This window comes from Camelus ferus, chromosome 31 (assembly GCF_009834535.1).
Source record: "Camelus ferus isolate YT-003-E chromosome 31, BCGSAC_Cfer_1.0, whole genome shotgun sequence".
Lineage (NCBI taxonomy): Eukaryota > Metazoa > Chordata > Mammalia > Artiodactyla > Camelidae > Camelus > Camelus ferus.
In genome coordinates, this window is record NC_045726.1 from 15,727,263 (window position 1) to 15,797,592 (window position 70,330).

Genomic DNA, 70,330 nt, shown 5'->3' on the forward strand with positions numbered 1-70,330 from the left:
CTCCTGAAGGCATAATAAAAGCCACGTCTAAGGCAGTGACAATGTTATATGCTCTAAAGACATTCAATAAAGATGAAATAACTAATAAGAGCCAGATCTGTTTGAATAAACATGAGCAACCATGTATGTTCTTGGCTTTAGATGAAATTCGATGCAGATGTCCCCATGGGCATTTATAGAAGTTATAATAGTGTTCTTTTAAAAATTATTGTTGGAAATCAAGTATGTGTATGTATGTGAAGGTGTCTCCCCAGAAACGTGCATGGAAGCTGCATGGGTTGTCAAAATAAAACCCCTGTGCGCTGTCTGTTACCCATGTGACATCCAATTTCCCTGCTCTTCAAGGCTCTGTCAGTTATTTCCATACTTTCTTGGAAATCAATCTCTTTCCCTCCAGTAATGCAAAAGCCTAAAAACATATCCAAAGCTCTCTTTTTCTTAAAATGAGCCAAAATACTACCTCTTTTGTTCTATGCCTTGGAGAGCCAGTTTCCCCCTACCCCTCGAATTCCCAGCAAACTTCTCGAAAGGCTATTGACCCCAGTTGTGAAAAATCCCATTTGTTCTTTGCCCTTCACAATCGGGCTTTTGTTCTTGTCACTCCATGGAATTTACACACTAAGCAGTCGTCTGTAGATTTCCTATTGCCAGATCTAGAAGCTTCTTTGGACATTGCTAACTGGCTTTCTTTATTTGTGGAACTTTGTGTATCTGGTGATAACGTCTACTTATGTGACAGCTTCTCTGAGTCTCTTACAGTAGATTCTTCTCCACCAAATCTTTCCTAAACTTAGTTATACAGAAAGGTTCCATTTTTGCTCCATATTTCTCTCTCACTATTGTTTCTTCCTTGGTTATCTTACTTAATTAGCTCTCATCTCTGTGGGCTCAGCTCCAAAATCCACGTCTCTGGCCACTACTTCTCTCCCACGCCCCCAACCTCCATCTCCCCGTCATGTCCCCCCACGCCTTCCTGATCTGTTGGTTGAAACTGAGCCCACTGTCTTACACAAAACTGAACTTCCTGCAGTATTTTCTAGTTTTATTGATGTGTAATTATCCTCTCACTCATGCTTGAAATCTGCTTAGACATATTTCCTTCTCCTTTGTCCCTTCCATCCCATTACTAAAGTTACCATACTTCCTCTTACCTGAATTAACTGTTTCTTTGTCTAAGACACCTGTCTCGCCTTCCCAAAATAGAACAGGATTGGCTAGTCTCTCAGTCTCAACCCTGTCCCAATTTCAAATGATTTCTATATAGTCCTTCCAAAGAATCTTCCTAAATATAGCTTCTTGCAGCTGAATTTTTCTTTTAATGTATTCTCTGATGTCTACCAAATAAAGTTGAAACTTCTTCTCAGGACCTTTTGCTTTAATTAACTTGTTTATTCATATATTGAGCAAACATTTACTGAGCCCTCATTATTTAGTAGACATTTTGTGAGGCATCATAAAGTGCCCCTCTGAGCGCGCATGGCTACCTTTGGTTAGGCTTGGGGACGTGGTCTGCCCCGGGGAGTGATGGCGGCTTGGCAGAAGCTTCGGATATGCAGAGCCGGGGAATTCTGAGGACTACCAGGGGGAGACGAGCAGAGGAGGGGAAGGGGAGGGCTTTCCAGAACCTACAGAACTGAATTCCATGGCACACGTAGGGCTTCCTCAGCCAAGGTGAGCATTAGAAGTCCCTCAGTAGACAGCGTCATCTCTAGTCTGTCCAGCTGGTGGCCACAACCCTACTTATTAAGTCCAGAATAATTATTCAGAAAGAATTTTCTTGGCTTTGCTGAAGGCTAAGTCATTTCTCAGCATTCTGTTATTAGCCAGGTGGCTTATTACTATTAATCTATTAGTAATGATAATAATAATGGCTACCGCTTCTTCAGCAAAGGAGCTACGTTCTTTGCTAGCTCATTTAACTGCATTCCCTCGAATCCTTGTGACAACTGTATGAGGCAACTATATCTCTTTAAATTCGTTTGCATTTCCAGATCCCCAGAAGTCACACAACACCGTGCTCTCTGTATTTTTGTCGGCTTGTTGACTATTTGCCCATCTGCTCATGGTCTGTTCCCTGCAGCCATGCACGGTCTCAAAGCTGGGTTGACGTCATCCATTCTCAACATATGCTCCGTCTCCAGAAGCTGGACAGAGACAACATGGAACGTTGTCCATGCTGTCCCGGTGCCAGATCAGTTTAATTCAACGAACATTTATTAAGCTTCTAGTGGACGTCTACATCTGTGCTAAGTTAGGTGCTGCAGAGAAGGCAGAATTAAAGAAGGCACAGTGTTGCCCTTCTAGTGCCTCAAGGCAGCAAGGCAGAGAGATACAATTTAGCCAAATATAAGTCAGATAGCCATGCCATCTGAGGCATAATTTAAATGCGCTATAAAACATGCTCCAGCTGCCTTCACAGCCATCTTCAGAGACATCATATTTATAGAGAATTTGGTTGCTGTTTTTTCATGCCTTTGAAAATATTTATTTATTTATGTACTTATTTGATTGGAGTATAGTTGACTTACAATGTTTTGTTACTTTCTGGTGTACAACATGGATATGTGCCTTTTAAAGGTTACTAACCATTAACCTTCAAGATTCATGAAAGCACAACTTCTTAGCTGTTTCTAATATTTAATCAGCAAAATATTTTTTTTAGCAAGAATATTTCCTAAAGCAGAAACCAGAGGGAGAACCCAATTATATTTTCTACTAACGAGCTGTCCTGACTGGCTTTCTACTTCTTGGTTTTGAGCAGAAAAGACTTACTGCAGTCATTTCTGCAACATATGTTTCGATCATCTGATGAAAACTAGGGTTTGCTGAAGCATCACAGAGATGCGTCAAGCAGAAAAATAATTTGAGCCAAATCAGTTTGCCTGTTAGCGTATTTAAACTCTGAGAAGCCTGAAGAAACTATCTACTTTGTATAAGTAAGCATTTTTGCTAATTAAGCAAGTAAAAATAAATGCTGGAAACAGTCCCTCCTGATTCCCAGTACCCAGAACTGTGGACATGCACAGGACATTTGTTTTGTAACCGGAAGAGAGTAAAGGGTTTGATTGCGCATACAGACCAATCAGAGTGAGAGGAGCTGAGAACGATGGGAGGACGGTAGGCATTAACTTTTGGTCCCTTCGGTGAGGACCAGAAACACAGGGACTTGTGTCCACTTGTCTTGATGAGGTCCCAAACAGAAAAATGACTTTTCACCAGGCAACAGCTTATCAGAATCGAAGAGAAGATTTTTCACTCCCCCTCCCCTCAGAACTCAGCCCTGCTCTGGGGACACAGAAAATGAGTCTTATGGTCTTTTTCATTCTCATGGTGGATTCCACCAGCAGCCACTGCAGTGCAGGTGCTCCAAGCATCTTCCAGTCCTCGGGCACGAGCAACTAGGAGCTGGAGCAGCAGGGTGGAAGCCTCATGGGGTTACAGCCTTTTAATCCAGCATTTCCCAAGCTAAGCTGCTAAAGGGCAACACCACAGAGTACATTCTGGGAAGAGCTAGTTACCAGGCAATCACTGGTAACTAGTAATTATCTACTTCAGCAGAAACACAATCGCCTACCTCAAGACCCACAGGCGACAAGTAAATTCATGGAGACGTCTATCCTTGTCAGTTGGCCAAAGGCTTTTTGTGAGCCCTGCCCTGTTCGTCTGTTCATTGCAGGAAGGTTCAAGGCTAGTGGAAGAAATTACCTTTTTTTTTTTTTTCAGTCTTGGTTGTTTCCCAATCTACCTCCTGGGGACAGGTTCAATCTCAGACACCGGGCCCAAGGAAGGGCTGGATGCCTCAGGGGGCTGAGGTGTTTCATGGCATATTTCTCTTTGGGAAAGACTTTATAGTTTCTCCTTCTTTAGGAAAAATAGAGAATATTGCCAGTGCCCTGTGTGTGGTGTGACTTTTTCACCAATGTCAGGGCTTGTTCTGGAAGTTAAGTTTTCTTGCGGACACTAATAATGTGTGATATGTTCTCAACATAGAATTATAAACATATTTCTCATTGACTCAGTTTTAGAAGTGTTTTTTGGGGGGGGTGTAATTAGATTTGTTTGTTGTTTGTTTGTTTTAACAGAGGTACGGGGGATTGAACCCAGGACCTCATGCATGCTAAGCACGTGCTCTATACCACTGAGCTACACCCTCCCCATCACTGACTCTCTTTTATTCCACCTGTCATTTTGTTTTTATTCCTATTCTAATAAGTTATTTTTTGCCTTTGTATAAATATACTAAGCCTTAAGCAAGAACAAATAGCTCTAAATATTCTCTTGTCCATATATTCCCCGAGGAATGTTTTCTTCCTATCTTACTGTTTAAAAAAGTATAAAGTCATTCAGCTGCTAGAAATGAGGGCTCTTTAGGGCTCTGGCTGGTCGTGTGACATACCGCTCCCTTTGATTTTATCCCCTCCCCTTCTCACAGGAAACCTAATGCTAACGTAATGGAAGCCTAACCCCTGAGCACAGACACTGTACCCTCACTTAGGCTGCACACTGACAAGCAAAACCACACCCAATTATCTACATGAACTCAACTTTTCTGTCTTATTAGCGTGACCTTCTTCTTCTCGGAGTCTCTCGCCCAATTTGATTGCTCCTTCTAGAAACTTACCAAAAGATCCACAAACTCTTCAGCGAAAAACATTAACAAACAATCTGCACCCCAAATTCCTCATCTTGCTGTTTCCAGGCCTGGACTGTTGGATTGCAATCTTAACAGAAAGGGAAAAAAACACTTTTTTCTCCTACCTATTAGGGTCCCTGGCTGGGTCTGAAAATTAAACGGACAAAGATGGTTTAATGAAGGCAAAGTGCACAAAGTTATTAAATGTCAGTTTTCCATGACATGGGAAACTTCATAAGAAAATGAAGGCCCTTCAAAGCAAGACCTGAGTATTTTTATGCTAGTTTGATGAAGGGTGAGCAGTCACGAAGGAGTGCAAGAGATCAGAGGGTACGAGGTAAGTGGAATAAGCAGGGGCACCACGTGGCAAGGACTTTTTGTTGGGTTTCTTCTCAGTGTCCTTGTAGCTTCAAAGATAAACACTCTCCTTTCCTCTGGGTATAGGATTTGCTTTTTGTTCTGCAGGGGAGGTTTATTTATTTTAATGGAGGTGCTGGGGATTGAACCCAGGACCTCTCGCACACTAAGCACACACTCTACCACTGAGCTGTACTCTCCCCTCCTCTGGGCGTACGACCAGCCAGCCTCCATCATAAAACAATAGAGGGGGCCTGAGAGTGGCATGAACACAGAACAAGGAAATTTTTAAAATAGGAACACCTGTATCAAGCCATATCTGAAACCCGCCAGAACTCTGGATTTTTCAGATATAAGAGCCAGTAAATTACGTGTTTGAGTTACTGCTCTTTTAGTTTTCTTTCTCTAGTGCTGAATAATAAAATATCCCAACTTTAGTGACCTAAAACCTTTTTGTCATATCCCACAATTTTGTGGGCCAGGAATTTGGACAGGGCTTGACAGGACAGTTCTGTGTCTTGTGGAGTCAACTGGGGTCATTTTGGCAGATGGGCTGATCTGGTGAGTGTAAGCAATCTTCATTTTTTTGATCCTTTTGACATAAAATATTCCTCCCAGGTTAGATGTTTCCAGCATTGCTCAACCAATGGAGGTCATATGGGTTTGATCTGAGTCATTCTCTCTCATATGTTCTTCTTGTCACTGGGTTTCTTGCCAGCGTGGAGGGGAAAAACAATATGAAGAATTTTATAACTGTTGTGTCCTAAAGACTGTTTCCTTCAGGGGTTTCCATGGAGAACTAGGGGTGTTCCAGAATTATCTGTGTCTCATCAAGCTGTCTTGATTGTGATGGTCGTTTCCAGGATGTATACGTCTATCAAAATTCATCAAATTGCGCACCTAAAATATGTGCAGTTTGCTGTACAGGAACCAGACGACAATAAAGGAGTTAAAAAATCACTCTTCGTCAACAGACCTCAGGATAGTTTCCTCAGAAATCATGTTTGTCTGTTGCTTAGTGTTTTCGAGCATCGTTACTTTCTCGCAGAAAGAAGCTTAGGAACTGGCTGACTCGGTTTGCCACCTGCCGTCTAGAAGCCCTGGCACTGGCTTCCACCCAACCTGGAAAAGGACCCAAAGCAGGAATAAACAAACTCCGTGCTATCAGGAGTCTGGGCGTGCGGCTGGTCAGGCATTTGGAGCCCGGAGTGATCGCTCTTAACAGAAATGGAATGACGGGGAATAAGTAAATTCTCACCTACTTTCCCCTCATACACACTTAAGAAGGGGAAGCCGCGTGGTGTGGGGCAAGTCCCTGGAATATGTCTGCTTCCTCGGATCGTGCTTTAAATGAAGAAGGTGTGGGCTGGGGAGTCAAACCAACAGTGAGCTATTCTGAGTCCCAGAAGGGCAATTCGTGCTCTAGAAATTGGTGCAGCTGTAAGTAAGAAGTCGTATTTTATGTATCAATATTTTTTAGTCAATTTATTATCTTTTGACTTGGCTTTTGGTGTATGTATAAAGGCTACATTTAGCTTATTTTAAGTGAGTCACATCATTTCCATTATTTTTCCTGATGAGCTTTTAGGAATGTGCCTTGTGGAAAACACTGTAAATTTATCAATTCCTTGGACAAATCATCTTGTGGAAAGAGGTCCACTTTATAATGACAGCGTGCTGATTTCTGCTAATTCCTTTCACAGAAAGTGCTCGATACAACTTGTTTCTTCTCTCACGGCTGTGGATAAGAGGTACCATCCTCGCTCGCTCACATCATACCTTTGGGATTAGAGAGCAGTAAAGGTGAGGGAGCAGAGCGACACTGTTTGATGCACATGGAGTTATTACGTGCCCTTGGACCGTGGTCTCCTTGAAACGATTGGTGGCCTGGTTGCAGATAGAAGACTCCAGGGGGAGGGTATAGCGCAAGTGATAGAGCACATGCTTAGCAGGCAAAAGGCACTGGGTTCAATCCCCAGCACCTCCATCCAAAAATTAAACAAAACCTAATTACCTCCAACCTCCTGCCAAGGGAAAAAAAACAAAAAACAACTAAACTGGTAACAAATAGAATACTCCATGCACCTGAGAGTATCACTCATCGGTGACATCTTAGCCCAAAACACACGTGGGAGCAGAAGAGTCCTGGGTCCTTGTTCTGCAACCCAGACTCTCCAGCTTGGGCATTTCTGAGAGCCCGATTTTTCTGTCCTTACTTGGATATCAGAATGCTGAGCTCACAGCGATGAACTCAACCAACTCTTTATTTAACTTGTACCGTCATTGCCCTCCGTGGACGATACTCTCTCACATGACGTTGGCACATCCAGTGGAAACAAAAGTTATTTTTTCTTTTAAAATTAATATTAAAGATATAGTGTTATGACACAGATAGCTTCCTTCCTGCTCTCTAACTTCTGTTTTCTATCCCTTTTTTTTTCCCTAACCTTAACTCAACTCACCCACTCTTTCCTTCGCTTTTTTTGGATCAGTGTCTCAGTTCCTTTTTTCCTTCTTAGGACATACAAGGAGAATCTTTCTTGAGCTAATTATGTTGAGAAATTTATTTTAATAAATCAAAGAATGTATTTTTAGAACATCCCAGGAAGGATGAGTATGTTGGTCAAGTTCAATTACACCCACTGCTTAAGGAAACCTACAGAGGGGGAGACACGGAGAGAAAAGTGAAGAATTTCATTCCTTTGTGCTATTTGTCACAGTTTTACAAGGACTGACTCATGATAGGCATCGTTCATTTATTTATGCATCCGTTTAGGAAAGAGTTGTTAAATGCATGTAAAATTATTTTTATACTCTGAGTTTTTAAAAAGTAGATGGTTGATATAATCATTATTATCCAGGAAAACGGGTGTACATCTGAGAAGGCAAGACAAACAATAACATAAATCAATTTCTAGAAAAACAGAGATGGAGGCAATCCTAGAGCCAAAGCACAAGATAGCACAGAGATGTTTTCTAGCCCCTTACTTTGTATTTAAACCTTTTCCGGCTAATTTTGGTGAGGGATGCGGCAGTAAGTGAAGCCAGAATTAGCATCCCCTTGCATGTTGGAACCCTGCCGGAGGAATGGGACAAAGTCAGAGAGACAGCTTAGCCTGAGTGCTTTCCTTAATCTCATTTCTTAGGTGGATTTCCACCTTAGGTCCGGAACCCTGGATGAGAAGGTAAAGGACTCGAGCCAGGATAAGGTAGGTAGCTCCCCATACTAGAACTTTAGCGCACGCTTTTGACTTAAGTCTGCTCAGTGACTACATTTGCTGGAAAAAAATCAATCGTTGTAAGTAAGCGATCTATGAGGATCAGAGAACAGAGTTGCCAATGTGATTCGACGGAGAAAGGATAGTCTTTTAAACAAACAGCGCTGGAACAATTTGCCTACACAAAAGGAAGCAAACAATGACTACACCACCACCACATCAACAAGGAAAAAGAACTTAATCCATAGCTTGCACTACATATGAGGATTAACTAGAAACGGGCTAAACGTAGAACAGAGTGGACCACAACAATGTGCACACACGTGTACACACACATGCTCACATGCGCAAACAGTAATTTACAGTTCGGTTGTTGGCCAGCGAAATGGAGAGAGATTAGGTTTTGAGGAGAGGAATGAGATGTTATTTTGCATTCTAGGAAGTTAACCTGGATGTTATATGATTAATAGACTAACAGGTAGCAAGGGAAGCGGCAGAGAGACCAGGGGAAGGTTATTGTAGTGCTCCAGGTAAGGCCTGGTGGTGCCAGCGTCAGAGAGTAAAAGGTGGTCAGATTCCCCATCTATTTTGAAGCAGGGCTGAAAGGATTTCTTGACCGACTATGTCAAACGGAAGAAAGAAAGGATTCAAAGATGGATTCCAAGGCTTTCTTCCAGAGAAAATGAAAGAAATTGACATCGACTTGGTTGGAAAGATTGGGGGAATTCGTAGATTTTACAATCAGTAGTGATGTTTTTGACATGTTGGATTCTAAATGCTTATTAGAAAGCCAAGTGGAGGTATTTCTTTTTTAACTTTATTAAGGAATAATCGACAAATATAACTATATGTTTTGCCTCGGTGAGTGCTCAGAATTAGGATAAATATTCGTCAGCCTCGTTCTGGGATGCAGTTTCTTGGAAACAGCTTTAGTCCCTGGGTCTTGCTTTTCAGCCGTCTTGGTAGGACCAGTAAGAGCTATTTCTGCTGAACTCGTGAGGCAAAGCCTTTTTGCGCATCCTGCTGACGCTGAGGGATTCTCTAGGCTGTGAGTTGGAGACAGGCATTATGTTATTCCCGTGTGAGCTGCGCAGGCTCTGTTTTCCTCTGTTCTTTTTAGATGGCTCTTCTGAACCTTTGGTAGTGCATTCCTCCCCCACATGCACACACACACATGCAAACACACACACGCACACACACGCACACATGCACACACACACGCACACACACATGCACACACACATGCACACAGTGATCAGTACTCAGTCAGAGACTCAAGGGGGACCCTCTGCCAACCTCGAGGGCTTCCGTCCTATCCGGTACTCCGTCTGGCTAGCGCTAGGGCTTGGCCCCCCTGGACCCCAGCTCTGATTCCCCAGCTCAGATTGCTGTGTTCTGGCTGGGGCCCTTCTCTTGTGCTGCAGCCCTGAAACTCTCCCCAGATGTTAACCTGGGGCAACTGCAGGTCTTCCAGCATTTGTGTCCCCCCTCAGGGGTCACCGTCCTTTGCTGTCTCATATCCAATGACTTGAAAACCATTGTTCCATACATTTTGTCTGTTTTGGTTTTTTTTTCCCATTGTTTCGGTCCCTATCACTATCTCATTTGAAAGTGGAAGTCTGAAGACATTCTTTTTTGTAGCAAAGTCCATGCTTTGAAATTCTTTCTTACGAATCTCTGGTAAACAAATTTCAGTCCGTTTTAGTGAGATGTCCATGACTCACAATGATCTTTCAGGATCACTCGCTCTAAATCTTGATTTGATGGATGAGCAAACTGAAACAGAAAGATTAATTGCTTAAAGTTATACAGGCAGCAAATGACTGGGACTCAATTCAAATCCCAATATGTCTTTTGCCAAAACCTACAATCTTTTCTTTACTCTGCTATCTTCTTACACATGAAAGGGAGATATTTAGGCCACATTTGGTGTCCAAGACAGAGTAAGTGACTGTAGTCCTACAAAAACTCTGCTACTGTAAAACCCAAAGGCCAAGTAACAAGGAGGTTGTCAACTGAGAATAGAGGTGACTTCTGTAAACTTCCTTCTTTCCCTCTTTCCTTCTCTCCTTCCTTCCTTCTCTCCCTCCAATTCTTTGCCTTTTTTTAATTTGCTTTTTTTATTGTATGTTTTTACCACATTCACTAGATTCATGATCCGACACTTCTTTAATTGAAATATAGTTGACAGACAATATTGTGTTAGTTTGGGGTCTACTGCATAGTGATTTGATACTTGCAAACCTTATGAAATGATCACCGTGATAATTCTGGTAATCATCTGTCTTCATCCAAAGTTATTACAATATTATTGACCGTATTCCTTAATCATCTGACATTTTATTGAGATCAAAACTCCATGATCAGTATGGCCAGCCAAGTCCAGATTAAAAAAAAAGAAGAAATGAAATCGGCCGTTGGCACACACTGGGAACATGGTAGCTAAAGAATTTCTCTTCATAAGAACAAACTCATGGTTACTGGGGGTAAAGAGGGTGGGAAGGGATAAACTGGGAATTCAAAAATCGCACCTCTTGGGGAGTGATGGCAATGTAAGCTGTCTGGATTGCGATGGTGGCTTCCAGGATGTATACGTCTATCAAAATTCATCAAATTGCGCACCTAAAATATGTGCAGTTTGCTGTACAGGAACCAGACGACAATAAAGGAGTTAAAAAATCACTCTTCGTCAACAGACCTCAGGATAGTTTCCTCAGAAATCATGTTTGTCTGTTGCTTAGTGTTTTCGAGCATCGTTACTTTCTCGCAGAAAGAAGCTTAGGAACTGGCTGACTCGGTTTGCCACCTGCCGTCTAGAAGCCCTGGCACTGGCTTCCACCCAACCTGGAAAAGGACCCAAAGCAGGAATAAACAAACTCCGTGCTATCAGGAGTCTGGGCGTGCGGCTGGTCAGGCATTTGGAGCCCGGAGTGATTGCTCTTAACAGAAATGGAATGACGGGGAATAAGTAAATTCTCACCTACTTTCTCCTTCATACACACTTAAGAAGGGGAAGCCGCGTGGTGTGGGGCAAGTCCCTGGAATATGTCTGCTTCCTCGGATCGTGCTTTAAATGAAGAAGGTGTGGGCTGGGGAGTCAAACCAACAGTGAGCTATTCTGAGTCCCAGAAGGGCAATTCGTGCTCTAGAAATTGGTGCAGGAGTACTAAGTACTAAGTGCTAAGTACTTAGCTATGTGGATGGGCCGTTACCGTTATTCTTTTTCATTATCAAGACAACCCAAAGCTAAGGCCTAAAAAATGCACCCTCCCATCCCAAATGTTTCATTTTATTGCACAAATGCCACTCACTTTGTAGCTAATAATTAGCACTCAAAAATAGAGACACTGTGTTCCAGAAAATGGTCAAAGGTATTTTTATATGAACCTAACACTTTACTTGTGGAAAAGCCTCCAGCAGGGAAGGAAAGTCTTGTGCATTTTATTTAGTGAAAATCCTATATCATTTTTCTCTATAGTGTAAAGGATCTTTAAGACTTTGTATAAATATAAATATAAAAAATAAAATATAATGTGCACTATGAAATAAATATATTTTTTTTTATTTTATTTTTTTTACTAAGCATAGTGGTTCCTCAGTAAAAATTTGCTGAACGAATCGGCCCTAAGAATAAGTTTCTTTTTTAGGCAGGTTAAATGATACAAAATAATGACTTAGCAGTGTAATAAAATGTTGTCAATTTTATTAAAAGCAGAGTCCATTTCTTCACATAGGTAAGTAGGTTTTGTGGAGTTTTTTAAGCCCATTTTATTGTATTATTTCATAAGAGTAAGTTGGCTCAGTGAGACCATCACTGATAGGAACACGTACAAAGTTAGCACCAAATGTTTATAAATGCAGATAGCCACAACGACCTCTCCAGTATGTACAGCCTCCCTTTACACACACACACACACACACACACACACACACACATATTTACAGCTAATAAATAACATTTAAAGCCAAAGCGGTCCTGATACACGCAGTAAAGCCAGAGCGCCCAGGGCCGTCCACCGATCTGATTCCTGCTTTCCTAAGTTGAAACATACACCCTTGTTCAAAACCCAAATCCAGAGAATGAATGAATGAACAATGAAGGGGGATGCCAACAACAAATCGCACAACATTTTATTTTTAAAGAGAATTCATTCCACGCTGGCTAATGTCAATCATCACAGCCGTCCCGCTTTGGACGGGCACCACCACGTTTCTCAGACGGAGGGCTGAGTGTCTGGGACCACTGGAACAATTTCTACTCCAGCGTGCTCCGATACGTCTCATGGTCATTTACCTGCCAAGCCACGCTGAGGAGTAATCATACATGTGGGGCTTCATGTGTGGGAATCGGTGTTCAGACACCCACACACATTGACAGTTTGGATTCCCAGCTATAGCCTCTGAGATGTTTGATTTCTTTATCACTGCACATTAATATATAGAAAAGCATTCTGAAAACATGAGATCTAATTTATAAATAATTGTTCACTCACTCTTGACTAGTTGTTAGAAGCAACAATTCTCATGGTATTTCATGTGGTTATAGCAACTGAGGGTTCTTCTAATTGCTTGCGATGGTTTTAAGCACTGCCTGTGAATATGTCCCAGTAACTTCTCCATTTCTTTACCTAGTCAAAACAATCTTTGTCTAAAATTGGTAGGACTTTGCATGATGCAAAATTTGACCTTGAATACATAGCTTCTGAATCAAAACCAGGGAAGAAAGACACATACTCAAAGTGTAACTGAAGCATGGCTGAAATGAGCCTAAAATTGAATAGTAACCATCGTATATTGAAGGACTTCAAATCTGTGACTGTGACTTGGAAAATCTGGTAACAAAATTATCTTTATAGTTAAAATTATATGTCAGCTGGTGATAACCAGCTCATTTTAAACGCCGACCCAGGGAACATTGTTAAAATATAATCTTGAGACAAAGCAAGAAAAGGAAGGGGAAGGACTGAGCAATAAACTGCGAAGCCCATTGAGGTGCAACTGATCTAAATTTTATATCTCCTTTAATTTGTAACTTGGTTATGATGCAACCAACCACAGGGAGTGTTTAAAGGTTCAGGGTTTCATCAGCCCCATTCTCCATTCTTCTCTCCAAGTCACCAGTTCCTGGTTAACTCCTGAGCTACACCCCAGTGGCAAGCGGAGAATCATTCCAAGAACGTAGGTGTCTTGACAGGTAAGTGAATGGGTCCGACTCACGCCACAAAATAATCACGCTCTATATTTTGACTGAGAACGCTTCGAGAAGGTATCGGTCCAGGAAATGCAGGACTCCAATTAACGGATGAGATTCTAATCAATTTTAGGCTCTGGCCACACTTACTACATAAAGAGGACTTACTATTTTACCACGAGCCCAAACAGTTCTTATCTCTTTCTTAGAGGACAGAATGCCGTGTTCTTCGTATCTGTTCTCTCTTAATGTTGGAAACTGTGCTGGTTGACCACTAAATTGAATTAGCCACTTTGTAGTATCTGAGACCGTCTCCTGAAATAACTAAGAAGGCTATCGCTGGCATTGATACTTAGGAAAATTCACTTTTAACCGCCCGAAGCTCCGGCATCTTTTGGAAAAGTTACTTCATTCTTCACAGAATTCATGTGCCGCTCTTTCTTCCGTACGTTCGCCCAGTTTCTGAGAAAAAGCAGAGGAAGAAAGGCAATTATTACCTGCTTTGGGTTTTACAACCCTCCCCCCCCACCCCCGCCACCTTCGTGACGGGAAGGTATTCGACTGGAAGCTGGGGACAAAGGTTGTGAGAATGAACCCAGGGCAAATGTGGATAATGGCTCAGAGGAAGTGGGAGGCTCACAGGAATGAAAGACACTGGAGGATTTACTTAGCCTCGTCCTGACAACGAGCATCATTTTCAGAGGACGGAGCCTAAGGATTTCAAAATTTAGGAAGATTTCTTACTTCGAACACTTTTTAAATAAAATGCCCATTTTTTCTTTTCTTACCGTAGAAGACTTTTAGAGTTATATCTGAAGATGAAAGAGAAGCTTTTATTGGATTGATTAATTTAGTCACAGAGGCGAGAAACTGCAGAAGGTTAATAATCTGATTCATAATTACCTCCTAGACAAAGTTCACATGTAAAAACAAAAGGCTCCCTAAATATCTGTTTTCTCAGTAATCTTATCATCTGACAAAGAATGTATCATTAGACTGTCTCGGATGCAGTCTTATAACTGATATAAATAATATGACCAGAAATATTTTGTCAACAGCAGGAGTTATTTCTTAATTTTCCTAGATTTGTTTTGAAAGTCACATATAGATTTAAAGTTGTGGATGACGTGGGGAGAATGCACGCACAGGTGTGTTTGTGTGCGTTTGCACGGGACATAAACGCACATGTGAAACTTCATAAAGGGGTCACTTTCCAGGAGTTAGAGCAAACGTGAAATTGCCTCGGATTTGTGATGAGGAAAATCGCGGCAATGAACTTCTTAGAACAGTCTCCACTCAGATAAAAATTCAGTTATTCCACCTGCCCCAATTCTCCATTTCAAGTTTACCTTGAGTGTTCTTACATTAATATTTTTAATCCAGATGGCTTCATCTTGCCACTCAGAGTACATATGTCATAAAGCCATTATGTAAAAAATTAAAAATATATAAATATTATATATGCATAAAGTCTGAAAGAATATAAATTAAAATATTAATTGGGGGTTGTCCCTGGGTGAGAATCACAATGATTTTATTTTCTTTTTGCTTATTTTTCCTAATTTGGCTATCATCCATAATTAGCCATGGGTGAATTATATTATAAAACAGGGAAGGGACAGACTGTAATTTCAAAACGTAGAATAGATAAGCAAGATTATACTGTGTAGCACAGGGAAATGTATACAAGATCTTGTGGTAGCTCACAGCGAAAAAAAATGTGACAATGAATATGTGTATGTTCATGTATAACTGAAAAATTGTGCTCTACACTGGAATTTGACACAACATTGTAAAATGACTATAACTCAATAAAAAAAGTTAAATAAAAACAAAATAAAATAAAAAGAAATTAAAAATAAGAGAGATATTCCACATAAGGTCTTTAATACACTTTTTCTGATTAGGCAATTCTTATTCTGTACTTTTGTCTATAAATCTAACTGGGAGAGGATAGACCAAAAGCAAGTGGCTTTTCTATCTCCAGATGACATTGTAACCAACTTTTCCCACTGTTTCTTGTGTCACTTGTATGATACAGAGTACGCTTTCCCCCTATAACCCACGAGTACTTGGCTGGGGCGGGAGGGGAGGAATGAAAGAGGGATACTCTGGGAATTCCGGAGGGGATGGGGAAGGTCACATGTTCAGTCTCTACTTAGTACTGACGCTCTGGAAAGATTCAACTGACAGCTGCCAAGTGGATTAGTCCGTAAAGGTCAGGCAGACAAGAGCCAGGCAGCTGCTCTGAGATGGGAAAGAGAACCGTCCCTTGAACTCTTACATCCACCAGCTTTCCATCTTCGGGGGTTTTGAGACGGATGCTTGGTGGCTCTGTGTTCTGAAATCTGCTGGCCCTTGGAGCGTCAAGAAGGACTCTGGCTGCAGCTGAAGTTTGGCACCCCACCGGGGTCCATCCTGGGAGGAGCTGCACCCCCAGCCACAGTGACAGCCACTAACTTGTCCCGTGTGCTCTGCACACGGGGTCTGCAAAGGGATCAGGGCTGCGGTACAGGACAAAGTAGAAGGGAAGATTTTGCGGTCGTTCAAGAAGTAAAATGAAATCTAAAAAGCGCACCTGGGATGGTCAGAACCGGCAGAGAGGATGGAAAGGGAAAGAAAATAGAGGAGGGACTGCCAAAAGCAAATGGAGGTGCAGCGCATATCCAAAACGTTCAAGAAAGACCAGCCGGAGGCTCAGATCAAGCCCGAAGTTCAGAGGTGAAGGACATGAAGCCACATCCCTCGGAACACAAGTTCGAGATACCCGGGCAGCTTTAGCCCCGGATGCTCACCAGCCAGACCTTCTGTTCAGAGACTTGTCGTGGCATTTTACAAATATCACAGGTGACTTTCCTCTCCGCAGATGAGGCATTTTCTCCCTGGAGCAGAAGATCACCCTGTGGAAGACAGTGGACATGAACACACTGTATTAGAACAACGACAACAAAAAAAAACCCAACTGCTCAAAACTAAGTGGTTTGCTCAGGGCTGTTTAAATGCCACATGATCGTGCTGATTGGTTTGATTATTTCCAATAATTAACTGTTTATACTCTGGCCATTCTGGTCAGCAGCAAGTCTGAATCAGAGGGTTGAGGGCTTAACCCACTGTTCAGCAATAAGGCTAGTTGATCAATATAGGCGAGCAAACTGCCTGGAGCAGGCTGAAAATCACCAGCCTTTCACCAAAAGATGATACAGGATCAGCTCTACCACCCCTTAGGGTCTGCATCAGGGAATTCGCAAACCAGCCTTCCACGGGCCCTGCTGGAGAAACAAATATTCTGTGTAGCCTCTCCCTCCACAATCTCTCTCGTTTTCCCTCTTTGGTTATAAAAGAAAATGATGAAAGAGAAAAAGAAATTAATCCTAATTTAAAGGGTCATTGTCACTTCCAATCATGGGACACTATAGGTAGCAAAACCAGCGTATATTTAGTGTAAAACCTTAAAATCCAATAGGGTTCTCTATGCAATTCATTTTATAAATGTATGTGGAGTGGGGAGGGGGAAGACAGGATGAGATTTTCTTGGAATTTCCCCCTCCTTGAAGAGGTTGGCTTTAATCTTTGGATGTCGAGGTCGCATCCCTGAGGTTCTCAGCATAACTGTTCTATGTTTGCAGGAAACAGTGTTCACAAGAAGCTGAGATTTTTTTTTTTTAATTGAAGTACCATCAGTTACAATGTGTCAGTTTCTGGTGTGCAGCACTGTGTCCCAGTCATGCACATACACATATGTATTCATTTTCATATTCTTTTTCATTAAAGGTTATTACAAGATAGTAAATATAGTTCCCTGTGCTATACAGTGGAAACTTTTTTTAAAAATTTATTTCTATATATAGTGGCTAACATTTATAAATCTCAAACTCCCGCCCCCTTTCCCCTGTAACCAATAAGATTGTTCACTACGTCTGCGAGTCTGTTTCTCTTTTGTTGATGAGTTCACAGTCTCTTTTTTTCCAAGAAGCTGAGATTCTTGACTTCTAATCCCAGCTCTCACTCAATAACTGTAGCAATTCAAGGTTTATGTTTTCTTTCCATGCAATGCAGAAATACTATTACTCCCTTCGTATGGTAATAAAATAATTCTCCTAAGAAATGATAGGTGTAACTATCCAGGTAATATTGTTTTAACGGCAAAGCTTCCTGAAGTTTCACCTGAATGTTGGAGGCTCCAGAAATAACTATTTCTAGGTGACATTAGAGTCAGTTGAAAGTGAACAGAGAAAAATTAATTTAATTACTTCTTTTGGGTCTCTCCTGCCTTTACTCTGATCTTCTCGACAGGAAAGCTGGGGGTGCTCCACCAGTCTGACCAGCTGAAGTATGAGTCACTAATCCATTTGAGTTTCAACATGAGCAGCTCTCCAATATCCACCTCCGTGTAAATTAGAAAAGAGTACGTCTTATTTGTAGAAACTTCAGGCCTGAATAATAATAAAAAAAAAGATCAACATATTGGTTAGTTCTGGGAACTAGGGTTTGCTTTTCCCCCCCCTTTTTCTTCCTCCTAAGAGGTAAAGAGCTTTATTGTTTGGGCAATATTTTAAAAATGCAAAAAATGTCTATCAAAATACACAAGATGACTGTTAATGGCATTTAGTATATTTCAAAAGATTTCAACACTCTTTTAACGTATTCCAGCTTTTCTCCTAATGATATGAACTATTTAACACAATTCTTAAGAGAAAAAAATGCGTTAAGTCGATCATTTAGAGGCATTATTTTCATTTGCATATATTCCCTTCCAGTCTGTATTGATTTGTGAACGCATGGTCACTTGGTCACAGTGGTAACCTACATACCATTCTCGATTCTTTCTTTTTTTTTTTTTTTTTTAGTTTTATTTTATTTCATTTTTTTAGACATTTTTTATTGATTTATAATCATTTTACAATGTTGTGTCAAATTCCAGTGTTCAGCACAATTTTTCAGTCATATCAATTCTTTCTTTATTGACTTCATGCTTTCCCTTCTTCTTTTTGCCATGCTTTACCTAGCTTTCTAAAATCACAATTTTTAGAGACTGGATTGATTTGTTAAGCCACAGCTCACTTAACCATTGCCTCAGTTTTGGACACGTAAGTTTGCTTCTAACGTATGCTATTGTATGTGCCACTCCAATGAACATCTTTTGCCAGACAGCTTTAAAAACAAAACATCTGTTGACTATGCCTTCTTCTAGGTATCCTGCGCATCTTCTGCTCCTCAGACCAATGGGCAGGGCAGCTAGCGGGGCCATGATAGACCTGCGAGGCGGAGGAAATGCCAGAGGAAATGCCGCGTGGCTACTCACAGGGTGAAGGGGATGTTCTCGCTCTCGGCCACGGTGCCGTACAGAGAGATCTCGAAGGCCTGGTTGGTGTAGGTAACACTCTCGGTCCCAGAAAAATGTATCTTTACTTGGTAATGGAAGACTGTAGGAAGAAAATCAGGACGTGCTCTGATCAGTCTTTATGGAGACACCACAGCCCCAGGAAGCAGGCAATTCTGAACAACTGACACTTATATGCGCACGTGGCCGCAAGTGTGGCTCGAAAAGATTTCTTCGTGTCTGTACAGTGTTCACGACTAGAAAATTCAGATCTTGAATTCTGCTCCCTTGCAGAAAAGTATGGTTGCAGTGGGCAGGAGGAATCCAGGTGTATCCGAATTGCTAGGTAGTCCTAGAAAGTAGTTATCAGGTGGGAGGTGGGGTATATAGCTCAGTGGTAGAGCACGTGCTTAGGGGTGCACGAGATCCTGGGTTCAACCCCCAGTACCTCCATTAAATAAATAAACAAATAAACCTCAAAACAAAACAAAACAGTTTCAAAAAGAAAAAGAAAAGGAAAAAGAAAAAGAAAGCAGTCATCGTTGCTGGGGTGCTAAGAAGATCAAACCAAGAGGCCAAAATACCCACAAAGCTTTCTCCATGAACTCCTCGGCCGTCTTGCCCCTTAGCGTCTGGACCAAGCAGATTTGGCATTTGCTACTGTGTCATTGTATGTAACGATGTTTCTTCACGTTTCAAGGGCATGTCTGACCTCCTGGAGGGTCAGAGGATCATGTGTGTCCTCTATTCCCCACTGTCCAGCACAGAGTCGGTAAATAGCTCACAACAAAACTCATTTCATTAAATCACCAGTGAGGCCGTAAAGACAGCCAGTTCCTGAAGTATTCTGTATTAGAGAGGGCTTCTGGAAGCAGGTACTTAAACTTCCACATCTCCTCCTGCTCTCCCCATCCCTACCAGAAACCCCAAGGAGATGGGACTGGAGAGGGGTTAAGGGATAAGAGAGGCGGCTCACAGCTACTAAAGGATGAAGAGGAACAGTTTGGGTTAAACGGAGCCCTTGCAGGCATCACCATGGACCAGTGCAGGGGAAGCCCGGATTGCGGAAATGCCCCAGAGAGCACGGATGAGGACGTCTGGGCACGAGTGAGCCCTGTCCAGCTCTTCAGGAGCTTGTGGTCTCCTCTGCGCCTCGCACACACTCCCTCTTTCCGAAAAGTCAGGGTTAGCCTAAGGTTTCCCTCTTTGCTGACAAGATTCCCTTGTATTACAGGTGCTCCAAACCTCTGGGCCACCATACACACCCCTCCATTCTTACAAGCCACCTTAAAAATGGGTGCCTGTATCAGACATATTTGACCCTGGGGAACTGTTCTTAAATGCCCTCTCGTCCCTCCTGTGTCCACCAGGACTCCACATACGCTAGCCTTTCTGATCTTAGTCTGTCTCTCCAGATCCATCTGATTTTTCTCCTCTCCTTCCCTCCCTCACTTCCTGCAGGCCTTGCTCTAAACAAGCTGCCAAGTTTGAAATTGAACTGTCAACAAATCCATGCCAAAAACTGGACTATCTTAGAAGGTTGAGTGTCTTCTCTCCTCCCAGGAACAGCTGTGTTGTAAAATGCTGGTGGTTCTTGCTTTCACGTAAAGCAACCTTTAGGAGCAGGCAAGCCTTTCCTGCAAAGGGCCAGACAGTAAATGTTTCAAGCTCTGTGGGTCATACTCAGCTCTGCTGTGGTGGCACGAAAGCAGCCTCAACCAACACAGAAATGAATTAGTGTATCTGTATCTGTGTTCTAATAAAACTTTATTTATAAAAGCAGGTGGCGGGCTGGATTTGGCCCGAAGGCCACAGTTTGCTGATCCTGGTTGAACGGTTTCAAATTAACTCTGAGCCTGTGTACAGACGCGGCAGCCTGTGCTAAGGGTCACAAGGACAGAGGGTGGTGGCAAACAAGGCTGCTGCACAGGGCAGTGAACGCGTGCCCTGGGCCTTAGTGACCATGGGAATCAGGAGCATCAGTGAAATGGATCAGTACAACTTCCTCTCTACCAACAGAAACGCACGTGAGGGCTGAGTTTAGTAACATTGTTTTAGCATCTCTGTTGCAACAAGCAGAATCAGTACACGTGATGCAACCCGCGTGATTAAAAGAAGTGGGGGCAAGTCAGCCTTCCCGCGCACACCGTCCCCAGCCTACCTCTGTAGGGCATCTCCGCGCGCGTCTTCAGGTACATTTTGCTGCTTCTTTTGGCTCTGACCTTGTTGATCTCGTAGCCCAGGTTGTTGCAACGGTTCTTTCTGCAGCTCAGGCAGAGCCCCTTCTCAAAGGCCTCCCTCGAATTGCACCGGTAGGCCTTGCTTGGGTTTTCCTCGTTCAGCAGAGAGTCGATGAAGAGATGGATGGAACGCTCATGGGAGCACTTCACTAGCTGGTCCACATCTGGGGAAAAAGAGACACAAAGAACATTTCAACCCCGTGGCAGTCCACAAGGGGCGTTTCATCTTGCCTTCCTGAAACAGTGCAGGTGTGGCGTTAGAATCAAATGACCTCATGATCTCATCCAGTGACTCCCGGGTTGTAGGTCCTATTTAAGGACGTATTCCTGGTGGCAGCTCCTCCTCTACCCCCAAGAGTGTCAATGTTGCAAATTTACGGAACATTTCTGCTGTCTTGTATATGTGAGTATGTTTATGAAGCTTTAATAAGAGACATCTAAGCTGGAAGTTGATTTCCCCGTTTATCATGCCCTTCTCTTATATTGAAAGCATATAATACTTCTAGATGCTTCCAGAAACGTACTTCTAGAAACCACATCCTAAAGGGCATAATTATTAAACTGACAGTATTTTATCATAGATTCTATGTGTAATGGAGTGATGTGTCACTGCTAATGATTTTTACATTAAATGCATCATAGAAATAATCACAATGTCATGCAAATCCATCTGTCACCATAAGTTTCTACAACAATTGAAAACAGCTACATGATGCTATAAATTCTATACCGTATGCCCAGCACACCTGAGCATACTGACCACAGGTAGGTCCCACTGTCCACGAAGTATTCCAAAGTCCCTTAAAACAAATCATCAAATTAACACAAGATTAACAAGATTATTAAAGTAAATATTAAAAGCTCATGTTGATTAATAAGATTATTAAAAGCTCATGTTGAGTTTTATTTTCTTCTCAAAAATCTGGAATATTCATTGTTAGAGAATGGTGATGTGTTTCTGATTTGTGCATCTCCTTAAAAGGCTGGCAAAAGAAATTTAGGCTAATCAACACATCCTTTACTTTCAGTAAAATTGAAGCTAACTCTACTGGTTTTGCAATTGTGCTCAAAGCTTACCATGTGGCCAGGTAACACTTTCTCGAGGGCAGTGCAGTTTTCTTGTCTAAATATCACCTTTTTCCCCCCTTATGACTACAAGGGCAGTGTTCAATGTAGCCTACAACACAATCAATAGAAGGTGGAATGTGTGTCTGACCACAGGAAGTACTAAGGGGGTCAGGCTGAACGGGACAGACTTCTTCTGGAACATCCCTCGGCCAAATGTGTGTGTTCGAACCACATCCTTGTGGAGAACGGGTGGGACACCGAGTCAGTAAGAGTTAAGAAGAAAACTTACATTCAGCGAACGTGTAAGTTATGCTTACCTCCAAAACCTCTCTCGGCGATCACACGGATAGCTTCCCCGATGTTGCACCCCGGCTGGAAAGCGCCTCCGTTAGGGTAAATGTCAATGTGCCCGACTGGTTTCTGGATCCCAATGCTTCGGCCGGGTGACCCCCTGGTGAACGTGTGTAGGACGTCCACAAAGTACGCATCATCCGGAGAAAGCCGACTCGGAGCCTCCGCGTACTCGAAGTTGGGTCCAGCTGGGTCCAGGCCTTTGTAGGGAAACACAGAGTCCTCACAGATTTTCAAATTCCCATTAGTTTTAGTCTCCATCAGTCTCTCCTCCACATTCCATGGCTCATTATTTGACCGTAACTGGCAGCCACATAGATTCTCAGTAGCTCCTATGCTAATAGAAACTGGATCTTCACCGAGATTCGTAAAAGTAGGCCTAGCTCCTTCTCAGACAAAATTTGGCTAATTTCTTAAACTAGCCACGAAATAAGTCTTCACTCAGGATGACTTGATTCTCTTTGCTAAATTATTTCTGCACCTGGTTAGAAAGCTTTTAAATCGTGTCACAATGTCATGCAAATCCATCCGTCACCATAAGTTTCAGGCTCTTTCGTCCTCCCTTCACGGGAAAAACCATCTATCACCACTGGCCTGGATGACTGTCCTCCTATTTCCAAATGGCACATCCTGTTGGTCCTTTTTAAAATTTTCCCCAGTATTGATGTGAGAAGTCTTGTATGTGTCACGACACAAAGTACAGAGCAGAGGGAGGATGGAAACTGGCTTTTCGGAGACAGCCCTGGGCTCTCTGTGTTTAACTTTGCCCTGTTTCTCTTCTACCATCAGCAGATGGTAAGCCCATGAGAACAAGGGCCTGTATTTGATCTTCCTCCAGAAAAAGAGCCTTCCCATGAGATAATCAGATGGCCAGGCTCACCCAGAGGAGTACTATTCACATACGGGTATTTGACAAACATTCTGATTCTTTTTCAGAATGACAGGCGTCTCAGTTCTTTTTGTGGTAGAGACATGGCCCGGCTTTCTTACCGGTAATTCTGTTGACCTTCTTATTAGTCAGACTTCCCGCAATGCCAGCAGCATGGGCTCCAAGGCTGTACCCCAAGAGGTGGACGTTGTCCGGAGGATAGTTAAGTTCATCCTTTGGAAGAGGAAAAGAAAACAGGGGTTTACAGTTCTTTGCAAAATATCATTGCTAAAAGAAACAAGACAAATACATTGTTTCCAAAATTTTCAACTGAAAATTCTACTTATTTTCATTTTGTTACCGATAAGAGGAATATATACTAAAGGGTTGAGACTTTCTCTTTCCTTAACAACATATTTAAACCAGAAGATTTTTCCATACATCTGAACTAGAAATATATGGAAATCTAAATTTCTATACATCTGGAAACATTTGTATATGTGTATGTATCTATTTATAGATAGATAACCGTGTATACAGAGATACACATATACATACGCAAATGTATTTAATTTTAACGTGTTATCCCCAGTCTAAATACCCTGCATCACTTTATTAAGGGTAGCCAAGCAAGGACCTAAAATCAGAAAATGTTACAGGGTAAAGGGACCTCAGACACACACGGTCCAGCCTCCTCCTTCAACAGATGAGAAGTCAGAGGTCCAGGGAGGTATCTGATTTGCCCAAGTGTGCTCTCCTGGTTATCAGAGAGTCAAGAAAAGAACTCTTTATCTTTCAATGATTAGCCCCATAAACATAGCTTGTTGTTTTTGTTTTTGTTTTTTCTTCTTTTTTTTTTTTTTTTTTTTTTTCACCTCTGGGCATCTGACTTAAATAATTTGGCCCTGTCAGCGTATTAGCTTCCTTTCAATCTTCCCCAAGATACTTTTCAAAGGTAATTTTCAGATGACCTCAGAGAGCCAAAGTGAGTGAACTCCTGACCCTCGGCCCCCTCACACCCTACAGATTTCTCTGCTGTTTTCTTCCAAGCTCAACTCCATCGCTCCCTAATCCTCAGCAAAAATCTGGCTCCTTAATCCACACTAAGGAATAAGCAGTGTTAATGTTTTCATCCAAGAGATTAGTATTCTAACAGGTCAGAGCCAGGATACAATTTCCACGTGGCGGCCAACTGGCAGGGAAGGACTTGGCAGGACACATCTTCCCTCTGCCCTGAGATAACAAGCTTTTTTCTGTGCTGCCCACTTGGTTCTTGGTCTCAGCAAATCTGTTCACCGTGAAAATATCAAAGGACAGGGCAGGGCAGGACTACGCCTCATGGGCTTTATAGTTCTAATCATTCTTATAAAATAATGTCTTCCAAAAATTCTTAAATTATAAAATAATGTCCATGCTTGTTCTGAAGATATAAATTGACCCAGAAAATGTCAGTGGCTAACAAAGACCAGCCGTTTGTCCAGCTCTAGCCAAGAGATCTGCTTCGGACATACAAGGCTCCTTCCCCCAGCCTTACCGCCATCCAGTTGATAAACCTGGCCACGTCCTTTCCCACCAGCTTGGTGTACCCCGCAGACACCGGGTAATGCTGCTGGGCCCGTGACAGCCAGTCCACCACGATGACGTTGGAGTCCGGTTCCCTCTTGTACAGGGCAGCCACAAGCTTGGGCACCCAACTCTCATACATTCCTGTCACCTGAAGAGGATGACACAAGCGTTCTTAAAGTACCCACCTACCACGTGTTACAGAGTCAGCCCAATGCACCTACATTAAACAGGAAAAAAACAAAAAACAAAAACCCTGCAGGAAGCCCATTGACTCAGATACAGAAACCAAAGCGCAAGAGTGTTCAGAGGCCCGTGCCGGCCCCTTCTGAGGCAAATTTGAGTGCGTCAAAGAAGGAAGGTGCTGAGCTCAGGAATGGGAGATGGGGGGTTACCAATGCTTTTAATCTTAAAGGCATGCTTTATAAATCCAGTAAAATGTCAATAATGTCTAGTATTAAAAAGAAAGCTCAATCTGAATAAGATAAAAATCTTCAACAGAATTACAGACTATTTTAAAAGAAATTCAGTTTAAATACTTTCCGTTGGACTGATAAATGTTTCCCAACAGAATTATTTTGGGGGATGAGCATGCCCTTCTGTCTTAGAAAGAGTGATTTACCTACATCATTTTGATGTGATAACGAAAAAAAAAGTTTTAAACATACTAATGTATTCTAACAGAAAGTAAGTTTGTTTAGCAATCACTTAATACATTAGTTTCAGCTCAGACTTTTCCACAATTCTCTCAGATTATCAGAGTGCAAGTTAACTGGATTTAACAATCACATTTCCTAAATTTTTGGAGTGGTCCTGTTTGGAGATAAGCTGACTGCCAACTGTTAATTCTTTGCTTCTTGTTGATAAAGGTCCCCAACTTCAAAGTCAGAAGAACTCTATGTAGGATTTCAATTTATGCAATCAGAGAGGAGACATTGGACACCTTTGTGAAGATGCTCACTTTAAAATAATTGAAACACATTTAAAAATTCAGATGATAAGACTCCACACCACTCTGCCAGGAACTTGTACATAGGACCAATCTGATTTAAATCCCCAAATATACCCACTCCTATTTTTTTTTTTAAATTGAAGTATAGTCGATTTACAATGTTGTAAATTGTGATTTACAATCACAAGTTGTGATTCACTTATACATATATATGTATTCCTTTCCACCTTCTTTTTCACTATAGGCCATCACAAGGTGTTGAACATGGTCCCCTGTGCTGTATGGTAGGACCTTGCTGTGTATCTTACTTGCTCCTGATATGACCTGAGAGCAGACCACCTTGTAGCCGCAGTAAAGGTTACTCAACTGACCCAGAAGGGCCTGAAACCCATCCTTAAGGCAGCTTTTAAGGGGGAGCCCATAAAACCTGCATGCGTTTTAGAGTAACACCCGGAGAAAAAGTAAAGACTTGAATTCCCAAACCGAGGGATGTCATCTGAGACTTTGATCTTAGACAGTGGGTTCTTTCAGATCATGCTTCCATTTCACTTTGCCTATTTTCTAGGCTAAAACTATTAAAACATGAGCTCTCGCTTCAACTCCTGATGCTAAAAATCTGGACAATTTCCCACCACATTGCTGTGTTCAGGGGAAGAAAAAAGCTAGCCTGGGACTCAGGAGATCTTGGTTCTAATCCCAGCTCTGCCACTGATGACTTCTGTGAACACAGGTATTTGTTTTAATCTTACTAAGCCACCTACAAAACAAAGGGGTCAGAATCAGATGATCTTGAAGTTACTCTCCACCTCCTAAATTTCTTCTTGTGACGACTTTCGCTCCCAATCTACTTGCAGGCATAAAGTGCTAGCTCTATAAGCTATTTGAAGGCTGAAGAGGAAACAAAGAAGAAAAGGCTCAAAGGTGAGGTTAGCCCATGAGGACCATGTGTGAATCTTCTCTGAACATGTCTTAGTGAGGCTGCTTCCAGGTGGGTGCAGCCTGGGTCTTTGAGGGAACCAGCTGGGGTTCCCACCCATCACAAACCCCTGGGGACTTGGTCCTTGCCCCACTTACTCTCCTCTGGGAGGTTGAGGGCTGGCCACCCTGTGCAGCTGCTTTTTCAGAGAGGACGATGTCATTTCTTCAGAATGCAACGTTAATCTTCCCTCCTTTCAGCCGGGGCTGAGGACCTCCAACATCACAATTGGAACCCTGTACTTCCACACAAGCAGGTGGCCGAGCTCCAGGACAGCTGTGTCCAAACTGCCTTCTGGGATGTGTCCTGTGCACACTACATGCCAAGCATTCCTTTGGGTTTCTCATGACAAACTGCAGAACCTCTTCACGTCCCCTAGTCCTGTGGCCTGAGCTGCCTCCCTCAGGTAAGTCAGGAAAATCTTGTTTGCTCTTGGCCCCTATTATAAGTTTTTCTGTACTCTCAGGGTTTCCAGGCTGGACAGTCTGTCGAAGGGCAAGTAACTTCCCAACTTCCCAACTTCCCAACTTCCTCCTCCAGTGACTGCTAACTTCTGTTAACTGCCTAACAATGAATCTAATCTTTTCTTTGTTAATTCAACGTAATGCGCCCCAAACAAAGGGGTGGAAAATCGAGTACCCACCTTCTTCAACTCTGAAAAGGTATTTCCTCTGAGCATCCTTAAATCAGTACCAATGATTAAAATCTTTGATTCTCCGATATGCAGCTGAACTGAACCCCTCCTTGCCCCCTGCACCGGGTGGTCCCACTGAACCAGCCCGGGAGTTCACTGAATAGGCAGGGATCAGTTATCCAGCGTGGCTGGGTGAATTATTGCACAGAGCGACCAGCTCTGTAGGATGCCACCTCGTCCCGCAGCCAGTGGCCTCAAAATGTCAGGACACACAATGAGAAGGATGTAGGTGGGCTCACCGGGCAGCAGGGCTAATGGTAGAAGCTGGCACTCTTTACTGATACCAGTTAGTCACGCCACCTTAGTATGAGAATGTGTTTTTCAAAAATTCCTGAATTATAAAATTCTCTCAAGAATAAGACTGAGATGCCCGAGATATTCGATTTACTTCTGTCATATAAATGTTTATTTAGCTTAACCTTTTTTTTGAAAAGCCATGTTTATATACAATCAGAATGCCTCTAAAACCACCAAAGATTCCTTTTTTTTTTAATTTAAGCCTTTTCAAAATATAAAAATATTTATGTTAGGAGTTGGAATATGTAATTTTATTGTAAGATATGTAATTTGCTTTGTTGACTCTAGGAGATAGATGCTTTCTATTAAAATAATCATCCCTGCGAATTCTGTTAGTAGTTGCCTTCATCTCTGTAAAAGTTGTAACAATTGTCTCACACTGTTAATAGCAAAGACACTTAAGTTACGTAGGAAAAGAAACATGACTGGAAGTGTGTCAGTCATTCACTAATTCACCTCTCTAGAATTTAGTATCCTTTACCATATTCACAAACTCTGACATAATGGAAAGGGGGTATCTCTTGAAGCATCAATTTTATAAAAGTCCTTTTTAACAAGCAATAAGGTCTGATCACTAGGGGCTGAAAATACTGAAAACCAACTCAAGTCGTCGCTAAGACCTGCACCATGTACAGTGACTATCTGGCGTATTCAGAGAGAACTACTTTATTTATATTCTTTAAAAGTAAATTTAACCACAGTTTTCACCTTTTTAAGTTATCTTGCATGACAGTTCCCTGGTTCGCCTTCTTTCATTCTAGAAAAGCTCCCTAACATTTATAATCGGATGATGTCAGGAGTGGAGGGACTTCCAGCCTAATCTCATTGTTTTAAGTTCAGTCAGTAGAGGCCCAGAGATGGGAAGTGGCTGGATCCACATCCCAGACTGGCGAATGGTAAAGCCAGAACCGGAGCCCACTCCTCCTTCTGCCCCCAGCCCTCGCCTCACTCTCTCAGGCTGTCTTCCTCAGGAGAGGACTTCGGCGATGTGCTGGGAGAATTAAGATCCTGCCAGGTCTCCCCCAGTTTCTCTAAATGACAAGCTGCGTTCTGCTCTGTTCTCGCACAAAGCCTCACAGGAGAGTGGCTGGTCTGAGGGCACCAACGAGGGACCAGGGCGAAATGAAGACTAGCACGGTCTGGAGGTTGTACCCCTGGACCCCTGGGTCTTTCAGATTCCTCCATCCCCACCCCGAGCCGAAATTGCCTTCGCTCAGCTTTAAAGCAAAGCCATCAGAAACGCCCATCATGGGTTCCCAGCAACCAGAGCAAGCCAGGCAGAGTGCCTGGGCCACGGCCATCTGCTCCTTCCTACAGCGCCTCTCTTACCGTCCAGCCATGGATCACCATAAAGGTTTTGCTGCTATGATTGAAGTGACAATTAGCCACAGACTCTGTCAGTCCCGGGATGAGGTGGCAAGTGTCCTCAACCGTGTCTTCAGGGGTCCTCAGAGCAAATTTACTTTCGATGTCTAAAAAATCACTTCGTTCCGTAATTCCTGAAAAGGAAAAATTGGATAGGAGGTTAATCGGAGGGCCGAGTGTTTTATCTGCTGGAGCAGTACGTTTTAGGTTCACGGGCAACCACCACCAATGCTATTGTTGTTTCTAAAGTTTAAAAACAAAAAAATAAATGTGGATGGCAGGACAATGACTGACCCCACAGTGGTGCTCAAAGTTGACAGAGGCGGCCTGAAAATAACCAAGTTCAGCAGTAGTGAATTCCCCCGTGTCATCCATCCTTTCCCTCAGCTCTCCTTCAGCCAAGGGGTGTGTGTGTGTGTGTGTGTGATGCATACCATTTCGAGAACGGCTATTTGGGAATTCCTTAGTTAATGTAATCTTCCCACAAGATAAGAATTTAAGTGAGTTGGCTGAGGTTTTGCTGCTAATAGGGGAGAGAGACGGGGGACCAGAACCAGGGTCTTTCGGCTCCAGGTCAAAGCTCATTCTTCTGGAGAACACTGGCTCCTGACTCTCGTGTTGTATAGTTCCACTTACTTCATATACGATTGCACCCTCTTTAAATCTCTGATGGCATCAAAGGAACGCTTTCCTGCAGAATATGACACAACACAGCTTGTTTGACGGAAGACTGTTTCCTTTTCACTGGTACGATTATTTTTTTTAATTTTAGCAATAAGGAAATTTGGAAGCACGGGGAAGGTTTTGCATGAAATGATTCTCACCCTCATGGCAGGATACAGCAGTTCAAATTATTTTTAAAAATCATTTAGTGGGTTGTTCAGAAATATCTATGCCATGTATGAGCCATGCTTAATTCTTTTCCCCAATATTTCTTTTCTCACTGATGTCTTTACACAAAGTCAAAGCTTAAAATACTACAGTAAAGTTGCTTTTGGAAAGAATTCGTGTTGGTCCTTCATAGTAAATCCCAAAGTGAGTCAGCAGAGAAAGAGACCTTTGGTCGATCTTTGGGCTCTTTGGATGATAAATGTCAACGTTGATAAATCTTCACAAAGTATTTGTAGACAGTGCATATACTGTCACAGTGAGCACTTGAGGTAAATTTTATTACAAATAAAATCGAACTCTTTTACAAAGCAAGCACACTAAAGGGAAGTTGTATTAAGGAAAATTACCTTATTTCTTGTCAAGTTTAAAACGTCAAAAAGCTTATCTATTCACAAAAGAAGGTAGGCACATTTTAGACTTCACTATTTAAAGCTTTCGGAAGATAACTGAGTTTGCTTAGAAATGCTTCTAATTTCTTAATCTAAGCTTCCTCTCTCTTTACAAACTCAGAAGTTGAAAATCCATCATTTCAAATAACATTGCAAAAGTCAGGCTGAAAATAAACATAGGAAAGATATAGGACAGCTAACACATTGGCGTTGGAATCAAGCTTATAATACAATTACCTGAGGACTGGTCACTTTCCCCTTTTTAATTATTTTCCAAAATTCCTGAAACAATATTGCGGTTACTTGCTAAGTGATTATGCAACAAGTTGAACACACACACACACACACACACACACACACACAATCTCTAGCACCTAAACATTCTAAGATAATTTATTCAAATAAAAGACTGTGACAGACTATTGATTTTCATTTCCACCCAGTAGAATTGAGCTTGAAATCCACCCACCCATCAAGAATATGCTCTACCTCTCATCTTATCTGAGGATGTGGGTCTTCCTTTTCCTTCCTAACCAGCAAGCACTCTGATGGCCTTATTGTTTATCTAATGGGAAAAAAATATTGTAGATTTAAAAAATCTGACTCCGCTTTCAGATTCTGCCCAAGAAGCTCTTTTATCTTTAGAAAGCGCTTTAGAAAATTGAAAACTAAATTAGTTCCACCCCCTCTCACCCCTCTCAACATCAAATAACTCGTATTTCCTCTCTTAGTCTTATTTTAATGTGGTCAATCAGCAACATTTCTAAAGCAGAAAGAAGCCGAATAATCTGGCAGACAGAGCTCACCCACCACCTATTTGTCTAATATTTAAGATTGTTGCCTTGCACAACTCCAGAGGACACCAGCCACTTTTAGCCGATTTTTTCCTAGAATTATGCAACATGGTGGCTGTGGTGTTGCTGGTGGTTTTGAAATGACAAAGAACATTCTTTGAAGTTATTAAGGCTGGCTTTGTACATTTCTATGAATAAGTCTATTCAATCTATAGATCTTGGATCAGATTATCTGTGTGACTTACTGAGAGCTTCGATTTCCCACAACCAACATTTTCTGTTGGGTGCATAGCTTGTGAAGAAAAAAAATAATTCTTGAATTCATATATTCTCAAGCATATTTGTATCTGGAGAATTTTGTTTCATTTTTCATGGATTTTCTTCTTCATTTTAAGTTACAGGAAGCATAATGAGCCTTGGACAAGAAAAGAGTACCACTCTGCATGCGAGGTGATGTTTTCAATTTTATGTCGCTTCTATGCATGAAATCATAAACGCTACTGGCGCTTCGTCAGTCGTTCCTTCTCTTTGGTGGTATAACAGGAATTTCCACAGTAGTGGTATTTGCAATCCCTCAAGGATGCCTCGGCAGTCTAAAGATGCGTGTGCTTTGCCAAACCCCTGTCAGCCCTCACGCAACTGACTCAAGCCATGAAGGGACAGGGAGAAGGGTGGACCCTGACTGTGGGTCAGTCAGTGTGTCTGGTTGTCCTGATAAACACACTGGGGTTGCTCCTGGCTGGCAGATGAACGGATTTGACTCAGTTGTTACTAAGGAAATTACTGTCTTTCATACACGGAAATGACACAGTGACTCTGCCCTTATCCCTTTAAGAGGAGAAGGACTTTGCACCAGATCCCCTTAGAAATCAAGCCTACCTTAGAATAGTTGGGGGGGTGCCTTCCTTTATAAGTGCCTCTATTCTGAATTTGACTTGTCATATCAGTACCACCACACCATCCAACCTGTTCTTATCAAATACTAAGGGGAGATTTGGGGACACCAGGCAAGTGAACAAGTTAATGCATTTCTTGACTATGTAGTCTTTATTCCTAACTTATAGATAGCTGAAGACCTAGGTATGCAACCAAAGACAAGGAATTTACCCTAACATGAACAATATCTCGCAGAGATGAAATCAGGCTAAGAAGGCAAAGTACGTTAAAGGTAAGTTTATAGAGGGTGCATTATTGTTGTCAGAAAAGGAAGAGCGTGGAGAATCCCAGGAAAGATATTCTAAAGGCAGTTCACAGTTATCAGATACACAAGAGTGATGTTTATATGAAGACATGAGGGACAAGAGCTCAATTGTAATGCGAGTCTCTTAGACGTTTGTACTTCCTTCCTCTTTTTTCTCCCCCCCCCCTCTCTCACACACAATCACACACTCTTAAAGAACTTCCATCAGCAGTTCATCTCCTCTCTGAGGCTGATGGTCATAGTTACTGATGCAGGCAGCATCTGTAGAATGTCAAAATGCCAGTGGGTAGGGGAACAAATTTGGGGGGAAAAAATCAATATTATCTGACTGAATCGATTGGTGTTGTCAGCTCTTCCAATGAAGACAATGCACTTGACTTACCTAACAATCAGATTCACTTTTCATTTTTATTTAAAAAAATTTTTGTTTGCAAAAATAGAGGTCCTAAACTGAACAGCCCAACTTCTCCTCCTGGAATAAAACAGGAAAAGAAAAGCCGAGCTAAAAATACCCTGCCTGAAAGAATGAAGCTTCCCCATTGTCAGTGTTCCCGGGGCCTCCCACCTTCTCACTCAGCTATTAACCCGCCACTCTCGCTGAGCTCCGCTCCGTGCGCAGGTGGTGTCTTCTGCCTCACTGTTGTCACCCCATCATGTTCCACTCAGACGTTAGCCTAGAGATTCACTATGGCCAGTCAAACGGACATGCAGGTACTGGGCTCTTTAAGTGTCCTAATGAGGCTGTGCAGAAGCCGTGGGGACGCCAAGAGCAAAGAGCCCCAGGGCAGTGCCTGTATCCTCGTATTTTTCTTGGAAAGAAATCGAGAATGAACAAGTCAAGCCAGAGCCCAGAGCGGGTGCTACCTACGATTCCTGCACACGTGTACCGTTCTGCTCAGAACGTCTTACATTCCTACATAAATGTGAAGGAGAAAAGGGGCAGAAATTTGCTGTGATAACACAGGTGGGGGCGGGGAGCAGAGAGTGACAGTGGGACGGAAGGATGAGACTTCAAATCAACTTCAGCACGATTCCTCCCTTACAAAGCATCTCCAACCAGGAAAAGCGTGCTGGTTAAAATCCAGCTGAATTCATTCATCACCCGTGTCCATTCACATCAAGGAGTAAGGAATTAGAAGGGCCTAAGAGAACTTCAAGTCTGATCCAAACTCCTAATTTCAGAACCGAGGAAACAGAACTCAGACAGGTGACACTGCCCAGCCCAGGGAGCCTCGCCAGAACGTACGCTGTGGGTGGCACATATCTGTGTCTGTTGTTTTGGTCAAAGCAACATTACCCTACGGTGCACTTTCTGCAATAAGAATTTGGAGTTTGTTCCAACCATTTTCTTGGACATTGTAAAACTATCCAGGGGCGCATGCTGCTTCATTAAGTTTTTCTTTTTGTTGTTGCTTTTGCTTTCTTTTGGGGAGGTAATTAGGTTTATTTATTTACTTATTTAATGGAGGTACTAGGGGTTGAACCCGGGACCTGGTGCGTGCTAAGCATGCACTTTACCACTGAGCCATACCCTCCTCCCCGAGGCTTTCTTACTTGAAACTCTGGTGTTCCCAAACTGATCTGACAGAAAGGATACTTCTCTTATCCAATCAGTTTGATGGAATCTACTTTTTTTTTTAAAGTCTATCAAAAATGTTATTTCACAACTCAGCGCTGAAATAAAACAAACGTTTCGCTGCAAAATCAGGGACCGACCCGGCTATAACTTGAACCCCTGCGGACGTGCAGTCTGAAAGCACGCCCAGGGGACAGCGCCCTCACTGCAATTCCACCAAGGAAGAGAAAAATTTGCCTCTTTTTATGGCTTGCTTCAGTGGCCCTTTTAGCTGCGGCTGTGTGTTAACTGAACCAAGGTTCAAGTTACACAGGCTGCCTCTCTTGTGGGCAGGTCTCGGGCTGAGCGATCGTCTTCCCTGCAATAAAGAAGTTCACAGCTGGCCTCGACGCCTTCACCCTGATGCGCGGGGGCGGCGCCCCAGCGGTGGCTGGGGTTCAGCCGGTGGCTTCCCCCGCGGCGCCCAGTAGCCCCACGTGCTCGCGACCGCACCGCGGGGGCAGGGAGCCCGGGGCCGGGCTTAGCTCGGAGGACAGTAAGGGTAGCCAAGTGCAAACCTGGCAACCTCCAAGTCAGTGGCCACAGGCTGCTAGTCGCTTCCAGGAAAGTCAATGCTTCGCTAGGTTTGCTGGGCGCTAAGAAAAGCGGAGCGTGCAAGAGTGGGAGCTGGACAGCTTCCCTGGCACCCCGGTGCGTGCAGAACGCGGCGTCCCCAGCACTCCGCGTCCCCGCGGTGGTCCTCCCTCCTACCTCCACCCGGAGAGCTTGAGTGTCCCGTGCTTCTAAGATGCAGTCAACGCCTCCCCTCCGCCTCCCCCATCGCCACCCCCTTCCCGGCCGCATTATGTCAGCGCTCTCACTGGCGGGGGCTGAGCTTCGGCCAAGGCCAAGCCTGGGTCACCTTGCCCCTCAGGCCTTTCATTCCGCGGCTCCTCTGAGCGGAGGGGTTACTGCAGGTCACCGCCGTCCTCCCGCCTCCCTCGCCCCGCCCCTCGCACTCGCTTTGGCGGACCCGTCCCGGCGAGCCAGGGCGCCGGGGAGCTCGTCTTCATCCCGGGTGGAGGGGACAGCGCGGGAACCCGGGAGAGAGAGAGAAAGGGGAGCTGGGAGACGCCCCACAGAGATCAGAGGGAGAAATTCCCCCGTGCCCCTTCCGGATCCCACCCCGGTGACTTTCCCGGGGACGGCGATCGGGCAAGGAGAGCCTCCAGCGCGCATCGCAGCCCCTTCCTACTTCCTCCTTCCCATTCTCACAACGTGTGCAGGTGGCCACGGAGCCGCTTCAGCAAAGACAGAGCCGTCTCCGCGCGAAACTTACTGTCGGCGGTGGCCAGCCCTCCGCGGGAGGCGGTCAGACTCTGAAGCCACACGCTCAGCGCCACCAGGAGCAGCGCTTTGCTCTCCATCTCGGGCGCGTCCGGCTGCAGGAACCACAGGGCGCGGGCGCGAGCGCGGACTGACGGTGGAACGAGCGAGCCCGAGGCGGGAGCAGGCGCGAGCAGCGGTCTGGAGCAGGGCAAGTCCTGCAAAGAGGAGGCAGGGCAGCTACAAGTGGCAGGTTTCCTCGGAGGTGGAGGAATCGAGTGTGACCCTGTTTCCACTCCACGGCTGCTTTTGTGATTGGAAATATGCAAATAAACCTCATCACCTATTGGCTATAAAATCATAAGTTGGGGGGAGGGCCCTAAATTCACTTCCAAATATTTGAGCAAACTGTAATGAGGATCCACCCTGCCAGCAAGAAGAAGGGGAAAGGGCAGAAGGGAAATTTTACTTTCTCCATGAGGCCAATTTGCTTTTCCAAGGGGGAGGTCTGGCTCTCTTGGCCCCCCTGCACAAGCACCAAACACAGGTTTATATGGTTTTATGTGAAATTCTCCATTAAGGGAAGGGAAGTTAAGTTGTTAAACTATGTCTTGTCAATACTTAAACCCGCCCCCCTTTTGTTGGATTCTGTTTGTAACTTGCAGTGTCTTTTTGTTTGTTTTGGTTTTGGTTTTTTTCCCCCTGAAACCTTCTGGACAATGTCAGTTTCAAGACTTCTTGTATTTGTACAATCTGGTATTTTAACGTGGGCAAAATGGATCAGCTGATGTGGTTGAGAAAAGCCCTTTGGGTGTAACTAGTTTCTGATTTTTGCCTCATGCAAATTATACCCAGTCCTCAAATTAGTCAAGGAAGGCAAAGATAACATTTTATCTACAGAGGCAGAGTATGGAGGTCAGATAACCTACAACTGTGTGGCTATGGTAAGTGAGAGAAGCCAGTCACAAAAGACAGGTAACCTACGATTCCATTTACATACACAATATCCACAAATAGGCAAACCTCAGAGACAGACAGTGGTTTAATTGCCTAGCACTGGGGGAGTAGGGGAGAGGGGGAAGAATGGAGATACTTTTGGGGAGGGATGGTGATGAAAATGTTCTAAAATTACATTACAGTGATGGCTGCACAACTGAGTAAATACACTAAAAAACATTGATTTGTACACTTTAAGTGGGTGAAATTTATGGTATGTAGTTAGATCCCAATAAAGCTATTAAAATTGATGAATTGAGGTGTGCAAGTAAAAGAATAAGAATAATGAAATCACTTTGGATCTTGTATTTATTTTTGCCAAAATGCTCACATTACTTTCAAGTATCTTTTTAAATGTAAAGAATTTGAATGAGCCAGGAGGGACAATTAACTCTATATTCTCCACTTTACATCTAAGAAACAGGCGCGTAAACCAAAACCTCCTGTTTAACTGTCTATATTAAATTATTTCTCTGAATACCTTTAATGCTTCCTTCTACTCACCGTTCCTTCCATCTCTCTCTCTCTCTCTTTTACACCCACACAATCTACATTTGTATGTTAGAAGGATGAAAGGCCATATAAGTTAAACTAGGCTCATATTTTAAGCTTTTCTCATAACCAAAATACCTGAGAATACCCAAATAATTCGAAGTTTGTTATTCTGTAGAATACAGTTCTATCTTTAAGAGACTGCATTAAATACCACAGCACAATTTGTCTTGAATTGCAATTATTATATACTGCACACATTCCTTCCATTCTACAAAGCATGTCGAGGAATTTTGAAACTTGCCAAGAATTAACCCCTCAGACGAGCTTTAGAAATGGTAGACAGACCGCACAGGGGACAAATAACAATGATGTGGCTGTCCTCCAGAAACTATATAGCAAATTTTAATTTTTAAAAATAACACAAGATGAGTATGTTTACATTGCATGTGATCAAGGTATAAATAACACATAAACAAAAGTGCAAAAATGTCTACTATCTCATACAGAACACACAGGCAGCCTATTTTCACACAAATATCATTTGCTAAGACAACAAACAAATTTATACTTCAGTGCCCTTCAGACAACTGCAAGAAGATTTTAGGTAATTGCTAAAGGGACGTGTGATGCTTACAATGTATGTTTAAAATGATTTTCCAGGTATAAAATCAAAGCGATCAAGAGGTAGAGTAATTTTTTTTTTTTTTTAATATATGAAACCAGTGTTGGAGCGGCCTGTACTGCCACACTGCATGTGCACCAGCGTTGCAGAGATTTCCAGGAAGAATTACTCACAGCAGCTCAGCGCGGTAGAGCAGCAGACAGGTTGGCTCCAATCCCGGGGACAGGCAGTGGGCAGGTGGGTGTGGCGGCAACGCGCTCCCTTGATTGGCTGCTCTCAGAGCCGGCAGGTGCCTGCGTTCTCCTGCAGGGGCTCCCATGACCTCCAAGTCCAGGCTGCATGTGCGTTAGGCAAGTGCCTCGTCCGAACTTGAGCAAGGTTATTTGATCACCGACAGTGTGAGGCTTGACTTTTGACGTTTCCTTTGTAACACACGTTAAAAGTTTCAGGGTAAAAGATACTAAGCATTTTATAAACGTTTAACAAACCAGTACTCTGATGGCAGGACGTCTGCTCCTGGCATAAGTTTTAAATGATGTAAGTACAAAGTTAAATGGGCATTCCTAAAGAAACGACAGAAACTTCAGAACTCCACATGCAGGGAAGTTCGTTCTATCGTTCCATCTATCTTATCTATCTATCTATCTATCTATCTATCTATCTATCTATCTCCCTACCTACCTATCAATCATCTATGTATCATTTAAAGGGAGGGTCTGCCATTTGCACTCACCAGGCACTTTTCATTCCTTTCCACATTTAATCATTATAAAACGCCTGAACTTAATGATACTCCCATTGTACAGATGAGGGAATATGAAACTCAAGGAAGATTAAATAACAGTAACCACGAATCATAAAGTACATTCTTTCTTTGGATCGCCAAAGAAAATGCATTTGATGTGTTGTTATGTTTTAATGCTGCTGTAATTGCAAACCAGAAAAGGCTGGGAAGCATTTTTTTTTTTTTTGTACATGCAGAGTTTAGTGCAGATTTTCTTTTATGGTTTTTTTTTTTTGCAAAATTATGGTGAAGTGTGTATGTGAACTCTAAAAGGCCATGAGTATTGCAGTGGGTCTGGTCTCTATCACAAAAGTTATATTTAATGCAGAAGAAAAGCAAGTCTAATACAAATAAAATTTATTCATAGAAAATCATAAATATAAAAAATTAAATATGTTGATCTTAAATAAGAAAAAAACAAAATCAAGATGTTTACTAAATATTGCTCAAGAGACTTTTCCACAGCAATTATTTAGATGCCAGCATGAAATTGTAGAGAGGGAGAAGCCCAAACTGTATCTGAACAGAGATGGTGAGATGACGAGGATGCAGAGGATGCAAATGAGGTTGATGTTACAGCTCTGGCAACTGGTGCCTGAGGCTGGAGCTGTCCTACTGGGCGGCTGAGAGGCAGAGGTGCTGGTCTACTGGACCTTTTCTTCTATTCATTACCCAGCAAAGCTATGTTGAAGAAGTTCCAAGCAGCAGTTCAAGGGAAGTTTAAACTCAGACAGAATATAGTTTTCCACTGGTAGAGTTGGGTGTTGTGTTCTGAAAAAGTTAAATAAATACGGTAGCTTGCCAATTTGCTACGATCTGGTATAGCTCAGTGGTAGAGTGTATGCTTAGCAAGCACGAGGTCCTGGGTTCGATCCCCAGCACCTACATCAAAGAAAGAAACCTAATTGCCTCCCTCCCCTGAAAACAAACAAACAAACAAATTTAAGTCCCTGTAGGAAATCAGAGACCTTCTGTAAGATTTGAATGTGCAAGACCACAAATGCTTTATGCCAAGGGCTTCATTCTGAGGTTATCTTTGGATAAAACAGCAAAACCCTAGGCTGAAAACCAGCCGAGCCTGCCTCTACACCAGCATGTTTCCAGTGCCCCCTGCTGGCTTCCTGGTGCCACTGTAGTATCTCAGAAAAGCCATTTTAGGAGGCTTGAGTGGGAATTGACTTGAATCATCTTGAGTCATCTTTAAGCTCCTGTATTGTTATTCGGGGTTTTCTTGTTTCTTTAGTTGAGTTATACATAAGATGAAGGAAAGCATTGCCCTCTTTACCTCTGTGGTGCTTCCCACAGCATCCAACTGTGCTGGGAAGTTAGATGGATCCTAGTTAATAGTTGTCGGGTGAATTAATGACACTGAGTAAAAGATTACCTAGCGCTCAATGGGGGAGAAAGCAGAATTTTTTTATTTTAAATTTTCACTAGATTTAGTAATAGGAAACTTGAGAACGCACACACACAGAGACATACACACACAGACACACACAGACAGATACACACACACACACACACACACACACACACATCATTTTTGCTATAATCTAGTCTGGTTAGGCCAAATCTGTCCGGGTTAGGGAAATGGAGAATAACCTTACTTGAATGGAAACTTTGTTGGTCTCATCTATTTCTCTCCGTCCACTGAATTAGCCCTTTAGTTCCAAACGTAATATACTCTTGGTCAAAATAAAACTGCAAGAGACAAAATTCCAAAGCACCACAAAAAGGTATGCAGTCGAACAAAAGTGTTTCTCTGACCTCGGACTTCCAATCCTCTAGTCTCTCTCTGGAAGCCACTAGTTCCCGTTCGTGTGTGTCTTTCTAGAAAATTCTACGCCTCTAAATGTGTTCTTGGACGTGCATATTCATGCACACGCACGCAGCTTGGTGCTTCTGCAGTGACGGCAGCGCACCGTAGGCACTGTTGTGCAGTTCATTCTTTCACCTAATGATGTGACTTAGAGATGGAGTTATGCAGAAGGACGCCCCTTTTTTCTCTTTCTTTCTATGGCCATGTAAGCTGTACCATCATTTATTAAACCAGACATCTGTTAATAGTTACTTTGGTCTTTTGGTAATACAAACCTTGTTGTAATGAACAGAGACAAATTCTTTGAAATTATTGAGTCAAACAGGATGAGTATTTATTCTTTTAATAAGTAAAGCCACTTGTTCGCTAATGCAGTTGCACACAATTTCCTTCCTACCTACAGTCTAGGAGAATTGAGTGGTTATAGACCTTCTGCCCAAGGCTGTGTGTTACGGAACTACTTAATCTCTATTAATCGGGAAAGTGAAAAATGGTGTCTTGTTTTAATTTTTGCTTTAAATAATAATAATATTAACAGCTAATTCTTATATAGAACCTGCTATGTGTAATAGCAAATATTGTATGTTACTAATGTAATATACTGTGGCTTTATTAAGATATCACTCATGTACCATACAATACATCCATTTAAGGTGTACAATTACATTGTTTTTAGTATGTTCACACAGTTGTGTAAACATGATCAATTTTAGAACATTTTAATCGTGTCCCAAGAAGCTCTGAACCATTCGCTGTCCCCCCCCCACCCAGCGCCAGCCCTAGACTACTTTCTGTCTCCACAGATTTACCTGTCCTAGACATCTCGTGTACATGAAATCATATAATATGTGATTCTTATGACTGGATTTTTTCACTTAACATAATGTTTTCAAGGTACATCCATGTTTAAACATGAGTCCATACTTCATTCCTTTTCATTGCCAAATAATTTTCCATTTTATGGGTATAGCCATATCTATCAGTTGGTACATATTTGGGTTCATCCCACTTTTTGCTACTGTACATAATGCTGCTATAAATATTTGTGTACAAGCTTTTTTCTGAACAATATATTTTTATTAGCTTTTTTTTTTAATGGAGGTACTGGGGATTGAACCCTGGACCTCATGCATGCTGAGCATGCATACCCTCCCCCCTGAACCATATATTTTTAATTCACTTGGATACGCCTGGAAGAGCAGAACTGCTGGGTCATATGGTAACTAACTATGTTTAAGCCTTTGAGGAACCACCAGACCGTTAAGTACCTCTTTCTTCATAGAGCTTCCCAGATTTCCCTCTGAGGGTTTGCTGCCACCTCCTTGTGCTGCAAAGTAGTGTTCATTCCTTGATTATTATGCTTACAATAGGATATTGTTTATTGTCTTCTGCATGAGATTGTGGCCTCACAAAGTTGAGCAGGAAATCTTATTTGCAGCCTCTGTCTCCTTAACATCAAACATAGAACTGGGTACCAGAGCAAGTACTCAGACATTTGTGTGAACAAATAATTGAATAGAAGAAGGAAGGAAGGACAAGTTTAAAAAGTGCGCATTGGCATATACTGCAAGATATTTATGTTTATCTTAAAACTGGTTTTCTAGTTTCCTTGGCAGAATAGTTAAAGAGCCAGAATTAAAAGGATAATTTTAAATCTTTAAATTCTTAAAGAAGTTCATGTGTGAATGAACATGGCCATGTGATGCTATTCACAAATGAAGTAAAGATAAATGCAGAAAGTCAGAACCAAAGGAGGAGGATCCAGACCTGGGCTTGAAATGCCATAAACATTTGTGGTTATATGGTAATGCTTTTTTTAATTTCATTATATGACTTAGATATGTCACAGCAACTGAAATAACTTTAGAGGTGATTTTTTCCCCCCTCCGACTTGAATTGATATTTTAGTGTAAAACTAACAGCCATTTTCATGAACATTTTGTCATCACTGGTAAAGTTAGAATAATATTTTATCAAAAAATGATTTATATGTTGTCCAGTACCAATTCAAATACCTTTCATTCAAGATACGTAACCAGGCTAATAACAGCACAAAGTGTCACATCTGAACAGTCTTCGCAGTTGAAAAGCCCCAAGCATCATCCTCAGAGTTAAGAGTTTGCCGGGATCTGGCCTGATTCTCAAAGAACCACCTGGGAAAACGAGCACACAAATTGATCTTCAAGATTATTTCTAAAAGCTCTGCTCTCTTGACTTCACACACCAATCACTGCATTTCCTATCACTGCGCAGGGATCTGATTGATCCTTGTCTGAAGTTCTACACAGCCATCTCAAGCCGGCTGCACATACCCCACCCTAGATGGACCCTTGGGACCATTTTAGGCTATAGAAGGTCAACCCAGTTGACTTATTACCTAATAGTAATGGAATGCGTCTGCCAGGACCTTGAGTCTACATTCTTAGCAGCTTTCTCTAGAGGCCTTGAACCTAATGTCTGCTTGACTGAGCAGGAGAAAATAAGCTGTCCCATCAGTTCAGTCCTGCCCGAATGAGGAAGGCTTTTCTACCTCAAACTTCAGCTCTGGCAGATCCTCCAGGGAAAGCAAACCTCATTAGAACTTGATTCTAATCAAGATCAGAAGATTGAGACACCTGCACCCCAATGTTCATAGCAGCACTATTTACAGTAACCAAGACATGGAAGCAGCATAAATGTCCATCAACAGATGACTGGGTAAAAGAAGATGTGGTATATTTATACAATGGAATATTATTCAGCCATAAAAACGACAACATAATGCCATTTGCAGCAACATGAATGTCCCTGGAGAATGTCATTCTAAGTGAAGTAAGCCAGAAAGAGGAAGAAAAATACCATATGAGATTGCTCATATGTGGAATCTAAAAAAAAAGCAAACATAAATACAAAACAGAAACAGACTCATAGACATAGAATACAAACTAGTGGTTGCCAAGGGGACGGGGGGTGGGAAGGGACAGACTGGGATTTCAAAATTTGTAGATATTGACAGGCATATGCAGAATAGATAAACAAGATTATACTGTATAGCACAGGGAAATATATGCAAGATCTTGTGGTAGCTCACAGCGAAAAAAAAATGTGACAGTGAATATATATATGCTCATGGATAACTGAAAAATTGTGCTCTACACTAGAATTTGACACAACATTGTAAAATGACTATAGGTCAATAAAAAAGATGTTAAAAAACAACAACAACAAAGATTAGAAGATTAAGAAGAGGTGACAAGATCCACAATGAAAGGCGAGGAGACACCGAAGTTGGAGTTCCGGGTCTGGGCCTGGTTGCTGGGACCCTGGCCCCAGGGCTCACTGTGACACCCGCAGTTTCAGATGCCCTCGGATGGAACGCCCTGTCCACTTAGGCACGTAGATCTTTATTGATAATGGGCTGAAGCTGGCTTACATCAGCTCGCTAAAGCTGATTGTTCAATCTTTAGGAATTTTGCAAGCAGGCTGATGACATTTGTAGCTTGAAATAAGCCACTGAGGGAGTACTTACTCCATGAAAATTGGCAAACAGTGTAAACTAAGGCTTTTCCCTCAAGAGAGCTATTTTGAATAATGCTGCTATGAACATTCACGGAGACACGTTTTTGTGTGGACGTATGTTTTAACCTAGGAGAATTGCTGAGTCCTGTGGAACCTTATGTGTAATCATTTGAGAACTGCCAGACTGTCTTCCAAACTAGCTACACAATTTTATATTCCTACCAGCAGTATGTGAGGGTTCTAATTTCTCCACGTACTCACCGACACTTTTTATTACCTGCCTTTTTGATTATAGACATCTTATTTGGGGCCAAGTGGTATCCCATTGTGGTTCTGATTTACATTTACCCGATAGCAAATGACACTGAGCATCTTTTTGTGTGTGTATGGGACATTTGTATATATCCTTTGGAGACATGTGTATTCAGATCTATCACCATTAAATTTTGTCAAATGCTTTTCCTATACCTACTGAAATAATCCAAAAAACTGTTATTGTTTGTTCTTTTAACATGATCGATTTCATTGATTAATTTTCAAATGTTGAAGCAACTTTGCATTTGTGGGAATAAATCTCACTCAGTGACAACATAATATTTTTTACACTGTTGGATTTGAGTTACAATATTTTTAAAAGAATTTTTGCAGTTATAGGTATGACCAGTATTGTTCTGTGATTTTATTTCCTTGTAAAGTTCTTTTCAGATTTTGCTATTAGGGTAATCTTTTCGTTTGGAATGAATTGTGAAGTGTTCCATTGTCTATATTCTGAAAGCGTTTATATAAAATCAGTATAGTTTCTTTCCTAAATGTTTCATGGAATTCAACAGTAACAGCATCCAGAGTTGGTGCTTTATTCTTGAGAAAAATACTCAATTAGGAATTAACCTTGCTTGGTAGATATAAAGCTATTAATTTAAGGTTTTCTATGTTATGTTGTGTTCATTTTGGTAATTGTGATTATCCAGTTTTCTCAGCACCATTTGTTGAAGCAGATTTCATTGGTTTTCTTACGATTTAGTTTTAGTAATTCTTGATAGATTCTAGAAACAAACTTTACAAATACATGTTCGCAATTGTTTTCTTCCAGTATATGGTTTTTCATTTACTTAGCTGTGTCTTTCTAAGAGCACAAGGTTTCGAATTTGGTAAAGTCCATTTACTGATTGTTTAAAAAAGTTTTATTGATCATTCTTTTCGGTGTTCTTTATTAGTTCTCATGGGTCTGAACTTTCCTCTGTTATTTCTTGCCTTTAACCTGAATAACTTCTTTTTGTAATGTTTGTAGTATATGTCTGCTGGTAACAGACTGTCTCTGTTCTTGTTTATCTAAAATGTCTGTGTTTTGCCTTTATTTCGAAGGACATTTTTGTTGGATATAGGATTCTAAGTTGACAGTTTTTCCCCCAGCATTTTCAAGATATCATTCCTCTCCCCCTACCCCTGTCTCCACTCTTTCTGATGAGAAACTGTCATTATTATCATTGTTCTGTGCATGTAACACATCTTTTTCCTTTATTTTTAGTTTTCAGCAGTTTGATTATTATGTTCCAAGGGATGATTTTTTTTTTTTGGTATGTATTCTTCTTGGAGTTTGTTGGAATTTCCATATATGTGAGTTGCTCTTTTAATCAAATTTAGAAAAATTTTGATTACTATTCAAATACCTTTTTCTGTTCATTTTCACTCATGTTTCCTCCTTAATTCTGCTTACACTTAGTCTAGGCTGCTTGATTCTATCCCTCAAGATATTTCAAATACTTTAAAATCACTTTTCTCCCTGTGCTTTATTTTGGATGATTTTGACTAATTCATTTTCAAGTTCACTCATCCTTTCTTCTTTCTAGAAAATCTTTTATTAACCTCATCCAATCAATTTTTCTAAGAGACTGCATTTTTCTGATCAAAAATTTTCACTTAGCTGTTTATTACAGTCGCCCTGTCTCCTTGGTATTCTTCCCACATGTAACCATCTTCCTCTGCAGACTTTTAAACACGTTCTTCACGGTTATTTAAAACCCTTTGTCTGCTAGTTCCAACATCCGGATTATCTGTGGGTCTGTTTTGCAAAGCTCTTTATCCCCACCTGCTATCACCTCTGGATTGTTTGGAAACTTGGCTCGTGCGTGTACAGTTCAGAAGTCAGCAAAGGATTCTGAAAGGGTATTGGGTTGATCACTTTTCATAAATTTTTTTTTCTAAAAAAATATTTTTGGAATTAAGTTTTTCTTAATTTCTGGTGAAAATAAAACTCCAAGAGTTAAAATTTTATTTTGACTTGAGATACAATTATGATTACACAATTAAGAAAGTATACTACAAATGCTAATAAATAGTAAAATTTAAAGATACAGTTTCACTGGAAAAGCCGTTTTTAATGGATGGATGAGTGTTTTAAAATTTAATCAACATATGTATAGGTAAATATTATTTATCGTTTGAATGATTCAAGGTTCACCTTCAATTTTATTTTTATTTTTATTTTATATTGTAAGCATTTTCAGAGTCTTTTTCATGTAAATAAATAGGTAGAAACGGAGAAAAATTTGTAGTACGAATATTACTCTGTTCTTAGAATTCTTCTGTAGTTACATGCAAAAATTATATACTGATCTAACATCGGAAATAATTTTAAAGAAACATTTGCTTACAAATGGATTAGGTCTTCCTGCATTTATTTTTATTTTTCTTAGAAAACAACAGATACTTTACGCAGAGTAGAGTCACCTATTTTCTCAACAACGGATACCAATATTCTGAATCGTCCCATTGTTAAGTGCCTCCTCACCCAAGGTTTTATGCATCAGGAAAAAGTTCTCAATAAATGGCAGCTCTTATTAGCACAATCTATTGCTCCCAGGTACCCTTCGAGGCACTGACCAAACCTCTAGTGTGATAATTTCCTTTTGTCATCCTCAGTATACAGAACATCAGTTCACAGGTTCCACTGGACTATAGACCTACTTAGATAACTGATGCCTTCTTCATGACACTTTCACACTTCCAGCCTCAACAAAACTCTTCAAGCATTACAAACTGTTTAACATGATATCAGGGTTGACTGTTTTATACCATTTTATTTCTGTCTATTAATTATGTGACCCAAATCAGATTATACTCTTTCTGAAGACAATTCTAACTTATAATTCTATATACTACACATTGACCACAAGGATGAACATTTAATTAGGTTTTCCATAATGTAGGGGATTAAAAAAAAACTTTTTCCTCTGCCCTTCCAGGGTCTTCTGGCTGGTCTATGAATTAAATTGACATGAGACAGATTAACAGGAGGAAATAAAATTTAATTATGTACATATTGGGGCTCTAGAAGAATAGGAGGCTTCGGATAGACAGAGGACGGTTAAAATTACTCAGACACTTGTTGAACAATGGTAAGGCACACTGTATTTAAAGGAACTACCATGACTGGTACAGGGTCTACTGCATTGGGGTTTTGCATTAAGCGAGATTTGGCTCAGCTCAGAATATGACAAGGAAAAGTGGAAATTTTTAGCCAAGAAGCAGAGTACGGGTCAGTGGATGGAAAATCACTAAGAGGAAATATACACTGACCTAACAAGATCCTTGCTGAAGGGAGGCCGAGGTGATCAAAGATTACCTAAGGGATGGTGAGGATGAGGAACCTAATTATGTATCGAGGGCGATCAGATATTGAGGGTGGGGCCTCTGGCTGAACTCACTTAGCAGGCTTCGTGCTAAAATTGTGCTCCGGAGAGCACGACCGAGGGCAGGCAGTGAGCAGTCCTGTGGGATCGTGCGCGGGAGTGCGGGCACTCCCTGCTCTTTCCCTCCCATCTCACTCCGGCGAGGAAGCCAGTCCTCCAGCTTCTGCCTGGAGGAAGTTGGCCCACACATTTAGTGTCCCAACTTCTACAGCTGCCACCTGAGCGACTGGCTTCTAACGCACCTGGCTCGGAGGGTGGGAAGGGTCTGGCGTTCATTAGTCCGCTGAGTCCACAGAGAACAAAGAGGCAGTTTTAAACAGAGTGAAGTCTTCTGTCTTGGTATTTGTTTTCCATCTGACTCACAGGTTCTTTATTTCTTTATTCCTCCTTCGCTGACTTCTTTTGCATTAATTATTTTTATTACTCTGTTTTATCTCCTCTATTTAGTTTTTAGTCATCGATTTGAATGTTTTTCTTTTAGTGGTTTTCTTTTAAATTGTAATTTAAAAGAAATGTCATGCATCCTTGACTTTTTATCACCCTCTTAAATCAGGAGAAAATATTTGCAAGCCAGATGTCTGAATAGAGTTTATATCCAAAACACAACTGAACAGCAAAAAACAAAAACAAAAACCCCAAAGAACTCAATTTAAAAATGGACAAAAGACCTGAATAGACATTTTTACAGAAAGACATACAAGTGGTTACCAGGCATATGAAAAGATGCTCAGCATCACTAATAATTAAGTAAATGCAGAGCAAAGTCACCATGAGATACCATCTCACACCTGCCAGGACGGCTGTCATCAAAAAGACAAGAGGTGAGATGTGTCGGCAAGGACGCGGAGAAACGGGGACCCACGTGCAGTGTTGATGGGAATGGAAATTGGCACAGCTTTTAGGAAAATAGTATAGAGCTTCCTCAAAAATTAGAAATAAAGCTAACATGTGATCCGACAATCTCATTTCTGGGTCTGTATCCTAATGAAATGAAATCAGACGTGTGAAGATATATCTGTGCACCTGTGTTCTTCGACACATTATTCACAACAGTCAAGATACGGAAACAACTTAAGTGTCTGTCAATGGTTGAATGGATAAAGATGTGAATATACAATGGAATGCATTCAGCCATGAGAAAAAAGGAAATCCTACCATTTGAGACAACATGGATGAAACTGGAGGACATAATACTAAATGAAATAAGCCAGACAGAAAGAAAAACACTGCACAATCTCACACGTAGAAGCTAAAAAAAAGTCAAATTATTAGAAGCGGCGAGTAGAATGTTAATTATCTTGGTGGGGGAGGTTGGAGAAGTGTTCAGATATTGGTCAAAGGGTGCAAAGTTTCAGTTACATAGAATGAATAATTCTAGCGATCTGACTACAGCATGTAACTGTAGTTAATAATTCTATATTGTATACTGCAAATATGCTAAGAGTAGATCTCAGGTGCTGTCAGGATATAAAAAAAAGTAAGTATGTGAGGACATCATATTTTAATTAGCTCGACTACAGCCATCATTTCACTATGTATATGTATGTCAAAATATCATACTGTTCACCTTAAATATATATAATTTTATGAAATAAAATTTTTTAAATTAAAAAAATTGAATTCAAAGAGAACTTGTCTTGAAACGATCTCTAAATTTGTAACCACTTCCAAATAAAAATAGGGTTAAAAACTAGGAAGGAAACTTCACTGCTAGTCACTTAATCTAATACTCAGAACCTAAGGTCACCTTTAAGTCTGTGGCACTGACATTAATAGTAAATGAACTATTGGTGGGGAGCGTATAGGTCAGTGGTAGAGCACATGCTTAGTATGCACGAGGTCCTGGGTTCAATCCCCAGTCCCTCCATTAAAAAGAATTTTTTTAAAAAAACAAGTAAATAAATAGACATAATATCCACCCCCTAAAAAAAAAGCTTAAAAAAAATAGTAAACGACCTTTTAAACTGGGTTCAGAATGCCAAGAAGAGACTCATTTCCAGTTTCTACCTTAGCTGTCTAAGGACACTGACTAAGAGAGAGCCACCGAAGACGCTTGGATCCCAAACGGGAAATCAGGGAGGTGACAAGGGTACAGGATTTCTTTGTGAAGTGATAAATGTGTTCTAAAATTGACTGCGGTGATGGCCGCACGTATCTGTTAATAGACTAAAACCCGCTGAGATGTACATTTTAATGTGTGAATTGTATGGCATGTGAGTCATACTTGAATAAAGCTGTTAAGAATCAAGAAAGAGTGCTCGCCCAGCAGCGCAGAACAGGGGGCAGTGAGGCTGGCTGACCGAGAGCCTGCCTCTGTCAGCCGGGCAGGGCGTCCTCGCCGACCTGCCGAGCGGGACGCGGAGATGTGCGCACCAGGGAACACTGCCCTTTCCAAACGCTGATTCCCAGCACAGGTTTTCCTGTTTTATTCTTACTTATCTAAATTAGTGTGTGTGTGTTTGTGTCTATGTGTGCGTTTGGGGAGGAGGTAATGTAAGTGGGGGTTATTAAGTTCATCCTTTTGTCACAGATTGCCAGACCTTGAGGACCACTCTGGACCTAACAAAGCAAAGTGCGTGTCACCCCGAGAAGCCAGGTTTGGAGCTGGTCACAGCAACTGGGTAAGACCCTGGGCTCTTGCTTAGAGAGAAGACAAGTGCATTTTCTGTTGCATGGTGTTGGGTGGGGGCATTTTCAAGATACACTTAATATTATTTTTGAATTTTTCACTTGCAAAGTCTCTCCATCTCCTAATTGACTTTCTGCCATTAAATCTTTTCTCATTTTTGTTTCTTTTTTAAAGATTGTTGAGCCTACTTGTCCTCCGGATAAAAGCCCATATTTACATTTATCTGCTTCAGAGGCTGAGGAACTAAATGAATCTCAAGACATCTATCAAGGTGAATCTAATGTTACCATCTGCATCTCCTGCCTAGAAACCCAGAACTCTTTATCAAGACAATGTCTCCAGTGGAAAAGCAGAAGATTCAGAGTAACAGCCTTTTTCCCCCTTTGGTCTTTGATTTTTCTATGATAAGATACCAAAATATTTAGACAAAAAGTGAAAAAGGCAGTCACCAGTGTATTTTCCATACCTATGTATATGCATATAAATGTATCAAACATTCTGCAGTTTGATATTTACGAATACTCAGTGCTATGTAAGTAAAATGTAAACTTTCAGCTTATTGTCATAAACACTGGCACCTCACACGCCCTTGATAAATATTTGTTGATTTTTGTGTGCAATATTTGAATAGGAATAAAAAAAAAAAAGGTTACAGTTTGCCTGTATGTAGTTGTACTCTGAAATTAGTTGTCGTTTGTGAGAACTGCAAAGAAAGTCACCAGAGGTGGAGGCTGGAAGTTGTTGTTGTTGTTGTTATTATGATTATTATTTTGTTAAGGAAGGTGAGATACAGTGAACTGTTACTTTTCCATCTGTTTCTTGCTGTTGTGCACGTGATGTTCAAGTCCTTGTTTTTTTACTTATAATGTGGGCTGGGGGTTGGCAATTTACCAAACCAGCCTGAGCTCAGATTTTTCATCTGTGAAAATGAGATAAGGTTACCTGCCCTGGCTCCCTCACAGATGAGGTCAATTTTTAAAGGACTTGGTGAAATGAAGAGTGTTACACATGTATTGGGGTTTAAGGATTATTTGCACCATCTTTTTTTTTTTTAATGGAGTTAACTGAGGATGGAACCCAGGACCTCATGCATGCTCCCAGAGCTATATTCCTTCTCCTATTGGTAGCTTTTTGATACTGTTTCCTTCTAAGGTATGACACAGTAGCATTATTTTAAAATGTTACATTGCTCCCCAAAAGTCAATATCCAAAGCTAACATTAAAAATAATGACAAGATGGGGGAGGGTATAGCTCAAGCGGTAGAGCACATGTTTAGCAACCACGAGGTCCTGGGTTCAATCCCCAGTACGTCCATTGAAAAAATTAATAAATAAACCTAATTACCTCTCCCCTGCAAAAAAAAAAAAAAAAAAAGAAAGAAAAAAAAGAAACCCCACAGAAAAACAAAACAAAAATCAAAAGTCAATTAAAATAGATTTAAATGCTCATGTCCAACCATATTAGGATGACTTTTTCTTCCGTACTACGTAGGCAAGAAGTCCAGCAACCTTCCTGATTTGAAATTAATCATATTTGACCATCCCTAAAAAATAAATAAATAAATAAATAAAATAATGACAAGAAGTAAGTTTCTCATTATGTTTATTCAACTTAATGGAGTTTCGGAAACTGCTAACGTCTGCGTGGAAAGTGAATTCCACTCAGTTGTTCTGGCTCACTTTGTACTACAGCAACACGTAAGAGCTTTTTCCTAACACTTAAGAGTTTTACCCTCCCAAAGTCACCGTTCTAAGAAGTGCACCAGGAAATGGCCTTTGAACCCAGAGCCCAGGGCCACTTCTCTGTACGGGGATACACTAGCGAAAACGTGGCAGGTCAGTACGTTCTGTGTGTTCAGCGTCAGCCACCCCCAGACCCTTGAGTGGAGCGACTTCTGTGCTTGTGATAATTTCCTGGAGCCTGAGGTTTTGTGAGACAGCTGTCTCCCGTGCTCTGATGCTCTGGTGTCATTTTAGAAGTGTCCGTCAGGAGGCAAGCCCAACTGATGCCTTAGCTTCCTGTTCACGTTTCCTTTCTTTTTTTCAATTTTACTTATTTACTTTGCGGTGGGGGGGGGGTGGCGAGGTAATTAGGTCTATTTATTTATTTACTTTTGGAGGTGGTACAGGGGATTGAAGCCAGGATCTCATGCATGCTAAGCATGCATTCTACCACGTGAGCTATGTCCCCGCCAGCCTACATTTCCTTTAAGATGCTCTGAAAGCATCTGCTTGGAGGATATTTGAGAATGTGAAGACTTTGGAAGGATTTGACAGCCAGTTGGTGACCACTGACCTTTGCCTCTTCACTTTTTTGGCAGCTCAACTTCCAAGGCCCAGTGGTCTTGATCTAGGTGAGAGGCGGCATCCCCTGGACTGAAACCTGTACCAAGACATTGTAAGGCGTGAAGGCTGTGGCTGGACGTGTCCCAGAATGGCTCCTCCTTCCTCTTTTGCTTTCTCTTACAAACTAGTGAATACAAATAATCCACACCCAAAATTCCTAGAATTTGAATTCTCAACAAGGAGATCACAGCTGGAAAGTTTTTGTAGCGACGAGGACTGTATTCCCAAACCAAACCTTTTATTTCTCGATCGCATAGCTTCTCGTTGGACACTTGTACATCTTCTAAAACTAAAATCCTCAGTCATCCCAAACAAGAGAGAGAACAGGATTGGAGAGGAAGGCATTAATTTTTTTTTCTGTCTTAATGTTTTTCTCCATTATAAATATGCCTTTATTTTTGAGAAGTGAAGAATAACTGTATTAGATGGGAAAAAATGCGTTTTCAAGTGTTTTGTTTTTTTTTTTTTTTTTTGAGAAAGCAGAGTTTGCATTGAACATAAACTTATAGATTTGTTTAGAGAGGCAGTAAGATTATTTTTTGGTTATTATTTTGGGTTTTGGTTTTGATCTTCTGTTCCTTGAATTTTTCAGAGGGCTCTCCTATTAGGTTGCTGTTTTTGCTGTGCATATGGAATCATTCTGTGTTTTAAAATATTTCATCACGAAATTTTCTTTTCCCTTGGAGATTTAATCAGATGGGATTAATTTCTTAAATGCTACAAATTTGGGTTGATTTTTTTTTCTTTAATGGTTGAATTTTTCATATAAAAATCTGCTAACAACCTATCATGCTTTGACTTCAGATAGGGCGTTAGATGGATGACCTTGTGAGCTCTCTATAATCTGCTATATCTCAGTGGGGACCAGCCCATGTTTCAGGAAGACCTACTACAAAAAGATGTAACAAGCACCTGCTCTTGTGGAATATATTTGACTGCCCAGGTGCCAGTAAGCCGAGATACTATGTTTTGTGGTATTGGTTTGGTTTTGTAGCTGGGAGTTAAGAGAATTGTGTAGTAGCGTAGCACCTTATGGTTCCTAGTTTGTCTTTATTACACTGAGAGTATATAGAAGTTCTATTCAGATAAGTTATTTACATGATAGCAAAGATCTGGGTATTTGCAAACCTACATATAGCTTGGTAACAGTTTTCAGTTCAGATATGTCATGCCGTGTATGAATCTAATATCAGCATCCTGTGTATGATGGTGACTCATTGCATAACACAGACATGCCGCCATATATCTTTAATTTTGCATGACTTCAACCCTAGATACTATGCTTTCTTTATACACTTTACCACTGTTTATACCATCATTGCATAATTTCCATTGAGGTTTAAATATAGGTATATGTACATATGAAGGAAATTTCAAAATAACCAGAAGGCAGTCAAATAAGTGAATCAATTCTGACTGAACTCTAGGTTTATTTTTATGAGTAGTCAGCCTTCTTTATGCCATTCTAATGATCCAATTTACCAGGTCTTATTTTCCTCCCCAACTTGACTAAGGAGACAGCCACCGTTTCTGAAGATCTTCTTGACCATCTGCTTATATTCTTACCACCTAACATCAAACCTCCTTCATCTTAGCACCTGAAAGGAGCAAAAAAAGTTTGAACTAATGATAGAAAGTACGTGTGATGGCTTCCTTTGCACTTCTTTGGTGATCTGTCATTTACAAGTAGTCACTGTTTGTGGGGAAGACATAGCTCAGTGGTAGAGCACATGCTTAGCATGCATGAGGTCATGGGTTTGATCCCCAGCGCCTCCAGTTAAATTAATTAATTAAATAAATGAATGAATAAATTACCTCCCTCTCCCTGTCCTCTTATTACCTCCCCCTCGTCCTTCACCAAAAAAAAAAAAAAAAAAAGTAGTAACTCTTTTCAAGGATCATGCATATGTGGGCACTTTGCTGAGAAGCCATGGAATTTGGACTGGTGAGGAAAATGAACAACGGATGAACTAGGATCTGGAGATTATGAAGGAAAAAACTTGGGACTCCTTCCATGTGTTTTCTAAGAACACGCTTTTTATGTTCGAAGAGCTGTCCGTCTTTCAGAGAAGAAAGGGAGCAGAGAAACAGAATAATGTAAAAGAATCTTCTTTAGCCTTTGATGTCACAGTTATAAATATGTACCCCGACTTTTACAATGTAAAAATTCAAAATTTCTGTACAGAGAAGCATGGCCTGTCAAAGACACGATGTAAAGGTGATACATCACACTTAACTGTTCTACTTGCCCGGGGAAAAGAAAGACAGCGTTGATGTAACTTCCCCTTAGAGCTAACACCGGAGAGAATGGCCCCGCTTAGAAGTCCACGTGCTGAGCATTAAAGAAGAAAGCTCAGTATGCAAATCCCTAAGTGCATTAGAAGATGCATGAGCCCTGAGTTTTCTCTAACACCTGCTGGGAATAAATGATCATCTTAGGAGAGCTGAGAGCGGCTGTCCAGGGGTGAACAAGAGGCCATTTGGTGGTACAGTCTTATGCCCTGCTTTCCCCTCACACTAACGCTGGGCTGGTGCTTCAGAGATCATAAAGCATTCTCTTCTCATCTGCTTGGGTCTCACAAGAGCCTCATGACGTAGGCAGGCTAAGTGGTCAGACCTTCATCTTGCACGAGAAGAAAATGAAGCTCAGTGATGCTCAGGACTTGCCTGGGGCCATGCTGGGCAGCTGGACTAGAACCTCATTCCTTCTTTCATTGTGGCTCCTCTGTGCAATGCCCCTGTGAAAGTTCTGATGGGGCTTGAATAGGAACTCTCCTAGGGCATCCGCCAGAGAACCCCAACAAGGGGAAGGAAGCTATCCTCCGTTAAGCTACGAATGCTATGCTGGTGCGCTACATGCAGTGCCTCATTTAACCTTTCCAAAACCCAGACAGGCATCACTAACCACGTTCTACCTCTGGAGAAACTAGGGATCAGACAAGTTTAGTAACTCGCCCAAATCCATACAACTAGGAAATGGTGAAGTTGGTTTATTACAAGTCTACTTTAGTTGAGGGGAGAGTATAGCTCAAATGGTAGAGCGCATGTTTAGCATGCACGAGGTCCTGGGTTCAATCCCCAGCACCTCCATTAAAAAAAAAACTAATAATAAATAATTAAATAGAACGAATGACCTCCCCCCCCACACAAAAAAGGATAAAAACAAAATATAGCAAGTCTGCGTTGGTTGAATTATGCAGTCCTGATGCAATAGTAATTTACAAGGCCAGAGGGGTTCTTGAATGTTGTCTGCTCCAACTCCCTCATTTTACAGATCTGGGTATTGAAGCCCAAATATGACACATACTTGCCCAGGTAGTGACCACGTTGTGCTAAAAATCAGGCTTCCTGATGCCCATCCTGTCACTCTCATCACGATACTGTAACAGACTGCGGTCAGCCAGGTCAAACAGGGGCTTCACCCTCCAAGGTCCTGCCGGGACTCCAAGAGGCGCAGTCATGGTGATGGAAGGAGGCAGGCATTCCAGCTCTTCTGTCTGATTTAGCTTTTGTTTCACTGCCGCCACCTTTGTGGCTAACTCTCCATATCTTACCCCAACACCTCCCTCTTCTTTTCTCCTTCCCCCTTCACACATTCCTACTCCATGAATTGGTAAAGGTCTGACTGTGTGTGGTGAGTGCGGTGAGAACCTGTCATGCTGGAGGGAAACAAAGACCAGTTTTGCCTTCATTGCAGCCTGTCCCATTTTCAGTAAGTGTTTTGCACCCTTTGTTGATTATCATTTGAACTACAGCCTGTGGGCTGGCAATGTGGATGGAGAGTAGCTGGCTTGGCTTCCTTCCTTGGACCGCAGAGGACCTTGCCCCAGAGTTCACGTGACTGACGTGTGAAAATGCTCTGGCTGCACTTATGTAAAAGTCTCCCTTACGTAGCATGCTTGTAACCGACAGTGCAACTCTGCAGACATTTCACACGTGAAAGTCCCGGGTAGGACTCAAGGGACCACTCCATGCAGGAAGCTTAGCCAGGACCCCAACACAGGAGCCTCGAAGAACCCACTTCCTTTTTCTTCACTTTTGACATCTGTATTAGGTCCAACTTTCCATCTCCTTTAAGACAGCACAACTGCCCTTATAGTTCACAAAGCATTTTCCTATTTTCTTTCCCTTCTAGACTACAAATCCTGGGGTAAGGAACATATTCTTCTGTTTACCTTTAGTCCCGGGCCCATCCCTGCCCAGTAGGGGCCCAGTAAATTTTATTTTGTTTTGTTTTGTATTCTTTTTTTTCTTATTTTTTTTAAAGCACAACATTTACTTATTATTTTTCAGCTTTATTGAGATATAATTGACATACGATGTAAATTTAACGTGTGCAGTGTGTCGATTTGACACACTTCTGTATTACAAAATCACTCTCACCATTAGCCATCCCAAATACCTTTATCACACACAAGATCACAGTTTCTTTCCTGTGGTGAGAACATTTAAGATATGATCTCTTATTAACTTTCATATGTGTAATACACTGCTGTCGGCTATATTCACCAGGGGCGAGTACCTGGGGGCATTAGAAATCCACAGCTTATTCATCACTGGAAGTCTGTACACTTTGACCCCTATCTCCTCATTCTCCCACCCCCTGGCCTCTGGTAGCCGACTTTACACTCTCTGTTTCTATAGTTTTGCTTTGGTAGATTCCACATATAAGTGACATGATGCAATATTTGTCTTTTTCTGTCTGACTTCATGTCCTCAAGGTAAATCCCCGTTGTCTCAAATGACTGAGTTTCCTTTTTTCTCATGGCTGAATAATATTCTATTGTATAGATGTATGTGTGTGTATATATATACGTATATATATATACATTTATATACATACATACATATATATACACATACATATGCATGTATGTATATAATATATAATATCTCCCTTATCTATTTATCCATCAATGGGCACTTCTTGTTTCCATACCTTGGCTATTGTGAATGGTGCTGAAATGAACGTGGAAGTGCACGTAACTCTCTGAAATGCTTTTTTAATTTCCTTTGGATACATACCCAGAAGTGGAATTACTGGATTGTACAGTAGTTCTATTTTTAATTTTTTGAGGACCCTCTGTATTGTTTCCCATAGTGGCTGCTCCAATTTACATTCCCACTCACAGCGCACAAGAGGTTGTTTCTTCACATCCTTATGAACACTTGTTATCCCTTATCTTCCTGATGACAGTCACCCTGACAGGTGTGAGGTGATAGCTCCTTGTGATTTTATTTTAATTTCCCTAATGATTAGTGATGCAGAGCACTTTTTATGTATCCGTTGACCACTTGGATATCTTCTCTGGGAAATTTTCCCTTCAGTTTCTCTGCCCATTTTTTCCCATTGGTGTGTGTCTTTGTTTCTGCTGTTGAGTTACATGAGTTATCTGCATATTTGGATATTAACTCCTTAACAGATACATGATTTGTAAATTCTTCTTTCCTTTCCATAGGTTGCCTTTTCTTTTTTGGAATGTTTCATTGCCTGTGCAGAAGCTTTTTAGTTTGATACAGTCTGACTCGTTAAATTTGCTTTTATTGCTTGTATTTTTGGAGTCATATCAAAATCACTGCCAAGACCAATATGAAGCAACTTTTTCTCTGTTTTCTTCTAGGAATGTTTTGCTTTCATGTCTTATGTTTAAGTCTTTAATCCACTTTGAGTTAGGTTTTGTGAGTGCTGCAACATAAGAGTCCGATTTATTTTTTCTGCATGTGGCTATCTACTGATCTCAACAACGTTAGTTTAAGAGACAATCCTTTCTCTGCTGAGTGTTCCTGTTTGTAGCAGTCTCTCCTATTTTTGGTATATCTGTGATATTATATTAGTTATTATGTTATTTATTAGATATTATGTTATATTATTAGATATTAGTTATAATGTCTTCATTTTCATTTACAAATATATTTATTTGAGTCCCTGTACTCACTAATTCTTTCTTCTCCTTGGTCAAGTCTGTATTGAAATCTTCATTTAAGCCATTGAATTCTTCATCTCCAAAATCTGTTTTGTTCTTTTTTATGTTTTCTATCTCTTTTTTGAAACTCTCATATTGTTCTTATATTGCTTTCCCGATGTTGTTAGTCTGTGTTCTCCTGTAGATCTTTGAGCATCTTGAGAAAACGTTATTTTGAATTTTTAGGTAATTCCTTTATCTCCATTTCTTTGGGGCCAGTTACTGGAGGTTGACAGTATTCCTTTGGTGGAGTCATGTTTCCTTGATTCTCCCTGACCCCTGTAGTTTCATGTAGGCATCTGGACGTTTAAAGACGCAGTCACATGGGGGTGGGGTGTAGCTCAGAGGCAGAGCGTGTACTTAGCATGTCCAAGATACTGGGTTCAATCCCCAGTACCTCCATTAAAAAGATGAATGATTAAGGGGTGTTTATTGAATACGTGGTTAAAAATTTAAAAATAAAATGTTAAAAAGTAAAGAAGCAATCACCTCTTTCAGACTTTATGGAATGACTTCAGTAAGAAAGGCTTCCCCCTGCAGGGCAGGGAGACACTGAAGCATGCTGCTGCCCTGGTCTAGTGCTGCAGGGTGCCGAGTGACAGACGTGTGGTGGCACTGAAGCTCGGGGGCTATTGTGTCTCTTAAACTCGGGCCTTTGGGTCCATGGCACTGATAACTGTGTGATCCTTAGTGAGTGCTAGTGGGTGTCCATGGTAGCTGCAAAGGCTCTTGGGTTTCTCAGCTGTGTCTCCCGGTCCAGTGTTCAGAGACCACTGCAGACAGTGGTGGTGACCAGAGCTGATCATGTGCATGCATTTGTCTGTGGACGGCAGCTGCAGGTGCCAACAGTCACAAGGCTCAGTTGCAGACACACACGTAGTTATTGGGGCAAGATAGGCAACTGCTGGCGCTCTAATAGTTCGGAGGCCCTGGACGTTGGCACGCACCGCACTGGGTGCTGGGTCCTGCTCCAGGCGCACGGCAGTGCACACGGTGAGGGGGTTGGGCTGGCAACATGCAGGGGTTCACCTGAAGGGGCTAGCTGCAGGTGATCACAGTGACAGAAGACAAGGCCTTATCTGGGCCCACAAGCAGCTGTGGGGGCCCTGGCTGCTGAGGTGCCTCCCTGTGGCTGCTAGTCTTTCCTGGGCGGTGTGCACACACACCCAGGGCTGGTGATGAGTATCAGGCAGCAGTGTGCTGGTGCCCAGCTAGAGGGGCTAGACCCAAGCTCACACACAACCGGGGGGGAGCAGGGGTACAGACTTGTATTTCACACCTGCTCAGCTGCAGAGGCCTGGGCTGGCTGCTGGTGCAACGCCCAGACTCTAGCGGGTAGAGGAAGGGGTTAGGGAAGGACTCAGGTGGCCGGAGTCACTGAATGTATATACCTGTGGGGACAGCTGGTGACATCTTCGAGGGGCTTTCAGCAGCTTGCTGGCCATTGTTGGTTTGTTTTTCTCTCCTCGTTGTTCAAAGCTGCTGGATTTGCCTGTAAACACAGGTCACCGTGACCTTAGTCACTTCCATGCACGGCTGATACTGGTAGCTGCATTTCTAGCCATCTCTATATGTCTTAGCTTTGCTGGTCTGGGTAGGGTGACGTCAACCAGGACCTTTATGGGTGCCCAAAAGGCTGGAAAAGCTGGTTGCTCATCCCACTCTTCCCTTCCAGTTGAGAAGCTGGCTGGGAAGTTCCCTTTTGGCACAGAGCAATGCCAGTCTGGGGGATGTGATGATTCAGGGAAAATGAAGCTGTCTTCTTTCTTTTCTTGTGCAGTTATTCTCAGGATTTTTTTTTTATTCCACTCTGTTGCTAAAGTTTCTTAAATGGACCCCAAGCTCTCTCTAGAGCCGTTGTGGTTCATGGACAGCTGCCTAAGTTTTGGTATTTGTTGGGGGACAGAGGCTGGGGTCCCGTATGCAGCCATCTTAGTGATGCCACTCTGGCTTCGACACATGATGATGGAATGAACGGATGCAGTTCTTACCACGACCCTTGGTGGTAGCATTATCACTGCCAATATTTTCCAAACAGCCTCAAAACGGGACCTGCCATGTCCCATGCTTAGAAGTGCAGCTTTCTTTCTACAACTCGGTATCTACCCAGAAATGAAAACATATGTGCACAAAAAGACTTGCATGCGAAGTTCATGGCAGCATCATTCATAACAGCCCCCAAAGAAGAAACAATACACAAGATGAACGGATTCCAAAAAAAAATGCATATTGTATGATTCCATCAATATGAAATTTTAGCAAATACAAAGCTATAGAGACAGAAAGCAGATAAATGACTGCCCGGGGCAACCAGTGGTAGAGAGGATTCACTGAAATGGGCATAAGGGAACTTCTGTGGCTGATGGAGGTATTCTAAAACTAGATATTAGTGAAGACTAAGCAACTGTAGAAATGCACTAAAATCCATCCAATTATACATTTAACATGGATGCATTTAATGGTATGTAAATTACATGTCAATCAAGCTGTGTTTTTTAAAGCCTAAAAAAAAAGTGCAGCTTTCTGTACATAGAGACCCATTGTTTGCATTTACGTCTATCCGCAAGTTACAGGTTTTGATTTGGAGACTGTGTGTTACTTCTTTCAGATCCAGGAATGGAATTTTAAAAAAGGTGGCCACCAGCAGGCCTCACAACGGACCCAAGGGCTTGCTTGTTAATCTCTGTTGACCGTTCTCACTGGCACGTGGGCAGAGGCAGGGACAGGTGCTCAATGGACTAGGCTGTTCTATTTAGCTCAGAGTTTTGCTGAGTCTTGAATTAAGACAATGTGTATGAAAACTCTTTTTAAACTGCAGAACACTATACAAAAAAAAAAGCATATAAATATATATGCTAAATAAATTGTTACATCAATTTATCCTTATGATCCTACGCCGTCACTACACACATTGTGAACTACGTACATGATATTAAATCCTGCTACGCACTGGGCTAGGCAGCTCTCAGATTTCCTTGTCTCCTATTCAAATTAATCTGCATATTTTCATGTTTTGTGGTGTTTGTATTCCAGTAGACATGTACTCCTTTACTCTTCCGTTTTACGACTTCCTGGTTTTATATAGTTGTCTCATGTGACCGCTAATTTTGTCTTATGGTTTGGAGAAGGAGTGCATATTAGGCAATTTGTCCCTTTTATTTAACCTTTTCTAACACTATTGAGCAACTGTAAGAAATTGCTTTTTGATATTTCTCAGTGTTCATAGTGACACAAGTTCTATGGGGCAAGATTTTTCTATTTTAAAATAAGCCTTTATCTTACTCAATTCACATGGGTTGCTGTTTGTCCTGATTGGCCAGACATTGCAAAGCTGTCAAAGACATTTTCACAACGGCTTGACATTTCAAAATTCATGCAAATATGGAAAACTAAGAATTTCCCAAACACTCCTCACGTCAGATCAGAATTTTATTTAAAATATCTACTACATTAGCTATTGAGATGATAACAGATTTGTCCTGGAATCTATGTTGATACTGTGTAGCACAAGGAACTATATTCAGTATCCAGTAATAACTTACAGTGGAAAAGAATATGAAAAAAAATATATATATATGTTCATGTATGACTGAAGCATTATGCTGTACACCAGAAATTGACACAACATTGCAAACTGACTATACTTAAATAAAATATACATACACTAAAAAAAACAAAAACAGTTGTGTGCCTCTCATGTTGCAGATGAGAAACAAAAGCCCAACACGTAGTGACACATTTCCTGTAGGACTGCATCCTTGAGTATGTGTCTCACCAAACTCTCTCTTAGGGCATTTGGTGCTGTGTGGGTTTCAGCATCCTGCATTCATGGCCATGTTTAGTCTACAGGCGTGTTGTCTCTAGAAAATTGCAGAGACTAGTAAGATGCGCACAGATCTGACCTGGGCATCTGAGATACATGGTGCAGAAAATATGAATTATACTATTTGCTTTTCAAAAAAGCTTACAACTTAGGTGGATTTAACTTCTTACTTGTTTTCCTTATCATTACTGAAAAAAGTACACTCGTCACTTTAGATTATTTTGACTTGTAACCATTTTTACTTGCAATAAAACAAATGATCTGAGAAGTACCTTTAGACATGATCATTATAAAAACATGCTTCTTTTATGAAATAAATTACTCGTAGTGATTTCATTCATTCATCTATTGCCTCAAAATCTTGCTCTTACGTTGCCTTTAGTAGGCTCTCTACGTTCACACACACACACACCACACTCCACACACCACACACACACTACAGGCACAGAAGGAAAACTGAGTGGGAGTGGAAGCAAAGCAAGGTTCCCCCTTTTCTCTATCATAATGCTCTGTATTTATAAATCTATAGAGTCAATTTTCCCCATGCCTTTGGAGAAATCATTGAGCATTTTGTATTTGAGAGCTTTGATAAATTCAGTTAAAGGTGATTTTAGAACTACTTTGTTCTCTGATGTAAGACACCCTTGTTCTAGCGGGCACCTGGTCCTTCCCTGAGCAGCAGTGACTATGTGAAATGTTTCCTTATGCTGAATCCAAATCTCAGTTTTCCAACGTGTTATTTACCAAGGAAAAAACTCATTGCACCTGAATCAGGTCCTGTGGAAGATACTAGAATTGTTAAGATCATTATAATTATAGAGATAAAGTGTCTCTTCTTTCAAGATAATCAGAGTGCAGCAAGTTTGGAAACCATGAAAAAAGAGGTGAAATACAGCAATGAATACAGCGACAAATATAATTTAAAAAACTGATAGAACTTATTAAGACACAGATATTCCCATAGGATACTATCTACGTAGTCTTTAGGCTTAAGCCAAGCACCACATTTGCAAATGTGGCACCTTATGCAATTACAGATCTCAGGAATGGAGCAAATAACCTCAGAATCCAACAGCCTAGTGAGCGAGGCAGTAACCAGCTGTATGATCAAAGGCAAGATGCTAAAAGTCAGGTTGAGATGCAGTTTATGTTGCACAATTTATCCTCTGTGGCAGTACAGTTCTATGAGGTTTGCTAAACGCATTCAGCCACGTGGTAACAACCATCACGGTACAGAACAATTCCATCACCTCCCCCGTTTCTTTGTGCTCTTTTGTGATCAACTGTTTGAGTGGAAATTTGTCTAAATTCTATTTATGCTGTGATTACAGTTTTTTTTTTCTTTACAGTTAAACCATAACGTACGCTTAGCTATCTTTCTGTGTTTCAGTTTACTGGAGGAGACTGCACACTTTCTGCATAACTCAGCTTTATCGTTGAGAATATTAACTGGAGTATGGAGTTGTGACACAATAAATCTCTCAGGGCTAGAAGACAACTGTAGAATGGACCTTTGCCCTGACATAAAAATAGACCCATACTACTTGAGGAGTGTGTATGTGTGTGTGTGTGTGTGTGTGTGTGTGTGTGTGTGTGTGTGTGTGTATGTGTGTGTGTGTGTGTGTGTGTGTGGTGTGTGTGTGTGTGTGTGTCTGTGTGTGAGCGCATGTGTGTGCAGGGTTTCCGCATTTTTCTGCATCCCCCATTCCAAGTAGCCGTCATAGCACACTTATCTAGAGTAGCATTTATCTCTTTTCTAATTTATTGTGGCTTGGAGATCAGATATGTGAGCGTATGAGAACAAAGTGTCCAGCAAAGGTACATAGCTTCTGAGCAAGACACTGAGGTATAAAATACATCAACTCTCATGCATGGTGCGTATATGATGTTTATTTTTTTGCAGCTCAAAGTAACTATATTCAGTGTTTTGCAATAGCCTAAAATGGAAGAGAATCTGGAAAAAGCATATATCTGAATCACTTTACTGTACACCAGAAATTAACGCACCATTGTCAATCAACTGTACTTCAATAAAAATGAACAAACAAAAAATTAACTTCTGCTTCTCTCTTGTATTGTGAAGAGGAGGGCTGAGGCTGTGAGTTACTTGAGATGATGTGAAATCTAGAATTTATTGCTCTGTTATTAACCAGATTCAATCTCTCATCTTCACCTTCGAGATTCGCAAAGGCAAATGCACCTGTAGGTTGCTGTAGACAACATAAGCCATTTTTACAAGGCAACCCAACTGGTAATCGTAGAGCAGCATTCTGCTGGTATCAAGAGAGGAGCCAGGCCAGCGTATGATTCTAAGCCAGATAGCTTGGCAACTTCTGCCTGTTTTTGATAATTATCTTATTTAGTGAATATTATTTCATGGAAAGATGTTCAGAGTGCTAGATTCAAAGAAGTCAGGAAGGAAGCAGAAGAGAGCGTCTCTGGAGCAGCAACATCCTCCTTTGGAAATGGAGAAGAGAAATGGGAGGCCAGACAAAGTCAGAAGGATGTTTACAGGCGAATATCATCTCCAAGAGGCAGGAAGAACAAGGATGATTTTCCTCTGAGCTCCTTTATCCCCAGTTTCCTCTTTATTCCAGGAGGCATACTGGGCTCTTGGTTGCTCTAGAAGACATACCCCTGGGTCTTGCTCAGTGGCACCATTCCAGGTGTTGCACCAGGAAGAGGTCACTGACGTCAATGATAAAAAAAAAAAAAAACACTAACCATAAAAAATGGGCTTCCTTGAATCTTCTGGACACCCTCCATCATGTGGCCCTGCAGGACTTCTTCCCTCAGACTGCCAAGAACTGTGCTCCCAAGCTTTGAGCTCAATGCTCAAGTGAATGTTTCCGTAAGCACCACTGAACTTCGACATGCTCAGTCACCGGAATCTCACTGAAACACAGAATCTGAGTCAGCAGGTCTGGGGTGGGCCTGAGATTATGAACAAGCTCTTTGGTGGTGCCCGTGCTGATTGCCTACGGGCAACTTTTTGAGTACCAATGTTTTAGGTTATTTCTACTCTTGTTGAATTAGTGGGAAATCTTTTGAGGAAAGGGAACAGATAGTTACAAAATTAAACACATGCTGAACTCCACGATGTTCTGGCTAAAGGAGCGTAGAGAACAGCCCCCCAAAAATGGAAGCACAGAGAAATGTCCTTCCCCAAGGCCCATCTCTGGTGAGTAACGGCCGTGCTGAGGCTCCAGCCCTTGACTTTTCAGGTCACCGTTCTGCTTCTCATGAGAGATGCGTTTGGAAAACGCTGAAAGAGAGGAGGCACTGGAATTGTAGAAGGAAGTGGGGTGCGAAGTGCTTACAAGTAGAATAAAATTATGGAGTAGAGGCAACAGAGGCAAAAAAGCAACTGGGGAGAAAAGGAACAAGTGATGGGAGTAACAGAAATCTGGCTGCAGGGGTCGGGGACAGTGAGAAGTCCTTGAGTGATCAAAATTAAGGATGTTGGGAAGATCCTGTCCTGAAATTTTCTTCCAAGACATCAGAAGATTGTGACCATAAAAAAAATGAGATCCCTTGCATCTAATAGATACTGTCTCTTATCATCATCCATTCCTAATTTCTCTTTAGTACATTCTCTCCCATTACGAGTGGCTCTCTTACTGCGGACTTCTTTTCAATCAAACACTCCCGTCTTAGGCAGTCCAGCATGTTATTATGGAACACTATACACTGGCTGGTTTAAATAACAAAGACTTATTTCACACATTTCTGAAGGCTGGGGAAGTCCAAGCTCAAGCTGCTGTCTGATTAGGGGTGTAGTGAGGACCTACTCTCTGGCTCAAAGAAGGCCGCCTTCTCACTGTTTGCTCACATGGCAGAAAGAGAGTGAGAGAGCTCTCTGGGACCCCCTGTGTAAGGACAGCAATCATGTTCATGAGGGCACCACCCTCACGACCTACTTATCTCCTAAGAGCCCTACCTTCTAATACCACCTAATTGGGGGTTAGGATGTCATCAAATGAATTGGGTGGGGATGCAAACATGGAGTCCATTGCAACGCCTGAGAAAGCTGATATGCAAATCTTTGTTATTTGGGCAAGTCTGTTTAAAAAATGCTTATTTGGGAAAGATAGCGGCAGGTGGGAACACTGGCAGGGGTAGGGATCAAGAAGGGAAGCTCCAGAGCTGATGTGAGGGAGAAGCAAAGACACTGAAGGCAGCAGCAGGCACGAAGGACGCGCCACCCCGGAGTTCATGTGCAATGGAGTTGCACAGGTGTAAGGGACCCCAGAGGAGAAAAGAAGATATTCAAGAAGTGTCTGAACTGGAGAAAAAGTAGAAACATAGACTTGTGGTCCCTGTGTTGGCCTCAAGACCCTGAAATGTTCGCTAGGCACCTTACAGTCAAATCTGAGATGGTGCTGGCACTGCAAACATGTTGTTCATATTCTGCTTCTCTAGGGAAGATAAATGAGGATATTCAATCAAAGTGTTCCATTCTACAGTAACATTTTGCATCTGAAAGCACTGCGTGTATCTGTTACCCTCCTGTGTATGCACATACCTACCCAAAAACAAAAATAATGGGTTTTTTTTCTTACAAATAAACAAAATAAGCAAAAATAAAACCATCACAAATTTTAAAGTAAGTCATCCATCATTTTACTGAATTTAAAACAAGAATTCCGTTCTTCCCTTCTTCCCTCCAATCTCTCTCCCTCTTTCTCTCTCTGACCTATTTAAGGTTTAGAGAACATCCTTGATCCTTGAAACAATAATACACCTCATCTAGAAAATAAAAGTTCACTAAGCAGAAACATTTCCAAAGCAACAATTAATTTTCAAAACGAATCTATTTTCTGATCTTTAGAGAAGTTCTTGTTCAAAAACAATGCCCTGCTAGCTAAGGTTCTCACGCCACTATTTGAAGTCAGTAAAACTCCAAAAATTTTGCGTTGGCTGTGGTGCAGTCAATACCTTCTAAATCTCCTTCAAAAGGACCGGAGTGTAAAATGTGCTAGAAAGAGATCTATCAGGAGGAACTATTTGGTCATGAGTCTGAAGATGATAAGGTAATGGCTTGCTGTTGAATGAACAGGTTTGTTGAAATGCAGCCATGGAAACCAACCTAGGGCTGTGTTTGAGCTCTCTGAGGTTGGTTAGATTTTCTGGAAGGAAGAGGCATATTGGAGAAAATCAGGACTTTGATCTGGGATCAGTACTACGCTCTGTAATTTCTAGAAAGCCAATCCGCGTTGAATGTCATTACTTTCTACAACTCAGTCTCTTAACATGCCTCCATTTAGGGCTAGCAATACATCCTTCCCCCAGACAGCCTGCCTGTTTGCTCAGCCGGGGAGGCCAGCGAGGTAGAATGGAAGGAGGATCATCCGGTACCAGACAGACCTGGACTTTCATCCCATCTTTGCCGTGCCTAACTATGTGGCCTTGAGGACTTTTCCGAACCTGTCTGAGCCCCAGTTTCGGTTTGTAAAATTAGGGTCATAAAGTCTCTCGGGCTTCACGTGGAGAGTAATGAAAAAAATTCAACAGACCTGCTAGATTAGAAGACTATAAAAAATGAAGTGTGATGTACTGGAAAATTAGAAGATTAAAAGGCAAAGAGGGGGAAGGGTGTAGCTCAGTGGGAAAGCGTGTGCCTACCATGCACAAGGTCCTGGGTTCAATGCCCGGGACCTCCATTGAAGATAAATAAACATATAAAAACCTAATTACCTCCCCTCAAAAGACATTTTTTTTAAATTTTTAAAAAATTAAAAAATAAATAAATAAAATAAAGGCAAGTCGCTGCCAGCCTTAGTTAGGTTTAAATAGTCCATTTGTGAGGAAGTTTGAGACATTGTTTACTCTTTACTCTTACTTCTCTTAGACGTTTCCAGTCGTGAAAATGACAACTGGATGAGAAAGCATCTCTAAAATCTTGAATTTAGTTGGAACGATGAAAAGCTCAATTAGAATTCGGAGAAGTAGGCCCTTGGTACTTACGGGGTGTCTTCCTTTGGGTCCCCCGACAAGCAGAGCCTGAGGCAAGGATTTGGGTACAGTTAGTTTATCTGGGAGGTGCGGTCTGCAGAGTTCTGACGATGGGTCCTCCCAGAGTTTTCATCATAAATTCTGGAACTGTGACTATGATGAGATATCATGATCAGGATTACACTAATGCTACGTGGTAAAAGGGACTTTGTGGATTTAATTAGGGCACTAATTTGTTGGCTTGAGTTAATCAAAAAGGAACTATAATAGCATGAGCCCTTTATTAATAGTTTTAATTCTTTTTTTTTATAAGTTTCTCTTTCTCCATTTAATTTTTAAAAAATTTTGGTGCGGGGGATAATTAGGTTTATTTATGCATTTGTTTATTTTTAATGGAGGTACTAGGGATTGAACCCAGGACCTTGTGCAAACCAGGCATGAGGTCTCCCTCTGAGCTGCACCCCCCCACCCCCCCATGAGCCCTTTAAAGCAGAAAGTTTTCTCTGGCTGGTTGCAGAAGAGAAAGAGAGATTAAAAGCACAAGAAAGAGCTGATGAGCCACCACCATAAGCTGTGAAAATGGAAGGAGACAAGTGACAGGTGGAAAGGACATGAGATTAGCCTCCAGGAGTTGAGAATGACCCGGCTCCCAGGCAGGAAACAGGGGCCTCCGCCCTGCGACGGCAAGGACCTGGATCCTGCCAATCACCTGAAAAGGCTTGGAAGCAGAGTCTCTCCCAGACCTTCCAGATACGTGTGCAGCCTGGCTGACAGCTTGATTTCAGCCTTCTGAGACCATAAGCAGAAAGCACGGACAATCCCACCCAGACCTCTGACCTACGGAACAGGTAATACTTTTATTACAGATAATAAATGTGCGGTAATTTGTGGTAATTTGGTATGCAGCATAGAACTCTAATACAAGACATGATTTTAGGAAGTACAAGTCAGGGATTGGAGAGTGAGGAGGGAAAGAGGGAAAGCCAGTTGTAAGGGTGCCTGATGAGATGTTGGGAGCAAGGTTGAGCGACTCAATTCTCCTGTGATCTCCTGAGAAGCAGGCAGAATATCACCCAAAATTATCCTTCAAGACTACAAGACTCAGCTTAGCTCAGCCTCTTCTCAGTTAAGAGGGACTTAATGATCCTGCATTTCCAGGCAGTGCCAGTGCCTACAACAAATCCCAGAGCGCCCAAGGTGGAGTAGGTAAAGGACCTACAGCTAATGCAGACAGACAGAAGCACTTTTAAGTGCAAGGCTGGCTCGGGGCAGAATGGGTCTGAACTCGCACAAAATCTCCTGGAAATTTGAGGCAGAAAGAGATAAGCCAAGCTGGCATGAGAGAAATGCTTTTAAATAATAAAATAAAACAATGCAATAAAATAATATATAAAAATCCTAGCGTGTCAGATCAGAGGCTCAGAGGAACCAGATCTCGCACAGCAAGGTCAGAAGGAGAACTCAAGTCCCGTGCTCTCCAGCGCATCATTTCTCCCCTGTTGCTAGAGCTTCTGCCCTGGAGGTGAAGCAGGGTTAAGCCCACCAACTCAAGAATTCCTTAAGCTGCAGTACCAAATTCCTGCCTACCTCATGAGCCTCCTTCTTCTAGGTTCCAAACTAGACTACAAGGAACTTCCAGCCTTTAAGTTAATTTCACACTTGAACTTGCAGTCCTTTGTACTAGCAACTTTATTTTACACTTAACGTGCATTAACAAAACAAAAACCATACCCAGTTTAGTGTTGCTTGCAAAAAGTTAAATGCTAGGCACCTAGTAAAAGTTGAAATTGAGCTCATTACTACATTTTCAATTTTATCAGCTGTCTAAAATTCATTTACAGTCATCTAGAAACTTCTTGGCTTTTCCTAACTTCTGGCTTTTTTGTTTTTTCTTCCTCTATGGCTTCTGGACTAGGAGTGTAACTGGAAAGGAACAGACAGAAATAAGATCCCCAAATGTCTCACAAATTCTTGCTCCTTGTTCCAGACCAATCATTCTAACTTACACCTGTTTTTTTTTGTTGTTGTTAAATTAATCTATTACTTCTCCTGATATTGGGCATATAGATATCTTATCTCGAGCAAGAGTAAATTTACATAACTACTGAGTCATTAATAAAGAATTCTTTTTGCACCCGAAAGTGAGCTTGGAAAGCTGTTCTGAGCATTTAATTTTATTTGATGTAAATTTCAGTTTCAAAAATTCAGACTTCGCTTTTCAGATGGTCTAATTACTTGGACTTGCACAATAATCTATTCACCAGACCAAGCAAACATTCTCATTACATTTGAGTTTCATTCCAAGCATCTGGACTTATAACAAAGGAAACAAGAAAGAGATCGTTCACTTCACAAAAGATTGAGCAAACTCAGTTTAAGCGAGAGTTCCATTAAAATGAATTAAAACATTCTATTTACATAGAACTTTCTGCAACACATTTAAAGTACTACATTTTATTGAT

At 41.6% G+C, this 70,330-nt stretch overlaps 1 protein-coding gene and 1 long non-coding RNA gene across 2 annotated transcripts; one reads left to right on the forward strand and one right to left on the reverse strand.

Moving 5' to 3' along the window:
• The first annotated feature begins 6,199 nt into the window (after window positions 1–6,199).
• LOC116660821 lies at window positions 6,200–12,054 on the forward strand. The gene is made up of 4 exons (XR_004316469.1): window positions 6,200–6,430; window positions 6,694–6,793; window positions 8,137–8,199; window positions 10,979–12,054. It is a non-coding gene; the product is annotated as an uncharacterized LOC116660821 (long non-coding RNA).
• Window positions 12,055–12,309: 255 nt separating this feature from the next.
• On the reverse strand, window positions 12,310–35,546 carry LPL (lipoprotein lipase). The gene is made up of 10 exons (XM_006180216.3): window positions 35,263–35,546; window positions 29,058–29,227; window positions 24,781–24,960; window positions 23,369–23,480; window positions 22,345–22,578; window positions 20,881–21,123; window positions 18,702–18,822; window positions 17,650–17,832; window positions 16,195–16,299; window positions 12,310–13,861 (listed from the first exon to the last, which is right to left on the reverse strand). Coding segments are annotated over exons 1-10 (1,437 nt in total). The 5' UTR covers window positions 35,351–35,546; the 3' UTR covers window positions 12,310–13,860.
• Between the last annotated feature and the right edge of the window lie 34,784 nt (window positions 35,547–70,330).

Coding starts and splice junctions, on each gene's coding strand:
- LPL (XM_006180216.3), bottom strand. CDS start 35,350: ATGGAGAGCAAAGCGCTGCTCCTGGTGGCGCTGAGCGTGTGGCTTCAG. Junction 24,961..29,057: donor TGGTGATCCATGGCTGGACG/GTAAGAGAGGCG, acceptor CATCCTCTTCAG/GTGACAGGAATGTATGAGAG. Junction 17,833..18,701: donor GAGAACATCCCCTTCACCCT/GTGAGTAGCCAC, acceptor ATTATTATTCAG/GCCTGAAGTTTCTACAAATA.